Source organism: Lichenostomus cassidix, chromosome 2 (assembly GCF_008360975.1).
Source record: "Lichenostomus cassidix isolate B80296 chromosome 2, HeHo_3.0, whole genome shotgun sequence".
In the NCBI taxonomy this organism is placed as follows: Eukaryota; Metazoa; Chordata; class Aves; order Passeriformes; family Meliphagidae; genus Lichenostomus; species Lichenostomus cassidix.
The window spans coordinates 104,828,726-104,889,673 of record NC_139482.1 but is presented as its reverse complement, the minus strand read 5'-3'; the positions used below and the strand labels follow the sequence as shown (position 1 = coordinate 104,889,673).

At 37.9% G+C, this 60,948-nt stretch overlaps 1 protein-coding gene across 4 annotated transcripts; it reads right to left on the bottom strand.

The window, feature by feature from the left end:
• Positions 1-301: 301 nt before the first annotated feature.
• Positions 302-41,643, bottom strand: RBBP8 (RB binding protein 8, endonuclease). 4 transcript variants are annotated; one of them, XM_085052687.1, is made up of 20 exons: positions 41,513-41,643; positions 39,825-39,874; positions 32,386-32,610; positions 27,258-27,300; positions 24,752-24,847; positions 22,602-22,714; positions 20,808-20,883; positions 17,616-17,785; positions 16,105-16,206; positions 15,300-15,397; positions 14,537-14,664; positions 12,708-13,593; positions 12,499-12,625; positions 10,520-10,620; positions 9,646-9,760; positions 8,586-8,738; positions 7,929-7,998; positions 6,867-6,963; positions 2,798-2,939; positions 302-890 (listed from the first exon to the last, which is right to left on the bottom strand). In XM_085052687.1, the coding sequence occupies exons 3-20, from the start codon at positions 32,495-32,497 to the stop codon at positions 793-795; spliced, it is 2,727 nt and encodes a 908-aa protein (XP_084908813.1). In that variant the 5' UTR covers positions 32,498-32,610; positions 39,825-39,874; positions 41,513-41,643; the 3' UTR covers positions 302-792. The 4 variants fall into 4 exon arrangements, with proteins under 4 accessions (XP_084908813.1, XP_084908815.1, XP_084908814.1 ...); XM_085052689.1 differs by lacking the exon at positions 39,825-39,874 and having other exon boundaries at positions 41,513-41,632; XM_085052688.1 differs by lacking the exons at positions 39,825-39,874; positions 41,513-41,643 and adding an exon at positions 35,515-35,615.
• Positions 41,644-60,948: the final 19,305 nt, after the last annotated feature.

The following is a 60,948-nucleotide window of genomic DNA, read 5'->3' as shown; positions in this document are numbered from 1 at the left end:
GCAAAAGATCTAAATTAAATATCTCTGAAAAATCCTTTGTAATCCAGGTGATGACTGTTGCTGTCCTCTAGAACTCTGGGCAGAGCTGTCACCCAAATTTAGAAATAACAATGCTCATCTCGATCAATAAATGAGACACATATATGCAAACAGATTTCACGCTAAATAAAAAAAGGGGAATATTGGATATTCTAATTTAAACACTGAGGAAAACATGGTGCTATACAATTAACACCAGAATTTAAGAAAGACGCTTAGACTTCCTGGTTTTCACACGTCCAAACTATTAACAGTAGATACATTTAATATTTAACACAGCTTTATTCCAAGTAGATATTACCATAAGAGAAAAGAAATATAAGAAAATCCAGTGCAAAGTAAAAGCACCCTAGAAAATTGTAATTTCTGTTCCCACTGACAGACATTTACCCTTGCAAGAACAACTGATTTCAGTCACTTCAAAGCAGCTACTCACTGACACAAAGTTTAGACAGGAATTGCTGGAATTTCAGCTGTTGGCCTTAAAGAAAAAAAAAGGTAGGAGACTTGTCTGACAGGTGCAAAAATTAATACAAAATGTATTAACACAATATGAAACAAACGTACATTAAATAGTTTTGTTTCCTGGTACGTCAGACTTCCAAACGAACTTTATAAAATTTACATATTCAATTAAACGATTTTTCTATCATTGTGGAAAAAACAGTTCTTTATTTCAAGTTTATATTAACTATAAATATCTACGGACAGGAAAGATACACTTCAGGCTGGCACTCCTTACTGCCCCATCCTTTATGTCTTCTGCTCTTTTCCTTTTGGAGAAAACATTACTGTATAAGGCTGCCGCCTTTTTGGACGTTGACAGGGAGCAAGATCCTCTTTAATGTAGCCTTAAAAGAATAAATTTGAGGTAAGAAATACAATATAAAACCAGGCATAACTTAAGCTTTAATTTGTGTTTACCCTCCAAAAAAAACCTTGTAATTTTTTTGTCCTTTTGGACCAACTGGTTCTGACTTCACATAAAGTTTTGAGATCGCAGGTTGCAATATCATTCATCAAAACACTTCAGCTGCTTCCTAGTAGGTGACTGCACAGTAATGCAATACAGAGAGTTAACAATGAAGAAGGGAAACTATGAATTGTTCCTCTATTCAAAACAAAACTGCTTTTCATTTCTTTCTACTGAGGATTTTATGTAAGAGTAACAAAGTATGCAAGTACTGCTAATTCAGTTGACTATTAAAAATCACTTTTAAAAATGTAAATCTTAGTCATACAGAGGAAACCTCAGGCACATGTGGGTTTAAACAGTACATCCCCCTGTTTTAAGAGCACACAGATTTATTAAAGAGTGGAAAATGCCAAACATGAGCCTATGGATCAAACACACCTCGAAAGCTCTCTGATAAGAAAAGTATATAGAAAATTTCTGTAACATGCTCAACTTAGCTAACACTGACAGGGAACAGACATTTTATGCAAGTCAGTTTCAGCACCTGGCTTTTGTCAATTCCTTACAGTTTATCAGCAACAACATTCACCAAAGTGAGAGTAGCAGATTCTTACTTCATAGTTGGAAAATTCTGTCTATGTAACTCAGTTATTAAAAAAAACCCAAAATAACACAGTCAGATGGTTCAAGACACCAATAAGAAGTAGAAAATACCAATGTTGTACTGCACTACTTTGGAGTGAGCAATTGCTCATTGTGGGAACTCTAGTGTTTTAGTTCTCTTCCTGCACTGCTACAAAATATTTTCTTTTCCAAGGAAAGGTTGATCTGAAGTCTGCCTCTGATATGCTACTGAGGACCATTAACAACTAACAATTCTTACTCCAGCAGAACAAGGAGACAGACAAGAAACTAAATTTTAATGAGGCTGCAAGCCGATTCCAAATGGGTAGCAACAAGTTACATAGTCCATAAAAATCAAGGCTCTCTGTTCTGAAAGATTAAGGATATTGCAACACTATCACACAAAACATGTACATAACACTGGCTACATTTTCCTCTGCCTGACCTGACACTGTTATAAAAACAGATAAAAGCAAAGATTAATGTTTCACAGCTAATGCACAAGTAAAGATACAAGTTACTCAAACAGTTCATACAGGGCTCCTCACCTCAGCATTTCACTGCTCCTGAAGAAATGTACATAGAGTACACTAAAAACTCACCATGTTTTAACATAATTAGTAAAAACTCATTTTTATAGCAGGCTCTATGATTCAGAAAAATTATTTAGGAAAGAACAAACTTCTACGTGAAGAAAAGTTAAAAAAACCCCAAAACCAAACACCACATCCTTTAATTGTCACTAACAAGCAGAGTCTATATATTAAAAACTGTTTAACTACACCTTACCTGCAACATTTCCATTATCACTCAGTATTATGAAGTTCTAAAAACACTGACAAAGGACATCAATATTGCTGCCTGTCTCTCCTCAATAAGTACAATCTCTTGGCCTTTGCCTCTGAAAATCCAATTCTTGCTTAGGTTCAAAGATGTAGGGTTTAAATTTAGTTCTATGAAAATCCCAATTATTTCTGCCTTCTCTATCTAGGCTCTAGGAATATAAGAAAGTCTCCTTATATTCCTTTCTTAGTAGTACAGAACTGCTAAAACCAGACAATATTTATTAAAAATAATGGCTGCTGATAAACAGACCTCAACAGGACTGGGTGAGAAAGGCTGCTCTATGACCTAGAGATAATTTCAAGGGGAAAAAAAAAATCAGCTTTAAAAAGTGCTTTGTAAGATTGTTGGTTTGGGGTTTTTTTTTGCACAAACCTCTTTCCACACAGGTTTGGGTGGAAGGAAATCCAACCTCCCAGAAATTTTCAGGAGTGTTTGGAGGAATGTAGCGAAATCTGTGTCTTGAACAAGAAGCTAGTTTCTTCTCTCTCTCTTCTTCTGGAATGTCTGCATAATACTGAATGTAAGGGGGGAAAAGAAAATCCTAATTAACAAATTCATACGTAAAGAGCAATTGCTTTATACAATTGACACTATCAATCACTGTGTTTATTAACATAGTTATCTAAAAACAATAGTGAAGACAGCCAAGAGTAGAGATTTGTTATCCAAGTGACAAACACCTGGCAATTATCCTAAAAGCTTACTGAATTTACAGACTAAGTATAACTTTATGGCGGCAAATTTGTTAACCTTCTATCTTTTAACATACCACAAGCAATAAGGCTCAGGCATGTGTACAGTTACTTATGTCAACAATTTTACTGACTGATTTTACAAAGCTAAGTAGCACAGGTGTTGAAAGAGACCAGAACTTTTTAATTTATTATTTTTTTTATTATTTATTATTTTAATTATGAATTTATTATTAATTTATTAAGTGCCAGCTTGCCTTTACAAATAAAATACAAAAATGAAAAAACCCACACTCCAAACCCCATGCTACAGAATTATTTCCAGTATCCAAATTTACAGTAGTAACAGCAAATTCAAGTCAAAATGCTTCCCACTTACTTAACCTCAAATTAGAAATAAATAAAGAGCTAGTTTAAGTAGCTGACTGAGACTGGGACTCCAGAAACTATGACTAACATCAACAGTCACAGCCACACAAGAAACCCAACCCTCATGAAAGTGGTAAAACAATTCCACTGAAATAAGTGTTACAATTCAAAAAGGCAAATTGAAATTTATAACTCATTCAATCAGATGCAGAGTGGCCCAGACTGGAGAAATTAGGAAAAGAACAGGATACTTCTGTCAACAGAGATTATTTCATGCCCCCAGCTACTGGCAGGATTTCAGAAAACCTATTTGGAATTGTAAAGCATGCTAATAAATTCCTTTTTCCTGACTAAATCACAGACAAAATATTAAGGCATAAAAATCCTTCTCAAAAAAAATAATGAGATACAAATACTGATGCTCAGATAGAAAAGAGCAATCACAGCTCTGAAGATATCAGTGTCAAAACCGCACAAACTAGTAAAAAAGAAGCCTTTTTTAATTTTGTAATTCTGTACTCTGTGGGAACTGCAGCTGTGCCTGAAACAGGTACATCTCCCCTCCCCAAACCAATTCAGACTTCATGCCATTTTACAAGTGTGCCATCAGAACATATTCTGCTCTCAAAGCTCTTATTAGTACAGAAATCTAATCTAGTAACTCTTGGATCTCCTGGTCAAGAACGTAAGATTCAGTTTGTTATACAATGTTCCCTTAAACTGGAAAAAGCCCATGCCAAGACCAGAACATTAGTGGATATCATTATTAATGGGTATCATCAGTAGCTCAGGGATTGAGTCAGATACAGCAGGGTCACTTATGCAACTGGACTTCAGAGACCCAGGTGCAAAGATGTCTGTGTCACTCAGCTGAAGACCTAGAGACTAATGAAGGAGGAGGAATTGGCAATTGTTATCCAGTACAGCTCAATTTTCACTGACAAAAGTTAAGAACATGGTGTTAAATCAACAAAATTAGCTATAGGAATTCTACAATCTCTATGTAAGCCAAATAATACTGAGTCTTATTTGGGGATAATTAGCAGTGCTCCTTATTTTTGTCCTGTAAATAGCCTGAAATTTTAGAAATTGACCTAGTAAAAGTTTGTAATGTGTTGCATTTTATTAAATTAAAAAATTTATGATTACCAAGGAATAATTATAGATCCAACAATGAAAAATGCAGTTTAGTAGGAACAGAAAATAAGAAAAAAAATCAAGATAAGTATGTTTTAAAATTAAATTAGAATCTTTTCTTCTTTGCCTTGTTTAGAAATCTATTAGGGTTGACAGAAAATGAGAGTTATGTACGTCAGCTAAACAGCAAAAAGAACTCTCAGCTGTTTTCTAGATTGATCTCACTGTCCACAGCATTTTTAATCCACACAAAACATTAGAGCTAGGCTTTTCTGTGCATGAAGGTACAGCAGTCTCATCCTGTCTTCCCTGTAAAATAATTGTTTACAGAACTCTACAATTTGCAGTCTCAGAAAGGGAGCAAACCCTAAAAACATTCTTCCCATTAGCTTAGCAAAAACTTAACTTACAGAACAATTCCTGTAATCTAAGTGCATATAAAAAGATCGGACTGATTCTCCTACTCATCTAAGTGTAGTTACACTTAATAACCACACTAACAAATGTTACTTTTATGAGCTACCAGTAACTTCTGCTGACAGGCTTTCTCTGATAGCATCGCAAGGTCATAAAAAACCAAAGCAAGATTTCTTATCAAAAGTTCTACACTGTAAAGTGAATGAGATGCTCCCAACAGAGCTTTAAGATAAGCACTTATACATGATTTATATCAGCCTGCTGTGGCATATGCAGCAGTTAAATATCTCAGGTCTTCTCAGAGTGACAGTAACCGACCCCATTCACACCACTTGCAGCACACAGCCAGAAACAATTTACTGATTTTTCTCACTCCCTAAATATTTCCTTAGACTTTTCAAACCCATATGGCTAATCAGCAAGCCAAGATTTTTATAAAGAAACATGTATGCTTTATCCAATACTCCCTTCTTCCATAGGCGTTTAATTCAAAGCTAGTTTTATTATTGTGCAATGACACAGCCAAGCATTCCACATGTTCCAAGACATTAATCTTGAATGGTGTAGGCTTAAAAAAAAAAAAAAGCAAACCAAAAGCCAAAACCAACAACAAACCCAAACTTTCCTGACATTTAATGTAGAAACCTACTGTTACAAAACCGGAGCTGTGAATGTTTCCAGACACCACAGTTATCACTCTGACTTGACAGATAGTAAAAAGAACTGGATTTGCAGAAGGAAGATCTGTAGCTTATAGAAACAGGAAATTAAAATGCTTAACACATGGCTCTGGAACCATGAAACAGACTGAAGGTTTTGGGGGATGTTTTGCTTTCTTTCAAACTCTTTAAATCAAACATGTATTTTAAAATGGTATTTATAGTTGACTGTAAAAATTAAATATTTGTATTTAATGAGTTTTACCAAACCTATTTTTTCAGAACATGTTTTCATTAAAAGCATATTCTAATAAATTTCTTCAACTAAGTAAATGGGACTTGACTATAAAGTAAATAGCAGGAGCATCTGGGAAAACTGTTGGTTCTATATATGTGTGGATATTAAGTGAAAAGATTCCAGAAAATCCATCATTGTTCAGTCATTAATTCACACTTCTACTGAGTCATCATTTATTAGATCATAACGTCTATTAATGGCCAAATAAAATATGTTTTTATTACACATGTAATTACTTTAATATTTTATCTCTACACCAAGTAACTGAATGCAATTTAATACCTTGAAAGGGAGGAAAAAATGTGTAATATGAAACCTAAAATTTCATACTCTTTAACCTACTAATTAAGCATTTTTGCAGGCATTTGCACATATATACACATTGTCACCTATGCTGGTGCAATTATCTGAAAAAATTATCCCAGAAAATGAGGGAAAAATCAAACCAAAACCAGATCCATCTATCTATTGGTAGAACATGATATAGAACTTACTTATTCCAGTACTTGTAAAATTCAGTAGACCTTTGGATCTAAAGTTTGGAAACCTGTAATAGTTCTTTGACCAGCTAACGTATTCTTTATTAACAGTAATCTTACTGGAACTAAGATGTAAGAAGCTTCTATCATACAGATACACAAAAAAAAAATCAAACCCAAGACTTTCCATGTTAGGTGCAGTTACTACATTAAAAACAAACAAACCAACCGCAAACTTGGTTATCCAGCTTGGTAAACACTTGCTTCACTGCTACTGTAGGTAATGATGATGATGCAACCAGATTAATAATTAAAAACAATATGTCAGCACTTAGATTCTGTCTGAGTTAGGAGAATGGAAGACTGACCAAATTTTAAAGCACTACTTACTATTTCACATTCCTTACAAGTGTGGCCAAGTAATTTTCTTCTTTCTTCTTTTTTTCTAATAACCTCAATATGAGGAAAATCTAACACAGTATTCTTTCTGAAAAACAAAAATGTTTTCACATTATAGTACTTTTATTTCTTTCACATGACTGAGAATTTCCATTTTTTCCGAACACAATGATGGAGAGTAAAGCTAAAAAGATAAATCTGAAAATGCCTACAAACCCCAAATAATACTGCACTTTATAGCTGAATAGGGTTATTTTTATAAACAGTTTTCAAGTGTAATATGGACTCTTCCATAACCAGAGATGTGTGTCTCATTATTATGGCTTTTCATAGTGTGAAAGTAATTGCTATATAGAAATTATTTGAATAGAGATCTTCCATAGAATATTTACTTTTGTCCAAGACAGAATTGTGCTTGCAATGATTTCCACGAGAGGACTGTATGTTAGGGTTGAAGATCAGGAGATTCTTTTGAACTTAACTGCTCCCAAAACACAAAACAAATTCTCCTCTACAAAGGAATCACATTCTGAGGTAAAATATAAGTTAACTGAAGGGCTTGGTATCGTTATGAAATGAAGATTCAGCCTTCCAATGATGATTAAACTGGAAGGCAACAGAGGAGGCACTAAGAGGTACATTTGTTGAACCCCATTCATTTATTGCCTAGAGCAAAGGGCAAAAATACCAGAGAAGGAAAAGTTTTTATTTGTACAAGCAGCCCATAGGTTCTTGGCTCATAAACTCAGCCATGACCACATGCCTGTAAGAAACCACATGGATTACAAAACACTGCATTCCCTAATATTACAAAAAGCAGAAGAGGCAATCCCTTCTCTTTGGTAAATGTGATAGGCCTCTCAACATGTTTAAATTTTTTCCCCTACCCCAGTATTTATCTAAAGTCTTTTATCTAATTTAGTAAATCTTTACCTGTGCACCTTCAATTGCTGGCCTGTTACACACAAACATGTTTATTTTATGGAGGAACAAGTTTCCTATAGGGAAGATACAAAGAGCCCTAAAATGCTCATACAGAACAAACTAAATTACCTCTCATCACTTTTGAAATAAGGCTCCACAAAAGCTTTCTGCTTGGCTTTATCTTGTTTATCCTCATGTTCTGTAAATAGACGTGCAAAACAAAATATAAGGTTAACAGACTGCCTGGAAAAACTTCTGTAAAATTATTAACTAACTGCTAAGAAATATAATAATGCCATGTACATTCAGTCTGAGACAATAGATTCAAGTAGATTCTGATTGATAGAACCAGCAATCAAAAAGCATTTACTGGAGCAGAAGGAAAACAACAGTGAGAAGAGTTAAAAAGACAAAAACATCAAAGGAAAGGCTGCTTAAAATAGAAAACACTGTAAAATCTTCTTCTCACTATTCGAGGCTCTATTGAAAGGAAGAAAATAACTGTAGCCAAAAACTAGTGTTTCTTTTAAGAGTCACTTTGGTGCTCTGCTGCTATGCCAACTTCCATTACACATTCCACATTTGTGTGGTGATAAATGAACTACCAAAAAGATTTTCATATTGCTTTGGGTTATGTCCTTACAATTAATAAACTTTCCCACAAATTTATGAAAAAAGAACTGGTGGTTAATTTGGCATATCTGTTCCTAAAGAACAGAGTCTCATTTCAAATCAGCTCCTGTAGTTTAAGTAGGTTAATAAAGACAAAACCAAATTATATCCCACTCTTCAGTTTCTTGCTTGCAGCTGTTATTCCCTTATCCTGCTCTTCATCATGAAGAGTTTCTTTTTCATCACATGCAGAAGGACTGTCTTCTGGTAGGCAGGATTCATATTCTTCGTGGCTTGTCTGATCAAACATATCTGTTATTTCTCCTCCTGTTATTAAAAGCACAAAGAACATCTAAATCAGTGTCTCAAGAATTTTAGTAAAGAAATTGTATTTTAACTAAATGTGTATCAGAAGAATTAACATTTACCTCCTGCTCCAGTACCACTTAACAACAGCTATACATTTATTCTTTCTGCATCTCCTCTGTCAATCTTTCAAATGTGGCCAGTGCTCATTTATTTTTCAGATACCTTGGATCCCAACTCTAAAATCTGATTAACTGCTAAATCACTGTGAGGTATCTTTAACCTTAATACTGGAGAGGTGAAATTTTTGTTCTTGTAATTGTAGAGTTATTCAAGCAGAAGGAAATACTTTCTGTAGGTAGGAAATAGTCACTGCCCTGCAGCCATGATTCACCACATACCATACATTAAAAGTGATATAAACACATTTGTATTTATTTAAAACACACTGGTTCTATTTATATGTCATTAAAAATGAAATCAGTCTTCCCACAGAAAGTCTGATGTGATTAAATAGAAAACTTTAAAAGCTGTTCGTTGCACAAGTGATTGTTGCAGGTGAGATCAAACTGTTATGTGGTTAAGTATTTCACCCTTTAAGCACTGTAAAGTGATAGCTACTGGCTCTCTCAGCACAAATCCTATAATTTTTTGATCTATATTAAAAAAAAAAACAACCCAAAAAACTCAAAACCTGCCACCAATTCTACTAGGAAACAGACTGATCTGCGTAACCTATAAAAATATATCACCACTTTTTCCCTGCAAACCATTTTCTACTCTCTAGTCATACAGGGAAAAAATGCCTTTTACTCTTTCCTCTTCCTCCTCCTCAAAAAATAAAACATAAAAACTCCAACCAACCCCCAAAACCCTACCACACCACAAAAAAGCAAACCAAAGGGAAGGGGAAAAAAAATAGTCTTACTTGGACTGCTTTCCTGATTTTGCTCCTGAGTTTTCATTTTTAATAGCACACTGTCACTAACATAGGTATAATCCACATCAACAACTTCCCCTCCAATTCTGGTCTGAGAACCACTCTAGATAAAAAAAGCAAACATGGTAATTGCACCCAGAAGCAACTGGTGTAGTCAGTGTCATTGCTGCATATCTGAAACACTTTCATAGCAGTTACTGGCTTCTTTTTGGACACTGATTTACTTTTTTCCCTGCAGTAATGTCTGCATGATAAAAATGTAAAATTCAGGTAAGAGAATAACATGTTTTGAAATTCAAGTGTGAAGCATTTATCTGGTGGGCAAGAAATGCCTCAGAAAATTCAAGCTAAATTCTAAAATGATAAAAAGTAGCCATGAAATATAAAGAAATTAAAGACTAGTCAAATTAATACATTTTAAGGCAGTCTTCAAGCGAGACAAAAAACACAGACTTCAAGAAAATTCTCAGAAATCCTAATAACCAACTTGCACCCAACTCAAAGAAAGGTAATAGTCATTACTGGCACATTTTCTATTACTTATCATAAAGAGATGGCACTCCTGTGAACATGTTCACAGGAAAAATTATGAGATTTAGAAGGTTTTTTTTTGTCTTAAAAGAAACTCAACACCACCCCCAAAAGTATCACTTTCATACTGAGAATATGTCTGCTGAGTTTATCAAGTCCAACTAAACAGTGGAAATGTTTTAGGATAACTGTAGTGTGAACAAATACCAAATGAGTAGAATTCAGAATTTTTTTAGAAAGTGGGTTTGGTCTGCCCAAAGAATGCTCATGATAGTGCTTTTGCAGGCTTTTTCAACATCATAGAACATATAGACTTGTAATAAAAGTTCACCTTTGTATCAATCACAGTAATGTCCATTTTGTACTGTGAAAGGTCAGCTCCTGGGTCTATGCTCCAATGGAAGTTTTCTAAAGAGGGTTTATCTTTCAGGTCTGTATGCACATAATATGAGAAAAAAAGACAAATAATCAGAATCAAACTCTGCCAGAAGCATCTGATCCCCTGGTCATCCTGTATGTGCCATATGATGGCACACAAGGCAATCTGTTCCATAACCTTCCTGGTCACTTGGGTCAGGCTGACAGGCCTGTAGCTCCCTCGATCCTCTCTCCAGCCCTTTCTTGTAGATGGGTATCACATTTGCTCATGTCCAGTCAACTGGGACCTCCCTGGTTATCCAGGACTGCTGATAAATGATGGAAAGTGGCTCACTGAGCACTTCTGTCTGCTCCCTCAGTACCCTCATGTGGATCCCACCTGGCCCCATAGACTTGTCTGTGTGTAAGTGGCACAGCAGGTCATTGACAATTTCCCCTTGGATTATGGGGGCTTCACTCTGCTCCCTGTTCCAGTCTTCCAGCTCAGGGGACTGGGTACTCTGAGAACAACTCATCTTACTATTAAAGATTTAGGCAAAGACTGCACTAAGTACTTAAGCCTTTTCCTTATCATTTGTCCCTATGTTTCCCCCACGTCCAATAAAGCATAGATATTAGCCCTCGTTTTGCTGCTGATGGATTTATAGAAACATTTTTTATTGTCTTTTATGGCAGTAAACAGATTAAGCTCTAGCTGGGCTTTGGCCATTCTGATTTTCTTCCTGTGTAACCTCACAACATCCTTGTAGCCCTCCTGAGCTGCCTGCCACCTCTTCCAAAGGTCATAAACACTCTTTTTCTATCTATGAATTCCAGCCAATGTTCTCTGTTCAGTCAAGCTGGCCTTCTTTCTCTCTACCTCATCTTTCAGCACATGGGGCAGCTGCTCCTACACCCTTAAGATTTCCTTCTTGAAGAATGTCCTGAGTTCCTGGACTCCTCTGCCTTTCAGGACTGCCTCCCAAGGGACAACTGTCAACTGGTGTCCTAAACAGGCCAAAGCCTGCCCTCCAAAAGTTCAAGGTAGCAGTTCTGCTACCTCCCACTTCTTACTTCTTTGAGAACTGAAAATTCTGTCATTTTGTGACTGGCACACTCAAGATGGCCCCCAACCATCACTTCACCTACCAGTCCTCTGCTCACAAACAACAGGTCCAGGGGCTGCCTTCCCTAGCTGGTTCACTATTGACATTAGATCAATAACAATACAAAAGTCAGGTCTATGAAAAGAGTACAAAAGTGTATGACTGTTGTTCGAAAGATGCCTCTTGTTTATCTCCAAGGGGAATATTTAGATTCCAAGTTACATGGCCATACCAACTACTGACAAGTTTCTCTTGAATTCATAATGCAAATATTTCTAAATAAAGTATGCAGTGTAGCAGCTTGGCTAAGTAATACAGAAGCTTTGATTCTACAATCCTAGTTTTAAAAAAATAGTTTTCCAATGGGGAGCACTTAAGAGGAAAGAAGATACAATTCTAGGAAGAGTAAATGGTAGCCTGTGTTCATTATCACTAAAGGTACAAATTTCTTTACCAGAGCATTAGGAATAATGAAAAATATTAACAAAGTACTTATGCTTGAATACAGTTTTCAGGTATTTGATATACTTTATACTCAATCTTCGTGAGATTTTATTTATTATTACACTGCAATGAATAACAATGCTAAACAAACAAGAAAGAGCAAAATTCCTAGCCTGTTGAGTGTATACCTAAATACCAATGACATATTTATTATACAGTGGCAAAAGTATGCCAGTAAGATACAGACTGTAAATGCTGGGGGTGATTTTGAGAAATCCCAAATAGAATGTGACTGAGTTAGAAGCAGAACAAAGGGAAGGAAGAAAGATAAGAAAAATTCTATTGAACCAGAGCACAGGCTAAGGGGGTAGGGAAGCAGTTAGAAACATTTTCATCAAGTTACCTTGCTCATTTTGCTGTGCTTTACTTTTTGATAGTCTACAAGGGTTTGGCTGAAGTACAGATGCTGGTTCAGACTCTCCATGTCCTGTCCTTGTTTTCTTTCTATTTGGTACATGGCCACTGGCAACCTAACAACATATTGCAATTTTACTATTTCCCAAAACTTAAATTTAATAATTCAAAGGAGAAGAAAAGGTCAGAAAAGCATACCTTCATATCATCAAAAAGTTCCTCTGTCTCTGCAGAACTTGGCAGTGGTGCAAATTTGAAGGGAGGAACTTCTTCTTTCATTTGGATCTGGTTTTTCTTATCAGGGAATGTTTTTGCCAGCATTGCCTCTTGTACATAGGATTCCTCCTGTAAATCTCTGCCAAACAAACAGCTCTCATTGCTGGCATTTTGAATGGATGATGAACCTTCAGGAATGGTCTTCCCTATGTGTGAAAAAATGTCATGCAGAGTCACCTGTTTCAGTCTATTCTTACATGCTTCCTCATTTCCTTGCTTTTTTTCTTGACCACGAACTCCAGAGAAGCGATCAGACAGATCCAAGGGCTTATCAACTGTATGTTCCCCATTCATCTGCTGAACATCACATTGGAAGGGCACAGAGTTCTCTTTGTTGAATGATGTTTTCTCACAGCCAACTGCATGATCATCTTCCGTCTTCTTTCTCTTAGCACACCTGCCTTCTAGCTGCTTCTGGTATATGAGAAGGAAATCACTCTTGATCACCTCATTTTTAGCTGTGTAGGTGTTTCCAACACAGGTCACAGCCTCATTGGTATCCTGTTTCACAACCATTTGTCTGTGGACAGAGGCCTGGCTGATAACTGAGTTGATTTCCGTTCCAAGATTCAGTGGTGCAACAAAAGCAACATCTTCAGATTTTGATCTGCTTTTATGAGATCTGGAACTGGATGGATTGTTGAAGAGGTTTGTTTTGAGATGAGGCTTCAATCCTGAATCTAAAATACAAGGAGCATGACCTGTACTTGAGTTGTTCTTGACACTGCTAGAAGCTCCAAAAACAGGAGAAGCTACCCGAGAATCCCAGTCATCATGTGGTGGAGTGTTATGAGATGGATCTGAAATACTGAATACAATGAGACATGAGAGAGTTTTCTGGTGCACAGAAGATGGAAGGAGAGAAAGCAATATAAAAAAAATGTAAGTTTCCTATTGCTGATCTGCTTTAAAGCTGTGTGAGCTGCTAGTATTAACTGAAAACAGCACAAAAAACAAAAATTAACCTATTATAGGGGTAAGTACTGTTGCACTTAGGGCTGTGAAAGGCAAACAAAACACAGATCTTGTCCTTCAGTTTGGTATATGGTGTGAAATTCTGTTACACATTCAACTGAGAACCAAGGACAGAGTTAAGCCTGCCTAAGTATCTCTTCTATCCAAGGACTCCCTACCTTTCAGTGCAATGAAAAGGAAGAAAGTGAGAATGGTTGCAATAGGAGTCTATTTAGGTTCTTGTATAGATCTTAAAACCACAACAGCAGATTCTCAAAGCTTCTGCAAGTGAAGGAAAAATGTACAAGCTCCTTTCAGGTACTGTTTTTTACCTGTCATCAATAAAACATAGATTCAAGATGACAAATAGGGCCCATAAGAATTTCAGTTTAGACCACAATATCCTGAGGAGAGTAGGAAGGGCAACAGTAAATTGGTTTGACACCTAATCAGACCAGTACGATCCTTTCTGCATTCCAGCTCCAGGGCCACTACCCACAGGGATATGGGCCTCAGAAGATACCTTGTAATAATAAGAAGTTAGGAAAGGAGGGACTGTGTACACAAGAAGCCCAAATCAGAAGTTTGTGAATTAAGTAAAAGTCTACAGTTTTGCATTCAATCAGTTTCTTTGCTTTTAATGTTATTTACTTATAAGAAACCCCTCTGATACAAAATTATTTATTTCCATGTCTATACCTTTAAAGCAAAATGCTGCAAGGTTTGAAATTCTACAAAAACCAGAACTTCCATAAACTTGCTTAAAACAATACTATTATAACTGAGTGGAGACACACCCTAAATCGTTGTCATCATTTCTTGATTCAGAAGCTGGATGTTTTCTTGAGTCTTCAGACTGCATGCTCTCTGAGGCCTGGCTCATAACTGTATTTGTGAGGGGAAGATTCAGTACACTCTGGGACTCCTTGCAAGTGGTGAAGGAAAACAAAGAAAAGAAATGTGAGAAGATATTGGAATTAAAATTAGAAGTATGTTTGGTCGGCACATAAATACTCTAAAGACCCATTCAAATCAAAATATTCAAAACTCTGAAAAATAATAAAAGCTAAGAGAGATGAAATTTTGACCAGCAGCTTTACAGAAGTCTTATGGAAATTGAAAAAAATCATCATTCAAATGCATGGACACAAAAATATTCTGCATAATGTAAATTTCATGGCAGTAAATAATCAAAACATTCAATCAATCTCACCTAAGATACCAATCAGTCTCATTGCCAAGAAATCTTTTCCAGTGTCTTAGGCTTTATTACTGCTCAAAGGGAGTTTGGCAGACCCAAGGATTTAGATCACTAATTAAACTTGAAAATTGTACAGACAGCAGAAACCATGTCCCTACCCTCCTCCTCAACCCCCAGACAGGTCAGTACAATTATCTCTCTTGCTAAAGCAATTCAGTAATGAGTAAGCAAACACAAAACAAAGTGAGCCTACTGAACTCAAAATACTTTTGTGGAATTTTAATGCAAAAGAGAAGAATACTGTTTTTGAAAACAGCTGGCCCAAAAAGCTGGTTACACAGAAATTTGGGAATACTTACAGATTCCTCTTCAACGCTAAGCCCAATGGTTTCTGCAACAACTGCAGCCAAGTTAAAAGATGGCTTTGGAACAGGGTATCCTCCCACTCTTGGTTTATCTTTGTGAGTAAAAAGAAGATCACAATAAGTTACATACACACTATAGTCTCTTGCCTGACTCACAGAGATGGTACAAACACAACTAAAAAAGATCACAAATTAGAACTGGCAATTATGGAAATAGTTTGATCTGTGTCCAATAAAAATCACATCTGGAAGTGGTAAGTGGCAAAGCAGGGCAAAAGAAGGATTTCTGATGAGAGCAAACTGCTGTATCAGCACAGAGAAATATGTGTCCAGTTTGAATACAGCTCTTCAAATAAAAAGTCAATGTAAAAGTTTATTTTCACACTTCCAGTCCAAGGCAGGAGTAGTCTGATAAAAGCATGCAGAAAAGAGATAATGTATATTTATAACAAAATGTTTGTCTTGCATATTTCCTAGGTGACAGTCACCATTATTTTTCATGTGTTTTTATTAGGAAAACAAATAGATGAGTTTCTCTTTTTTGAGGGGTTTAATATTACTCAGTTCATTAAACTAGGGCAAAATAATAAGATTGGAAAGTACAAGAATGGCAACCACCATAACTCTGACTTGCATGAATAACTCCATGCTGATTCTCACAGTCATTAAAGAATTTAAAAAGGTTTGCACTTCATTAGGTTTCTTTGTTAAAGAAAGCTTAAAGAGATGAACCCTCAGTTTTTCAATATTTTTGTCTTATTTTGAATGAAATCAGAACTAAATCTATTAATATACTTACTTGGCACAGGGGACAGTTGTGGATCACAGGTGTCTGCCACTAGTATCTCTTCTCCGTGATGAGTGTTCACTTGTGTGGAAAAGAGTGGAATTTTTCCAAACTCTAGGAGATGTATAAACATTTTCAGAGGGTGAAACTGGGTATCCTGTTGTGATAATTTTGTGTAGGTACAGACAATGACCCTGATCTTAGAAGCACTTGAATGTGAGTTTTACTATGTCAGTAGGTCCAGCAATCTAAGCACATCTGATAATTTGTCACAGTGATATGTCAGAATCAAAAAAAAATCCTAAATATTTCATATTAATCCTTTCTCTCACAAATATGATCTCAGCCAGTCAGCCCTAAAACAATACTAACACAAAATTACAGCACCATCTACACTGACCACATAAAAATACGTATTCAGGCTGTATTTGACCTGTTAATAGGGCAATGAAACTACTGAAGAGTAAATAAATCATCCAAAGCAATAACGTTTTTCATCAGCTAACGTAATAAAAAAGTGAAAAACCTGTGATCTGAATTATGAGCAACATATGCCATGTAGCCCTTTCTACCTTGACAACCAGCAGCTTTTCACAGCCATTAACTATGATAGGTATTTACACCATTTCTAACATATTATACTTCAAATTTTTTAGTACCTTCATTTTTTTATTCAGAAAATGGAGAGCGATAGGTATGTTTAGAAAGAAGAAACTATTCACAGCACTAAAAATTTCAAATGCAAAATAAAGGGCGTGAATAACTAGCCCACTCTTTTCATCCTACAGTTATTGTATTTTTATTTTTGGAAAGAGACTTTTAGTCAATACTTATATTTAGATGTATCCATATATTATTTAAAATACCTTTTTTTTTAATGCCACAAGATAAATTAACTCGGCTTATGATAATTCCGGTGTATCAATAAAATACAAAGGTTCCTTACTCCACAAAAATACTTTTTGTAGTTAAAATATATTAGAATTATTTCTATGGCATTACAGAAAGAAGTCTGGAAATGAAACGCACACAATACTTCTGAACTTAAGACACAAAACAAATACAAACAGTGTAGAATACAGAAAAAGAGAGATCATGTAGGTATCTACCAGTTTCAGTAAATTTAGTTGCAGAATAATTTCAGAGTGTGGCAAAACATTTGTTTTCATTCTCCACTAGGTGGTGACATTGCTGCATGCACAAGTCAAACCTGAACAGATGCTTTTTCAGCCAATTTGCACTTAGAGAAGAAATATAGGCTGGAGAACTGTTACATTTGCATATGCATATGAATCAAAAGTAGAAGATTGAGATAAATTCTGAGCATATCACTGATGTAACAGTTACTACTAAAGACATTTTTCCCATGACTCACACATTATCACATAAAAGGAGAAAAGCCAAATAAAAAATAAAAGCACAAGATTTTTTTAGATTTTGCCCTTTGAAATCAAGTTTATATATATCATCTTTCTCTTTAGCCTGTAAGATCATTAAAAAAAAAATTGAAAAAATACTCTTACCACTGTTGCTTTCCCTAAGTTCCAAATCTGGAGGTGTATGTTCTGTGTATCGGACATGCCTATTCTCTTTTTTTCTTCTCATACGATTAACCACAGAAAATGAAGAAGCTGGAACTGGAGAATCTGGAATGACTCCTTCTTCTACCTCCACTGCTTGCTGCTTTTGCTCCCTGGAGACCCAATCAGGTAGCCAAATAAAACCCCAGTTAACAAGATGAAGAGTTTTCATTTCAGCAAGAAGGGTCAAGTAAGCTACAATTTAGGAAACACAACCACCTCAATAACATCATGCTGTAAAAAAGTAACACCACAACCCAGTTTTTAGATATATCTAACAAAAAATTAACCATTGCTCCATCAAGCCCCAGAACAGCATAGAACTCTAGCTCTTCACATTTGAAGTGAACATACAAATACTGCACTATGGAAAACCTTTCTCCTGGAAGAAACTAGGTCTTGCAGAGGTTATAGCTTGTCCTTTGAAGCAGGTGCTTCTTTAATAAAAGAGTGCTGAAATGGGTGGATAAGTATCTCTCCCCCTGTATGGAAATTCCTGTATATTTTGACAATTTATAACCTTGAGATTGGCTAAGCTGGTTAGAGCAAGGTGCTGGATTAACACCGAGATTGTGGGTTCAAACCCAGGATGGGCCATTCACTTAAAAGTTGGACTTGATGATCCTTGTGGGTCCTTTCCAATTCAGAATATATTCAGTGGTCTGGAAATACTATCTTAAATACAAAACAAAAGCTTTTGGACAATTTTAAATAGTAATGAACAGCACTGTATTCAAAGTAGTCCCTCTCCAAAGCATTGGATTTTACCTCTAATTCATCTCAAAAAGCTCTTCAGAGAATAATGTAAAAAGGATGTAAAACAAGTAATGTAAAACACAAGATGAGTTATGAAGTTTACATTCTCTCACACTGTCAGCTCCAGCAGCCTGTTAGAGTCAGTATACAGAAAGCAGTCTAACAAGTAACTATGTCTTTTCTCTCCAAAAACTCAATCTAGGCATAGTGAGGGAATAACAACAAAAAAAGCATTAATTTTGGATCTTTGAACTTAAATAGCTTGTTTAGTACTTCATAAGGGGCTATCTGCCCTACAGTGGTGGCAGTGAGAAAGGGAAGAGGCAGTAAAAGGAAAGCACACAGAAATCTAACTCAGCCTGCTTGATCATCTTCCTGCAGTTGCACTTTCCATTATCATTCTCAAGAGAAAACACAGGCCAAAAGATAATTTCCTAACTATAAAGAGAAGAATACACGGTTTTGATCTGAGAGAAGAGGAAACACAGATAAACTTTTGCTTGCATTGAAGTGAACCACAAGATTTTATATAAAATAAGGTAATGGAAAACTTTAAAAAACTGTCTGGCTTGAGACAAAACGCATTTTTACAGTTAGGCTTTTAACCATGACTAACTTTGAACACTTAATGACAAACATTGATGCACTGATGTTCTCAAGTCTTGACAAATCCCACTGTATGATTTTGCAATTCTTTTTTTCTAGCACAGTTACAAAGAAAGCACTGGATAACTCTATTATCTACTAGCAATATCTTAAGAAACAAATAAAAAGAAACAGCAGAGCAATATATGAATCCATTTACCTTGCAAATTCAAGTCAGCTGTTAGAGTTCTCTTTGAATTTACTGGCACATGTCGCCTTTTATGACAAATTAACCTACAAAAAATATATTTTTCTGCACCTTACTTATGGGCAAATCAAGAGGTAGTTCCTACATATGGCCACAGGAAAAAAAAAATCAAATGAAGCAGCTGCCATACATACTGTACAGCATAACTATGTAATAAATAATTTCTGAAACATGGATTTATCTGAGGCACCAGCAGAAGTGTTTTGCATAAATTTCCTTGCTGTTTCCATCCATGAATAAATCCTAATGTGATAAAGGATCAGGTAATACAATCCTTCTACAATTTCATTGATTTCACTTTTATGGAGAATTCTCACATTTTTATTCCTAGTATTATAACTTGGTTATAAAATACAGAAAACTGCAAAAATCTGATTTCATATCATGCATTAGAAACAATCTGCTAGTTTGCACCTACGATGCAATGATATCATATTGATCTAAGTTGCTAATTCTAAATAAAGAATCATGACTATAGTTCAACCAAAACAACCAAATGCAGTGACTGTATTAAAAACAGCACTACCATCCTTGTAAACTACTTTTATCCACTCATTTGAATGATCACCTAACATGCAGGCCAAGTAACTTAGTGTTACATTGGTCATTGTCAGCTTTCCTACATTAGCCAGACATTTTTACTGGAAGCTGGGGTCATGAAATGTGTTACTCTGAGAAGAATAAATGCATATAGAAAAGAAAGGACAATTGAGATGCAAAGAGAAAACAAGAAATAGAAAGGAATAGGACCACAAGAATTCTAAACTGAACTCTACTTGTTTTACTCCTCTACTGGAGATGAATTCTGACAGAGACAAGAAAAAAATCCTTCCATATCAAGTCCACACATCCTGTCCCATTTCTCCCAGGCATGTACACAACTTAGTCACAGATAGGCAGAAGTGAGATAAGTTTCAAATGATGTCAGGCCATGAGAAGAAAGGAACACTACTTCTGCCTTGCACAGTACATCATATTCACATATTAACCACAACATTAGAATGGCACATTCTTACTATATCAGATTAAAATTTGGCAGTCAATTTGTGGCTCACTATTTTTATGTTGTTTTTTTAAATTTACTATAGCTTTTTTCTTTTAAAACTGCAAAATTATATTAAGGTTATTTTTAAAATGTATTGCAATATCCTGGGACTTTTTGACTATCTAAATAACTACCTTTCTGAAGTTTTAGCCTAAGAGGAAACAATTGGTAAAGAGGCAACTGAGGAATAAAAGTATGAGACATAAGGCTTTGCTACACATTGTGATCAGAAGTCAAGCAAAATGTCTATGATAAATTTACTCAACTCAGTTAAAAAAAAGATGCACACAGTTAAAACAAAACAAAAATCTGCCCAATAGAAAGAAACTGTGCTAATGTTGTTAGTGGCACTAGGCTATCTTTTCACAGTCTATCTATCAGAAAAGAGGAAAAAAGTTTTAAAGACTTAAAAGCTGATATTTATATTCCCGGACATTTCTACTGAGGAATGGGGGAATATCCAAAACAACCCAAAACTTACTCTAGCTCCTTCTGTAATTGCTGGAACTGTTCAGTTAACTTTTTATTCTCATCCTGTAAGTTGTTCTTTTCATTCACTGAAATTTATAGAAAAAAAGAGAGAAAAAAAATGAATGCACACATTAACATCATAATCTCGTCAGGTCCTTTAAGGAATCAGAACTAATTGTAAAATGTAATACCATACACCTTTCTCTACAGTTTACAAAAATGAAGTTTCATACTAGTCATTAAAGAAGTTGTAAAATGATGTGTCAGAAAAGGCAGAGGTGGCACAATTACTGTATCACAATGTTAGTTCTACACAATCATTAATTACTTTTGTCCACATACATACAAGTGAGACTGTTGTAAAGGTGAGTGAATTGCCCACTTGTGTCTATGGAAAAAATTGCCTCCTTAGGCTAAAGATAACCTAGGAAGTATAAAGCAACTAGAATTTGGTTTTAGTGACTAAAGCAAACAGCTAGTTGGAGAGAAGGAAAAAAACCCACTAGCAATTTCTTTAAAATCACTTAAATATTTTGGAAACCAAGAGAGCCTACTCTTGGTACTTTTTGATTTTACTTTTCCTGATTTCCAACTCATCCTGTTCCTTCACACAATATTTCCTCCTCACACTCATCCTTCACACAAACTTACTACAACACCATTCAGCCTTTCTTCCATGCTGTCTCAAACTAATGTAGTGATATAGCTCCCAACTTTCCTGTTTGCTTTCATTTTTATGTTCTTGTTCTTATTTTGGTGTTGTTTTTTTGCCTCTAGATTCCTCAACTGATCTTTTTCATTGCTATATAGATTTCAACCAAAACCCATGGGAGCCTACTGTTGTGTCTGACAGTTTGAGATTTTTACCTAACAGGTACAAAGCTTTATTCAAAGATTGGATATACCCTGTTTGTTGTCCATCATTAAACTCAGAACTCAGAATATTTTTATATAAATGTTCAATATTAGAAGTCCTTGAAACACCAATGTATTTTGTATTAGCACAGAACCTAATATTTCTGTAATTTAATTAAGCACCGAAAAGCTGTTTTTGTCTGGCATTTCCCATATTTAAAATCTCACTGAATGTCTGCCTGCTCTTGATCAAGCAAGACAACTAAATGATTCCAAATAATTAATGGTAAAGATACCATTAAATTTTAAAATTCTGCCCTGTATTATTGTGTACTTTATACAACCAATCTTTCCAAACTCTCTTTATGAACATATTTGTATCCTGCTTGTGTATCACCTAGAATAAACAGTTTAATTTGTCTCATATGTTCTGTTTCTTGATTTCAATATGAGCTGGCTACAAGCTGCCTGGCATAAAGCTATCTTTTTGTGGCCTCAGTTGGTTATATGACAGTTATGGGTTTACTGCAGTTAAAGTCCAAGACCAACTAACTACAGGACACAAGCTGGACCCACTTCTGTCTGAACTCGATACTTTGCAATCACCAGTTCCATTTGAAGTCACGGTTTTCTTAGGAAAGCTGGCAATCATTCTAGCTGTAGGACTAAACAGAAGCAGTCACATTTTATCTAAAGTAGCTACTTTACAGTGTAAGATTTTCCACGTCAGTTCACTTTCAGTATCAGCACTTCAATCTAAGAAGGTGGGTCAAATGACTAGTCACTGGTATGTTACATATTTTCAGGCTGCAGAGTTAAGTATCCCTCGACTGAATTTCTTCGGCTTACTAAACACACCACATGGAAATTACATCAAGTTACAGGAATTACTGGGGAACTAGTTTACAAAACAGCATGTTTTGTCTTCAGACTTGGGGATAAAACTCACTAAGCTCAGTAATAAGTTTGAGATTCTGCTGCCGGATATTTTCAAACTCTTGCTGCTTCTTTCTCATATGTTCTTCGGTTACAGCACAACGATCACATAATCCCGCTCTTAATCTACAATAAAATTAAGAGAAAAAGGTCCCCCTGTTAAAAAAATATTGCCATGCATGAAGCAGATATTTAACAGACCTTTTGAACAATGAAAACCAGAAGACTTCTGACACCTATGCAGAACACCACTAAGTAATGTGATTTTATATGTTCACATAGCAATGTTTTAAGATTTCTTAATGGTCTAATACTACGTGTACTAACATTTGCCTAAATGATTATAGGTACTGGATATTTCTAAAACAACATGCATTACTTTATTTAATAAAGTGGAGTGTGCTACACCTTGCCACTGACAGCCTTCATGAAGTGTCCTACTAAGAATACTGTCAGATATAAATCACCATTTGTTTTAAGTAAAGGTTGTTCATGAAAATACAAATAAGCAAATAGAATTACTACTTCATCTAAGGAGGATATGTACTATCATTAGGCAAAATAATCAAATAAAAAGGACAAATAGTAAGTTCATTCTGTAACTATTGCCAAGCAAATGTGAAACAATCTTTATCTTTATCCAAGCACCAATAATAAGAGGTGGATGCAAAAGTTCACCTGAGGCATTGACTCCATTGTCCCCAATGGTTTAGATCAGCTGTTTAAAACACATCCATGATCAGAAGAGGACTTGTTATAATCCACCTTACCTGACACATTCATTCAAGCAATGAAGTATGTGTTCATTTTATAGGTGATAAAAGGAATGTATTTAGTTCTGGTACACAGCAAAAAGATGACAGTATTACCAAAGTGAAAACCAGAGTCTCTTTTGTCTGCTGAGCAAGAAACCAATTAGTCAAGAGTTCTGCATTGCTGCTGCTACTACATCAAGTGCTAAAAAAACCCCAACTAAACAAGCTATGTACATTTCTAATTTCCCACCTGAATATCAGAAGTAAAAGCCATTCTGGTTTATCAGTATTTTAACATTACGGAATTATGGAAAGAGTAAAATATTGAAATGCCTCCTCATACTAGCTTATCTGAACGCATAATAAACACAGTATTATAATCTCCTTGTATTAAACCACTTGAAATATTCCTTTTGTTTTCCACAATGTAATTCATCTGCCAAGGGATTAGAAAAATCCATCCATACCGTGAATGTCTCTCTACTTACATGGTGTGAAAATTTATTATCTGCATGGCTACAAATTTATCCCTAATGCCTTTCACAGAAAAATGAAGTTGAAAGTAAAAGTAGAGTATCACAGCTCTAAAATTTGAGGTAACACAGGAATATTGGAAAACCATTTACTATGTAATGATCTCCTGTTCCCAGAAAGCTTCTGAGCCCATTAACAGCAATTTTAACACACATTTTCTACAACAGGTATAGTTTCTAAAGATGAAAAAATGCACTGTAATTTTATGTCTATTGGTTTTGATTTGCTGCACCAGATTAAACAGAAACAAATAAGGAAAAGGCAGTATGAACCAAAAGGCAAAGTCCAAAAGAAGGTAAAAGATGGAACCTCTGATTAATTTAGGTAAAACAAATGATTGGTAAAAAAGAGCCCCTCAAATCTGAAATATTTCTAGTAAGTTATTTCATTAATTTTACAACGTAGTACAGACCTTGGATTTTGTACTTGTATTGCATCTTGATCAATAAAGAATTTAACTCCACATAGATGGACACAAAAGAATGCACCTTAAAACATCTGTTTGCCTCCCAGGCTGCTCTATTTTAATTTCTACTGATCTTAACTGAACTAAACAAACTAAGCACTCTGAAAATAACAAGATAACAAAAAATGTTTTTATATTAACTATTAATTTTATATTTAATTATATATATGAGATAAAGAAATATATGTGTTATATACTTATTGATTGTACTTCAGTCAGAACAATGCAAATTCTACACCTTTCTCTATAACACACTTTTTGGATTGCATTAGAAAAGGACTGGTTTACCAAAAAAACCCAAGAAATAATCCCACACCAAAACCCAATAAACTCAGCTTGCAAAGTATCCAGAGATTCTCTGTAAGAGCAAAACACAGCGAACTCAAAAGCTAGAAGGCACTACTTCACCTGTCTTCTAAAACCTTGATAGTGTCATGAAGTGCTTTTTGCTGTTCTCTGAGCTGTTGGTTCTTGGTATAGAACTCTTCAAGCCTCTCCGCATCCCTAAAATGAAACAGAAAAAAATTAGTTTCAGCTTTAAATTGCAGCTATTAGTTTTTCACTGGAGAATTTTCTCTGGTATATTTCTTTCATATACTTGGGAAATGGGATTATCATCAGCACAAATATTAAGCTGAAGCAAGTGTTTCGGATGAATAATAATTTCAAAATGACTGAGTTAGGAATGATGTGACTAGTTTCTAATTCTAACACAGGTGATCTGTTGATAAATCTGATTTTTGATCAGGTGAAAATTATAATTGATGACTGTCAAGACAAACAAGCTAATAATGTTCAAGCAACAATTTCAGAGAACATAAACTCAAACATTTTCTTACATTTTACTGCATTGCATAATTGTTGGGAATCTAATGGAAGCCTTCACAATCAAGTCATTTTGGTCTTAGCAGCAAGTGAATTCTGCAATGTGGGAAACTACAGTGGGTTTGGAAATCTCTGGAAAATCTTTAGATCCATTAGAAGTTTACTTCCTCAAGAAGAAATTCTCAGAGTCTATAGAGCATATACTTCCATAATATAAATAACCAGAAAAGATGTCTCCTTCCAAAATCCTCAGAAATAGATATCTTGGGGAAAATACCTTCTCTAAAAGACAGAACAAATTAATTAACAAAGAGTATGCTCTTCTTAAAAGAGCTAAGGAAAAGCAGTAACATTAACTTCCCAGTTTTAGCTCCCTTTCACTTATTATCTAATCACACCACCTCTTCAAGATGCAAGCAAGGCACGAGTGACAAGCACACCATTATTTTCTCCAAGCAAATAAATTTTCAGTAGAAGCTAAGCAACTAAATCTGTGTAACATGACTATGGCTAACTTATGAGAAATTCTCAGCTCTTCTTTTTACCACGGAATCCTTTGTATACATCCACGAAAGCAGTTGTTTGTTTTTGGTGTGCCTGAGATGGATTATTTGTGGAAGCCATGAAATTGGCTCATGAAAAGCTGTTAAGCACACACACACACACACACACACACACACACACACACACACACCAGGAAATGAAAACATTTACTAACTTGTTGATACAGTTCTTTTACACAAACACACTTTAAAATTGGCACTATCCTTTTAGCATATGTTTAGCCAACCACATTTTCATATTGCTAGCATTACAGTAGTACAAGAAACTAGCAATCATGGGTCATAGAGTGAATGGGACAGCTGGAAGTGTCTACAGTGTACAATCACAAACACATTTTATAAGTCCTGAAATTTAAGTACAGATGCTTTGTTTTTCTGTACTACCACACAGAGCAACATAGGTCATTCCAACTGCATATTTAACCTGTAAAACAGTTTCATGGAAATAGCATGAGGGACCATTTAAGATCTGTACTTTCACTTGGGGAGGACAATGTGTTAAAATTCTGTTAGTTCCCTAACCAAGTACAGCCAGGCCATGGCAAAATTTGAAGTCTGGCAAAAGCAGGCTGTAATTACCTGATGTTTAGGACACTAAAAAAAAAAAAAAAAAAAAAAAAATAAAAAGCTCCAACAAAAAAAACCCACAAAAAAATCCCCCCATTTTTTCTGTTTATGCCACTCACAGGAGGTCTAAAATAACAAATTGAAAAATCTTTGCTCGGTGACTCTAATTCCTTCAATAGCATTAAGTTATTTGCAATGAATAAATAAGACATTAATGTACACTAATACTACATGCCTTCCACCTAAACCCTGTAAAATGTCCCATGAAGACAGTAAAATGACAGAAGGAACTAGGCTGTTGGTTGGGGTTTTTCTTTCTTAAAATTCCAGTGCACCTGATAAATGTGACAGACATTTTTGGCTATGAAGGCACTGAATAATGGCCAGTCTCTGACCTGAAGTTTACAAGAAATTAGCTTCAATGCTGGAGTGGGATACAAAATAAGGTGCTCATTGTCAGCTGATTACCAAGTCTGAAATACTAAACCTCAGGTATTCAGATGCAGCAAGGAGAACAAAACCTCCAATGTAACAGTACTGTATCTACAATGTGGTAAGAAAGATTCCAACAAACAATGATTACCCTATTTGGTATTTGTTCAGCCACAGCACTGATAATATTTCTCATCTAGGAAACTGACTGATCAATATAAGATTCCAGAACATGGAAGCAACTTATGATACACCAGGCTAATAACAACAGCAAGAGATAAATTCATAATTTCAGATTAAAAATGAGCAATTACTTAATTTATAAATTATACTAAAGAAATAACACACCCTGAAAAGAGCTCCATACTTCTTCAGATGACTCCAGCTGAATTATTAAAGTGAGGAGAGTTTTGTACACGTCTAAAGGAAGAATCCATGAAACCTTAATTGATCTTACAAGAATTGCAGCTCATTAATGGGACTCTGAATTTCCTTTAATAAATTAGATCATTAGGATAAGTACTTACAAGCATCTTTCCTTTTTCAACTTAGATATTTTCAACTGTAAGCCTGAAAAGTAGAAAGAGGAAAATACATGATATAGAATTCTGATTTTAAAAAATGAGTAGAACAATAAATTAACTCTCCTTTTGCCACTGACACCTGCAAAGAGAGATAAAAAATATCACTAATCTGGAGAGAAAATAGTTCATTCTGAACCTTTTGAGTGTGTTCTACAGGATCATGGAAACAAATATAGTCATTGTGAACTGCAGGAAATAAGGACCTCTAAAACAAACACACAGATTTTCACTTGAACAGCCTAATAATACCTTTGTAAAATAACTACACATGAATAGCCAGCACTGTCAATATATCTTCATTGACTATGTCCGCCTAAGTAGCATAAAATATGTTCTGTGTAAACATAAATCTGTAACACTACACTGGAAATGAAGCATCCAATCACTGAACTGAGAAAGGCATTACAGTGTATATGCATAAGGGAAACATTAAAAAAATGTGATTCAAGGTTTTAAAGCACAGAAGGACAGCATCCTTCATTGGAGACGTGCTACCAGACTCTCTCAGTCAAAGCTTCTTTGGAAGATCTGAAGGTGAATTGAGGAATGATATTTCATCTGTGGCCCTTCTCCCACTAAGAGTTCCACACTCCTAACTATATTCTGTGTAGAAGTAAAAAAGTTTGCAAATACAACTGATATTCTCAGCATGAGTGGCCACAAGACAGCTCAGGGGACAGAATGCTGACCAGCCAATCTGCCTGCAAGGTCTTGGGTGCGTTTGTATGTGCACAGAGGCAAGAAGATATGTAAGTACAGCACAGCTTAACAAGTGGGACACAATGCTATGGAAATTTATGTGATACTACCCACACAAACTGGCCATTCCTGTTCCAAGTAAACAGTTAGAAATAATCAGACCCCAGTGATAGAACAATTTCTTAAATAACAATCCAACAGCAATCTTCCTTTCACATCTGAAAATAACATAATGTTTTCCTAGCACAATTATTTTCTTCTAACTATGAAAGATTGCTATCAACTTCAAGTTGAACATTAGGTGTCTTGTAAGCTCTCTTGCAAAAGCATTATGCTTTTAGGATAGTAGGATAAACTCATAAAACCAGAGTGCTTGTAAGAAAACTTAAGACTATTTCCAATTTAAACCTAAATACATAACTGATACTACATCTTACTATACAAAATGTAGTTTAAGGCAGCTAAAAGATTTTTTTTCTCCCCTGCCACACTCAACTAGGAACAGCTCTAAAGGGAAAATTACTTGCTTGAGAAGGTTCATCTTTCAGGCCACTTAAGATGTCAAGCCAGCCACAGACTCAGTGAAGCCATGCTTGCTACAAGATGCCAGTGAGACAATGAGATAAAAATGCAGACAAACTACTTAAAAAAATTCTTAGGAAATATAGCAAGATTTCTTTTATCTCCAAGCGTTCAGCACCTGTGAGATGTTGTGTTCTATCATGCAGATCAGCACAGAAAGAGGGTTTATTTTTTTAAGTCGTTGCTATTCATCAAGTCAATTAGGCATCTGCAATTAGAACCCCTATAAAGCTTGCTTTAAAGCTGCTCCACGCCCATCGGAAGGAATGAAGCTGCACAACAATGCATCTCCTGTATGAACAGGTAGTCTGTTCAGCAAGTATTTAGGATTGTAACTTTGGCAACCTGAGCGACCAATTGAAGAGGTAGGGCTCAAAAGGCCCAGTACTGTGCTACAGGTAACACTATCTCCCCTCTCACCTGAATTCAGGAGGAACTAAACTAGTTACTTAAAGGTTGCATTTTTTCTTAGTTCAAATGACTGCGATGAGAAGGCAGGAAACCAGTCTGTAACATTTATCCAACAGCACTGAATTACTAAATCTGCTGTAGTCTCTTCCTTTTGCTTTTCCAGAGCATTTAGAGTTTTTAAGCATGCTCATTTAAGGAGCTTTGCTTTTTCAGGTTTCCTTATTTAACATAGTGAGCATATAAAAGTATGTGGAACTTCCCTATTCAATTTTATCATTCACACAACATTTCTATGGAACAGACAAGCTGTAGACTATAAATCTACATTACCTAAAGGTCCTAAGTGCATTAGTAAATGACACTCTACACCCATTAAAGCAATGGAGACTTTCTTCAAACTATCATTAGGCAAATTAATTAAACACACAATACTTTTATGAAACTTGCTACTTGATTAGACCACATAGCTGTAATATTTCAATTAATGGCTATGATAATTTCTGTTCTGATGAATTTTCAAATGCATTAAATACACTTCCTTAAAAGACAGTGCCTAGGAAGAGCACAGAATCTTTTATCATTGAAGATTTCTTGAAACAGGTTGAACAAGCTCCTGTCAGCAATGACGCAGATATAATCCTACCTTAAGGGTACAGAGATGGACTAGATGACCTTCTAAAATCCCTTCCAGCTCCGTTTTCTAAAATTATTTACTTTTGAGGAACTTCCAGCCATTTCCTTTTCTACCACAATCTATCAATGAGATTGCTTTCCTTGTAAGTTTCTCTGCTTCTATGACTACAGGTTTTTCTCTATTGATACCTTCTGCTTTTCAGAGGTAGGCAATAATTGAAAAAAATTAGGCTATTTCTTGTACATAAAACACTGCTCACATTTCTATGCTGATATATATTCTTAGTATAGAGCTTTAGATTTGAATTAATCATCAGAAACCATCTTGACAAGATGCACATGCACTAAGCATCTATATTATTATTTCAAGCCAGAGGTAGAATTAACACCTGAAGAAATAAATCGGTTTATAAAAAGCATTATTAAATTCCTTTGAACAAGTATCCTGCACATTCTACAGATAGGAAATAAAAGCAAATAGAGTTTTAATAACCATTATTCTGAGTTGCTGAGCTCTTCTGAAGTCCATGAAAAGTCAGCTGACATTGACCATACCCAACATCTTTGGAAAGATGGATGTCTGTGTCCTACTCATTGTCTCATAATGAATTTAAATAATAGCTATTTTGTCTGAAGAAGGCCAAAATTTGGAATTTTTTGCAAGTGATCAGTTTGAAAGAATAAGAAGCTGGATTTCTCTACATAATTGTGGAAAAACATGTCCTTTACAATATCATAATATCAAAATTCAATAAAATCCTTTTCAAACTGTTATGAGTTTAAAGTATTCTTCAGTCTACACTCTATGGATACAACTTCTATAACATGTCTGACCATGTCAAGTTCATTTGTCATAAATCCTACTTTTCATGGATTTTTAATAAAAAGAATTCCACTATTTCAGTGTTTAGTACATGGTACATGCAAAAAGTTTTCTCAACAACTATTAACTTTCCCTTAATCCACCTTCCACCACCTTTAAAATAATTTTTGCTGACATTCAGATTGGAAACTCATGAGTCAATTTTAATTCTTATTTATAGACTTCAGAAACCAGCAAAGTCTAGGCAAGTCTGTGTTTGATGTTTCTAAAATATCTTCCAGTACCATTTTCTATAAGAGGATCCCCACCTTCTGAAAAAATTAACTATCCTTCAGGCATGCCTTTGATGTTATCATGGAAGACCTAATTTTACCTAACACGGTGTGGGACATACTGACAAAGGGCTAGGCATGAAAAAGACTGCCTGGTGGCAAAATTACCTGGCCACACCCTGCATGCATTCTAAAGAGTATCTTGCTTGCATAAAGAAAACCAAAACTTGAAAATCACGTGCTGCACACCCCAAGAAACTAGAGAAAGGGTCACAACATAAGTCTCTACATCAGAGCTTTTTGTTTGTTAAGTTTTTGTTGTTCAGACATGCCATAGATTGCCAGATCCCATTCTGTCAGTACTTCCGCATTTATCTGCGGTTGACATCACACCCACTCCAAAAAGAACCATCAACAATTAAAAAAATAAATATAAAAAAAGGGTTTTTTGTGTTTTGGAGCACAACATAAAATTGCATTTCATATGTTAAGGTAAAGAAATGCTACTGTCTGCTTTATTTTTCTTTTCAGTTGCCATATTGATATATGCTTTTTGGAAGCTTGTCTGGGGTTTTTTTTTTAATAATTAACAACAAAATGTCACAGCCCAGAACTGCAAATTATTGAATCAAGACTTTCAGTAGAAGGCATGTAACATCTATAATTATAAAACAATCTCCAAGAGTTTCTGAAATGAAGAAGTGATGTCCAGGTAAAGAGGCCAAAATGGACAGACCTGAAATTGTTTTGAGGTTGGTAGAAACAACCAATGCCACTGAAATGATCTGGGTAAAGATCCACTTGCATGACAAAAGCTCTTAATTCACAAAAACTCACACATTTTTATTCTAGCCTCATGTAAATATTATTTCATGCATAAGATTATGCTTGTTAGAGGATACAGTCTAATACTTTTTAAATTCCATTCAAAAGAATGGATTGTGTGACTTTACATTAGCAGAGATTGTTAATTCATGTAATGCTTTAAACAGAAAACCCTATGAATACTCCTTGTAAAACAATATTACAATAATAATACACATAGTGCAAAAAATCATCTTTTCTAAATTACTGAAGAATGAACAGACAATAACAGCCAATCTGTAGTAAAGTTGTTATCACAGGTCACATAACATAGGAATAATCATATTATAAAAACATACATTTTGCTGAGAAAATTTAGAACATCAAAATCTGAAGAAATAATTTTCACTTCAGTAACACTAAACTGCAATGTGACTTTGCACAAGTTAGGGGAAATAAACAATGCAAATAATTTTAATGTATCTGAAGCAACTTCAGCCAAAGGCAAAAAACCCAAACCATTATAACATGGTTTGGAAATGGTGAATCACAATCCATTAACGATAAAGTAACACATAAATACTTTGTAGGCAAGCACAGATTCCATGTAACATTGTGTTAACTTCTCTTCACTGACCTAGCAAATAATTTATACATGTTGACAGTTTAATCCTGTTAAACCAGGCTTAGATGGTCAACCTCTAAGGATCATTTGTGATCAGACAGCCCAACATTCTGCATAACAAAATCTATTTAGTCCCATGCAGAGTATTTTGGTCCAAAGTTTTCCTGTGGTAACTGATAAACCCTAATTTTAACCTGACAAACCCAAACTTTAATGATTTACCTTGTACTTCTTTATCATGACATTCTTTCAGTTTGGACCACAGTTCCTTGAAGAAATCTCCTGTAGGTTCTGCAGAACTAGGGCTCCCACAGCTTCCTCCAGAGGCATTCATCTTGCTTTTTTCTGCTCCCAACTTCTTTGACTTACTTGCAGAATTGGCTCACTCTCAAACTTTATATTTTAAATTACATAGTTATGAAACAGTTTCTGAAGAGAGGTGTATGTCTGTAACAATAGAACAACAACACTTACATTTGAATTTATCAGAGTATAACTTGTAACCATGGATGAAATACAAAGTTCACTGTCTATGCTTGTTGAGGATATATATTTATATACTTTTATACTGACAGTCACCCGGAAAGCATGGATGATGTTAAGTGTTTTGCTGCACTTAGTTACAAACTAACAGAATTTTCTCCCCCTTAAAAAGCTATCAACTTAAAACTAGATTACAATACTTAAGAGTCTTTATTTTTTTCTCAATCTAAAGATACAGTTGAACAGAATTCCTGTTTTCCAAAAGTAAGCCATAGTGCCAAAATCTTGCTGCCAGCAAAAGCATTTATCAAAAGTTTTTTCAGGAATGGATTTGTAGACATATATCCTTTATATAAACTTGGATTCAAATGACACCCTTTTGCAAAGAAAAGCTCACATCCCCTTGAACACTTCATAATTCTACATTGAAATTATTCCCATTCCCTAATTAAAAAAATGGAGAGCAATCTCAAAATCTATAAATCTCAAAAACATTAATATTAGAGAAAAACTATCAAAGTCAGATAGCTCTCTTAAAAACTCAACTGCCTACAAATTTTAGGGCAATCTTACTCATAATTCTCATTTGTTTTGAAGGGTTTCTCACAGAGATGATGCCCTCAGGCAAACTACAGGGGAAGCATGGTACTCAGATTTGTCTCGGAGCCAAGGTAAGATTCAATTCTACTGGCACTGGATGGTCCAGTATTGAAACACTCCTGTAATCTCTCTCCTTCAGTTCCCTTTGTGTGAAACTGGACATTCTAAGTTTTTCCCATTTTTATGCAGTCAATTTTAAACAAACACTTTTGAACAGGGACTGTCATTACCAGGTGGACGTAGCTATCTATCTCTAGACTTTGTAATATAAAATGCAATAAGAAAAAAAAAAAGTATTTTGTACTATTCCTAAATTAGCAACTTGAGCAAGCAAACCACTATGCCTATATTGCCAAATGGAAGGAACAACCTGCTCTCAAATTTTTGAGGCATAAATTATAGTTCAGATGATACAAGGTCTGTGATTAATCAAGAAGCCACATTTCCCATCTTGAGAGCCTTCAAATAACTTAAAAGTATCCAAATGCAGCTACTGGTTTAGCTGGTCCCCCAGATTCACCACAATAAAATGTTCAGTCCAGTGGTCAGTAACCAAGAGAAGGGCCTGGAGCCTTTGGTCCTGCTCTCCTTTCTCATCTCTCTGTGCAGTCTTAAGCAAGTCACTTTTTTTCAGACTGGCTGTATTTACAATGGAATAAAAATAATGGAACAGAAACACTTGAACTGCATGCTTTCTACAGTATAACAATACTTAAATGTTACAGTAATGAAGCCAGCAGCTCCACATTTGCTTTAACCTGCTCTGTTCATTCAAAATTCAGTGCCTATTTCAGTATATGGTTTCAAGGTGGCAAATGTTATCTTCAAAGAAGTCCTTAAAAGAAAATAAAATTACTTGTTCAAATTAGCAATGCCTACAATTCCTAAACAGAAGTTGAACAGCAATTTGCTTGCATCTTTGCAGCTGAAATGCTCCACTGTGTGTGCAGCCACATGAAACCATCTCACAATGCTTCTTTGTGGAACCAATTGCCTAGTGACATTAGGAATCGCTTTTAAACTCTTGTTTTGCACCTTCAACAGAAGTTTCAGGATCAAGCTATTGTCTATCAAGCACTAGGGCAGTGAAAACCACAAGTCTGCTTTCACTTACTGTTTCAGATTTAAGTATGTCAGATGACTCATTGCCATGGAAAGGTCATCTGACCCTAGAGAGTCAATGCAGTAGTGTTTGTTTTGGTTTTTCCCCCCAAAGATGACTGCAAGCAAAAAAAAAAGCACAAAACCTGCCCAGAGATCCTACGAATCTAGGAATGTAGGAAATGTAGGGAATTTTTTCCTACAAATAGGAAAAAAGGAGCAATGCATTTTCCCAAGCTTCATCTGCTTCAAGATCCCAAAATGACATATTGCTTCCTACAGGTGTTCAACCTCCCTTACAATATAGGGCCTACAAGGAATGTTCAAGTCGAGCCTTTGACAGGTCTGGGCACCTGCACAGGTGTAAAAGTGATGGCTTAGTCTGCAGTCCTAAGAAAGGGAAAAATTGCTCCTTAGAGAATAAAACGCCTGAGCTGGAAGTACAGACACTTGCAGGCGGGGACAGAACTGCAAGCTGCTTGAGGGGGACATGGAAGCACAATGCCAGCTCCTCTCCCGGATGTCCTGCTTTGCTGCTATGCTGCCGACTGGCACTTTCATAGAACCACCTAAAAGCGTCCTCTTGTTCCGCAAACCAACTCTGCGGCACGGTAAGGCTTTGCACGGTGTCACCAGTGATTGCCTCCGGCAATCCCATACCGCGCCAAGGCTGCTGCTCAGTGCCGATATCCTTCCGCCGGGAGCACAGCGCCGCTCCGGGATTCTGGGGAGCACACGGCGCCTTGGCCCCAGCAAAACCCACCGGCTGCTCCTACAAACGCAACTCTCCTGTACCTCCCGGCGGTGAATTTTATTCTCCTTTCCCTCTTGCACGAACACCGCACAGAAAACTCACTCGAAAGACACGCCGGGATGCTCTGGGAAATCCTGCCATGACCAACACCGGGGAGCTTCCCGCCAGGCTTGGGTCACACCCCGCAGCCGGGACGGCAGAGGAGCGGTATGGCATGTCCCACACGCCGCTTCTCCCGAGCGGCGGGAGCCTCTCAAACAGAGAGAACGGGGCTCCCTCGGGCAGGCGGGACAGCGCCGGTGGAGCGCCCGGCGGGGCCGGAGGGGCTGAGGGCGGCCCGTCCCAGGGCGGAGCGGGAGCGGCGCGCTCGCGGTCGCTCCCCGGCGGAGGGTGAGGAGAGCGCGCGCCGTTACCTGGTTGGCTCCCGGCGGCACCGCGCGCCAGCGGCGGGAAAAAAGGAAAAGCGGGAGCGAGCGCCTTCCCTGCCAGGCAGGCGGGGCGCGGGCAGCTCTCGCGAGGTTGGGCGCCGCTCTCGCGAGAGAGCGGGGGCGGGCTGGTCGGGGCTGTACCCCCGGCCGGTCAGCCGCCAGGGCTGCAGGTGGCGGGGTGACACGGTCACAGGATGACAGGGTCAGGTGGGTTGGGAAAGACCGCTGAGATCGTCGAGTCCAGCCTGTGGCCGAACACTACCATGTCAACTAGACCGCGGCATTGAGTGCAACGTCTAATGTTTCCTTAAGCACCTCCAGGGACTGTAACTCCACCTTGGGCATCTATTCCACTGTCTAATCACCCCTTCTGTGAAGAAACTCTTCCTGATGTTCAACCTAAGCCTCTTCTGGAGCAACCTGACACCACTTCTTTTTGTCCTGTCGCTTGTTGCCTGGGAGAAAAGGCTGACCCCGCCTGGCTACAGCCTCCCTTGTGGTGGTTGTGGAGCGCAATAAGGTCTCATCTGAGCCTCCTCCAGGCTAAGCAGCCCCAGCTCCCTCAGCAGCTCCTCATGGGACATGTGCTCCAGACACTTCCAGCTTTGCTGCCCTTCTCTGCACATGCTCCAGCACCTCAGTGTCCTTCCTTAATTGTGGGGCCCAAAACTGGATACAGGACTCGAGGTGCAGCCTCACCAGTCCTGAGCAGAGGGTCCTGCTGGCCACACTATTTCTGACGCAGGCCAGGATGCCTTTGGCCCTTTTGGCTGCCTGGGAACACTGCTGGCTCGTGTTCATTCATCAAGGTCACTAGGTGTTGCCCTTGTCGCAGCCCTCCTCTGGCCCAGTCCTTGAGGTTCCCACAGAGAATAGTCAGAGGAAAGCCAAGGGGACAAGCCGGGCCCTGGCTGGTGCCACACTTCAGTGTGGCAGCAGGCACAGAACACTGGTAAAGAAAGGGGCTGGGTGAGAGCCTGCATTGAAACAAATGCTGCACCTGACTTCCTGAAAGAAGTTCTTGCTGGTTTGGATGTAAAGAGGATCAGTGCAGTGTACAACTGTGCCAGAAGTGCCCTTGCTATTAAGACTATACTGTTAAATCTATCTGTGCCACAGGATTTGTAATCTGTTTGCTGGGGTTTACACACAGAAGTATTTGCAGTGCTTCCCCCTGCCTTCTTGATCTTAACAGTTTCCATGGCTTGTCATTTTACTGTACAGCAGAGCAGCCCAGGCATATTTTTATGTTTTATGTGAGTGTGGAAACCAGTAGGCACATGTAATTAGTACAGCATAAGGCTGTTGAACTTTTTTATCACTTCTCAATTTTTTTGTCTTTTTTGCCCAAATTGCAGATCAATGGTCCTTCATTCCTTGGGACCAGCCCTGCTGTTTGCAATGAGATAAACCCCTTGATTTTAAGTAGTTTGTAGTCATGAAATAGAAACAAAACGCAGCTTTTTACTATTACTATTCTGCCTTCACACGATTCCACTTGACCATTTTGGTATGGATAGGAACCCTTGCAGAGACAGCTTGGTGGCCTGACTAGTAGACATAACAGTGATCAGTTTGCAAGGGCCAGTGCTGTAAACATACACCTTCCAAATTGTTAATAGCAGTATTAAAAAAGTTGGTGTTCAGGTATTTCATAACTGTTAGTAGCTGTTCCATCTCATTCTTTTTACGTTACTTGGATCACTCAGGTCTCAAGAAAACATAATGAATTAGGAGTTACAACATAAATAAAACTGGATCTGAAATACTATTTCAACTTTTTCGAGGTATTTGGAATACTGTCAGACAGAAGAAGATCCATGATTCAGGCTGCAAACCTGTTGTTCCCCTTTGTTGAAAATTCTCTTTGTTTTCCATCAAGTATGTTCCATGACTTCTGAAGTTTTTTGAAAAAGTCTTGTACCTAACTTTTCTGCTTGTTCCTCACCTTTGTTTAACCACTTACTTTTCAACTTAAATAAAATAAAAGTGGTGTGCAGGAGCTCAGCAGTTGATTACTTGCACTGTAAGGCTGTATCCATAATCAGATGAGTAGATATATGGTGGAACTAAAATTAGCTGTGTATTTTGGAAGAAGCTGTCATATGTCATAATAGGTTGTGATAGATGCTATAGTCCTTGTAAATAATGCTTGTTGGCAGCTTTTCATAGAATGAAACTTTTGAAACTTCTGTAATCTGAAAGTTTGTAATGTGGGCAAGTAATCATTTCCTCAGAGTTAAGAGAAGCAGATGCCTTAAATCTGCTGCACAGATCTGATAAGTAGCAATAAAATAGCCCTCTTGCTGATTGATCAGATATTTTACCATAAACTGTACCTTTCTTACTATTTATAGGAAGCACTCTGGCAAATAATTATGTCATCCCTTTTATTTCCCAATACACTGTGGAAGCTGTTTGTTTTCATATTCTCTCATGTTGAACTTTACAGCTATATAAATCCACTGATGTCTACAGTGTTATCCTTATCTCCTCCACAGTAAATGAAAACGGATTAACACTAACCGTTGAACTTTACTTTTATCTCCCTTCCAGATTTATTTGATTCTATGTACTCCATAATCACATAGTTGACCACTGAATAGATTCCTGGCTCATTGCACATACTAGAAAACTACTGGAGAGTCTGATATTCCACACTCACTTACATTGGGTGTCTAAAGATGACTAGTCTAACTGGAACTGCATCTCATTCACCTCATAAGAGTAAACACACACACCTTAGACAATAAAACTGTGGGAAAATGCTTCACCGTTGCTGCACTTGAGCAGCTATGAAACTTCCTGTGGTGTCATGGCTCGTGTCAACATTTCAAAATAACCCTTACTATGGCACATTAAACTAGGTGACAGAACACTTATCCATGAGCAGTTCTGCAAAAAGGGAATCTTGTTTTGTCCTAGCCCATTTTAGACCTGGATGGGCCAAAATGCTTAATCCTATAATTGTATGCAGAGCTGTCAATTTTCAGTTGCAGTTTAGTGGCAATGCCTTTCTTCTTGATGACTGGACTGTTTACCAGCAAATCAGCTAATAACCAAGGTTCTGTGGTAAGATTACTGCAATGTTGCAGCACAGATAAAAAATAGCCTTTAATTCACACACACCCCTCTCCCTTTTTGAGGAGGCTGTATCAGTGTTTCTAACCACTCAGGCAGCAACAGGTGACCTAGTTCACTGCATATGCATACAGAGAATGCTTATATTTTTTTGTTTCTCTTACTTTAAATTTGGGTGTAAAGGTTAAAACCAGGTTTGAATTACAATGGGAAATCCAATTTAAGTATTTGATTTGCTTTATGCACAAATGTAACTATTTTATTCTTTGCATATCTATATATATACACACACATATATATATATGTATGTATATGTATATGTATAAAATAAAACAGTGAGGTCCTTATGTATTTGCATACATATACATGGCCAGCATGTTCACAACTTCCTCAGCTTGCAGATCTGCAGCTGAAGGATAACTATATTGTTTAACTCTCTAGTCATGTTCATTTAATGAACTTTATGTTGCAGTCGCCAATAAGGGCATCAAAGGAACCCAACTTCAGATGCAACAAATAAGAGCATGTGACATAGTTCAGCTTCTAGCCAAATGGGATCTGAACTGGAAGTGTAGGAATTGGCAGTGCTCTCAGTGGCATGATTTCTTACAGCTGGGAGGACACACAGACAGCAGACAGCACCACTGCTGTCTGGCACAGGTGGTTGCTTTCTCCAGAGAAGTAGGGAGGAGCCACTCCATCACCCCCACTAGTTGAATTTGATTCTTCTCAAGCTGCTTGCGTAGCCACTTTGAAACTCAGCCAAGATCAAATTCCCCAATGCCAGTAACACTGTTCATTTTAAGGAACCCTCTTCTTTGGAGTGCTTTCATCTATAGTCAGAAACTGCCAGGGATTATTCAACTGAAACTCTCAGGTCTCTCAGGAAGTCTTGATGGAGGGGGAATAAAGAAAAAAGGCAACCTGAGGGATGCTGTTGCAGGACCCCAGTACAGCGTTCCTGGTCTTCAGGCTCTAAGCAGCTGCACTTATTTGTGTTAGCTGCATGTGGAAATGTTTTGCTCCTACTGATGTTTCTCAGGTTAACATGACCAGTCTGAGTAGTAATACGTATTTATCTCAGCTTTGGAAGGCTTAAGTAAAAGTTTACAGATCTGTGCACAAAATTATGCCACTTATCTTTTACTGTAGTGAACAACATGAATTCAGGGACAGAAGAGAAAACAACATATAGGAAGTAATATTCTACTTACCATTTGGGAAAAAGAAATCACCAAACAACAGCCCCTGCTCTTCCAGCCCCCTATAAAAAAAGGCAGCTGAGGAAAACCCAGATAAAACAGAACAGATAAACTGGAGAGAGAGAGGATGGCAAGCAGCATTTTGAAAAAGTTATTTATTTCATTTGAATTTTAAACATGTTTAACATGTTCTGTGTTAAAATCCTATCACTTCAGAAATCAAAACTCTCTTGTAGCATTTTATGGCTCTACACAGAGTTCTTGTGCAAACCATACAGTTCAACCAGCTATAATTTTTCTTTGGAAAATGGTTTATCCCTTAGCAAGTTTTCCTTATATATTTGATTTCAGAATCAAGAGAGAATATACAAAAATTAAATTTTTTTTCCTGATGAATATTATCAGCTTCTGTGAGACTACAAAACTTTTCCTATGTTTTGCCTATATTTTCTGTTTAGCCACACTTTGAAGAAAAGTTTTTACACACAGATACAATGCTGCTAATGTGAAGGTTATTTCAATTCATTGATTTTTTGAAGCTGCTCAGGAGCCCTTTTTCTTGGCACTCTACAAAAGAATAAATATTCATTTTAACATCAACCTGGAAATAGCTGGCAGTAAACATAATTGAAGCTTCCTGTTGTGTGACTACCATAAAGTCTTACATAATCTTGTATAGATATTTTGTATCTAGTGGTTTGTATCTGCTGATTCTGATTTGGACTTTTTTCGCATCACAAAAGAGAATGGTAATTGCTTTGCTTAAAGATAGACAAAATTAAGACTTCCTGGGAGACGGAAGTACCTATGTGAGGGTTTTTAAAAATGTAGCTACACAGATGTTGAGAAGATTCACATTTACTTAAATTAAAGAGTTATTTTGTCCTAACAGGCATGACAAAACCTGTCTTCATTCCTTTCTATTCAGCTCAGCAAGTAGTTCTGTGCTCCAGTAGTTAATCAGTTACCAGGTTCCACAGCTTTTGTTTTCACACGGTTTAATTTTTTCTTATTTGCCACAGAACCTGTGAATGGATTCAGGTACAGCTGCAGATACAGGTACAACTTTCAGGTCAGCTTACTCTTTATGACTAGCACTGCTTTTGATTACCATTACCACCACCGTTACTCATTCTAAACAGCTCAATTTCTAATAAATATGTAGAAAGAAAGCAGTAAGAATGACAAGTATGTTTCCTATCTTACCATAAAGCTAATTATGAGTATGTAAATCTAGGCTTAAGTGGCTTACTCTATAAAATTGAACAATTAAAAAAGTTAGTCTGGCAAGAATTAGTAACCACACATCTTACTGTAATGGCACTATGCCTTATCACAACACTGCTGTTATATGACAGGGATTATAAAAACGCTTCATAGAAGAGAAGACCAATAAGCAATACTTAAGGGAACTGCTCAAAATACCAAGTCATTGGCAGTGTAGCTGCTATCTCTCACTCCCGTGCTAGGTTCCTTGAACTGTCTCTCCAGTAAATACTCTGCAGACAGAGCAGAGGATGTTGAGCTGCACACAGAAGATTCAAACAGCTGCAATTACAAAAATCCTGTCAACAAGTGCCATAGAGACTGGCAGTACTCAGACATTAAGGAGATAGCCACTATACCACTTCAAGCATCAGAGAAATTTTTTGCTTAAGGTTATCTTAAATTAGTTTTAAAGAAAGATTTTCAAAACTCACCCTTCTGTTTGAATTGTGAAAAGTTCTGTTCTTGGTCGGGGTGATAAATATTTACTATTGACTTCCCCTCCAGCTATAAACCTCAAGTGTAAGTGAGATGAGGAAGCCACTGTGGACCACACTAGAGAATGCCGAGAGGAGATCTGCTGCACCTAAGATATATACAATGTGCAATGGATAACCTAATATGCCTTTCATTTAACTGGCTGGGCAGGTTTTTGCATTCTGGAGAGCATGGAATCATACCAGAATTTGTTGGCATAACAGGCCCGTCAGACCGGTTCCCGGGGCGCCCAGGAACCTGCCCAACCAGTCTGCATCAAAGGCCAGCCCAACATGCTGCAGCTCAGCTCGGCTGGGGAGGCTTCTACGCCACGAATTATTCACGCCTCTGTCAACTCCCAACATACTACTCAGAGAGAATGATGTAGCCTCCAGCAAAATAATTTACCGAGGGGTGGGGGAGTGATACATCCTTGTTAAGTGTAGCGAGATCTTATTGTTATAAATTTTGTTTCATTTTATATGCAGATGAACTAGGCTAGAGGTCTGTCCAGCATAAGTACAAAGAGAAACAGGGAAGAAAATGCCTTTTTTAAAATAATACTAACCATAAAGACTTATTAATAACACCAAATCTTTAGCGTGACCAGCTAAAAATTATGTGCTGATTCTGATTTATTTCCAGTGCAAAGTGTATTTACTGTATGCATAGGATTCAGCATATCTTCGTTACTACATGAGAGATGGCACACTGGGAGCTTGCACGTGGAATATCCACCTTGTGACTTTTGTGGAGCCCTGGGTCTGTGCAAGCTCACCCTGAATTACTGCACAGCACATTTCAAGGTGAAACAGGTCAGAGAACATGGCATGTATGGGACATGCTTCCATGACTGTGAGGAACTACAGCAGCTGCCCTGTTGCAATAGCACACAGGCTGCAACAGCAGCTGTGCTGCTTCTTGTTCATTGCTGTGGGGCAAGAATACTTGCATAGCAGTCCTGCATATTGCAGAGTTATTCAGGCTGTAGGCAGAGATCAGGATATGCCCTGACAGAAGCCTGCATCTGTGTAAACTTAATGCTATTTTATTTTTCAGATACAAATATAGACCATAATTTTCAGATCTCCTGCTGTGATTGTCAGAGATGTTGAGTAAAATCAGTAAGAGCTGTAAAAGTCTTAACACTTCTGGAAATTTTAACCATGAGTACATACAACCAGTCTGCTAAACCTGTGCTTATTTTTTGTTTAGGACCTAAATTTAAACACTCAGGCTTGAAAAAATTTGCTTTATTGAATGTTGTCAAAGGCTCTGAGTAATTGTAGAAAGCTATGTTTGTTCATAAAATGATCCCACAGTGGTATAATTTATAATTTTTTGGGTTGTCTTTTCTTACTCATTTTAATAATAGTTACTAAACAACCAGTGATCAGAACAGGCAGTTACCACTGAATTCAGATAACCCTGTGTGGCATAGCTATTGTTTTCACCATTGAGCAGAATATGAAAGACAAGCTGATATTTGAATATACTCTGATGATTTTACTACAGGAAAGTAACCCTTCCTATAAGACTGCATGTTATGACTGCCTTGAAAAGCAGGCTCTTTTCTGAAGAGGACAACTAACTGAGCTGAAATGGCAGATGTATGCTGTTTGTGCTTGCAGTCACACCACCTTAGGCTATGGCTTCATACAGCTAAGCAGGGCTGGGCTGGGTCAGTACTTGGATAAGAGATTTACAGAAAGTCCGCTGCAGGAAGTGGTTTTGGTGATTCAGGAGGCTGTACTGAATAATTGGGCATCACTGCCAAATGTGATGGAGGCATTAGGTTCTGGGTATGCTCCAGTCTTGGTGCCATATTAAATGGAAGTTTTTAAAGACTCCAAAGGCCTTTCCACAAGCATTACATCTTGAACTGTAAATCCCTGTCCAATGTGAATGTACTGTGTCTGCCTACGATTTGGTTTTATGAGTGTCGCATAATTGGATAAACTGTGTAACTGATTAACACAAGTAAATTACCACCCAAAATAGCTGTAGGACTGCACAATGTGGAAAAGGTTCTTCTTGTATAATAGACTTAAGGAGGGCTGGTGTGCTTCAAATCTGGTCTACTTCCTGCTATGTCAGCTGGTCTCATAAAAGATACTATCTGAAATTTTCCTTTCTGCATCCTGAGCTCATCATTAAACTTGGAGTCATATAGTGAACCTGATGGTGGGTTTTAAAGGCAATGTACTTGCCATTGAACTCTTACTGGACTCTGAAAAGCATAGGGATAAAAGGGATGTTTACAACCTCTTCCTTTGACTTGAGAGCCTAAAGGAGCTTGTTCTTTCCAGGCTCTTGTTCCACCAAACAAAACCCACCATGTACACACATTAGAGATTCAGCAGGGGCTTTTCATTAGTTAGGGCTTCTCATACAGTGTTGCTGGCAGGATTGAGACTTTAAGTTATGCTTTTATATTCAGTTCCACAAGTTATAGAAATTTAATTTTTCATAAGTAAAAGGCAAAGATATAAGACAAAGAAGTTATTGCATGTATCAATACATTCTTTGATAAACATCACTTGACTTTTTCTCAGCCTCGTAATTCATGACAGTTCTAAATGTAGACTTACCACAGACGTAGACTTAACACAATAAATATTGGAGTACCAGGCTTGCTCAGAGTTCTCTGAGAGATTGCTTTTCCTCCTTAAGAAGGCAGTATAAGGACCAATTTCTGTCTGAAGGACCGATTTCTCTCTTATTTCAAATATAATTTGCATTAAATGCATTTCACAGATGAATTCTCTTCAAAATCAAACCTACTGTTACATGCTTTTCCAATTGAGAATAAAGTATAAGTTGTTTGTCCTCTCCAGCTTCCATCAAGTCTCATGATACTTATCTGTGAACTCTACCAATTTGTACAGTGATCACATAAAATCTTCTTCAGGAGAAGAGTCTCAGAGAGGTGCAATTCTGAAAAGTAAGACAATATAAATGGTGCAGGCTTCAACTTGCTGTTATAGTGAAGGTATGCACAAACATTCATGTCTACAAGTATTCATTACAGAGAGTTTACAACATACCTCCCCATAGCTATCAAAAGCTGTTCAGTACTTTCACAAGCAAATTCAGATAACATAAATGCCGCCACCCCATATCAGAGTTAGGTAATATCTCTTTCCTCTTGGCTAGTTGTGTAGCAGTGTAAGGGCAGGAGACTGCTGGTTCATAAAGGACTTACTGAAAAGTAGGCCAAGTCTTGCCTTGGATAAGGAAGAGACATAGCAACAGGTAATTTCTGACCTAGAGGCTAACTAGGAAAAAATGCCTTCAAGTGAGCCAAGGGATGAAATCTAAAGCATTTTTTCATGCTTTTCTGAGCAAGAATAGGTTTAGAACTTGTTGCAACTAATTTGTTGATAACAACAGTTTCTTGTTTACGTCATCTGAGACAGAAGAACTGGACATTGGCAGGATATAAAAAACAAATTACAAGAGAACTCTCCCTATTCTCACTTCAAGAGTAAGTCTGATATAAAAGCTTGCTATTTTTCTGTGAAAGGAAAAAGCCTTGAAATCTTATTATTTTTTGGTGTCTTACAGACATTTAGGACTACTTTGCCTTTTTTTCATGGAGATTAATCATTACAGGAGCATGAGTATTTGCTATGAAGAGAGTTATAAAGCATGAACCAGAAGAGGTATCGTCATTGTCTGGGTGTCTGAATAATAAATATTTTTCTGTTATTTTGTCTTCTTTTTCAGATGATACTGTATTAAGCAATGCACTTGCTGTATGAAGACATGAAAACATGGGATATCATGGACCTCACAGTTATATTTTCACATGCTGAAATTAGATATTTTATGTTTTGTCATCTAGGCCTTCAGTTATTTTTAATTATGAAAACTACTTTTCCATCCCTTAACCTATACTTATGATCTTCCCTGCTGTCCTTGGTCAAAGCCCTTAGAAAATCCAAGTAGATTGTCTACTACTCATTTTTCTGCTGTTTTACTATTACACCAGATAGATATTTTTATTAAGGAGCTACAGTTTTCTATTGTAGGAGGCTTGCTGAAATGTTCTTAGCACATTAGGTTTCTCTTTGTATCTCATATTGCAAAATTAAATAATAGTTTAAATCTAGCTATTACTGAAGAAAGACTCACTAAAATTTTCAAAAGGTCTGTTTTTAAAAAAAGAATATGTTGTTTATTGCTTTCTGGTTCATTGAATATTAGTGAGAAAAAATTTTTTTGGTTTGAAACCTAATGTTAGTGAGACAATATCTTTTGTTAGAAACTTAAAATGCCACATTGTTATTATGCATCTTCAGAATTCAGAACATCAAGAGAAACCCAACCCCTCTTATGTTCTGTTACTTCATTCAGCAGTCCTTTTGCAGAATTTTCTCTTCCAATACCTAAAGCTTTGTTGGTCTCTCCTGTTTCTTGCACTTAGAAACAGCAAGAGGAGGAGGGTATTGGGAAAACCTTAGATGGATGTAAAGTACGTTCCAACTTCTCAAAAGCAAAACTTTTGACTTTTGCAATTAATGTCTTTGACATAAAATTCCAAGCTTCTAAGTTAGAAGGAGTGTTGCTAATGACTTTACTGAAGCCAGATTTTTAAACTTATGTTATCTTTCTCATATAATAAAATAATTTTGAAAAAATTACTGTTCCAGTATATGTTTCTGGCTTGAGCTGTTAAGGGAGCTACTCACTTTTTGAAGCAAGGGGGGAAAGATAAACTGGCAGCCATTTCTCTGTGATTCTAGTCCATACACAGTTTACAGAACCGTGCTTCATTGTGATTCAAGATTCCCCTCCTGGCCTTGGAAGATAAAAACAGAAAATCAAGACAGACCCATCAATGCTCCACCTTTCACCTTGAGCCTGTGACTTGTCCCGTAAGTATGCTTGTATCAGTTCAGCACATCATCCAGCAGATCACTAGCTGGCTGTGATGCACATTCTCTCCCTCTCTCACTTCTTCAGCTTCTGTCTTCTATGATCAATTGTTGATATTCAGCAGCTACAACAGTCATACCATCATTGTTTAGCCTATTGTCAGCTCTCCTAGGACTTTAAAAGGAAAAAGTTCACACCAGTCTGGCAGCATTATTGAAATTGGATTAACAGAGTGGCTTGTTTTTATGCTTCATTCAGTATTTCTTCTTTATTCTGTTTCAAATATAGACTAGCTACCTTCTGGGATCTTCTCCTTCCCAGAAGGAGATAGCTTCTGGTAGAGGGAAGGGAAGAGCAGTGGGAAGTGGGGAAGGTGTGGTAGTGCTTTTCTCTAGCACAGATCACTGCAGAGCTTCTGTCCACTTTCCTCTGAGAGACACATCTGAAGCCCTGACATTCACAAATGGCAAATAGGCTGTCACTTACCTTCTTGATTTATCCAGAAGCCGGCTTTGCCATTGTCTCAAAAATATTCCAATGAAAGTGTTGGTGAGTTTTCTCGGTGGAGGGCATCAGTGAAATAGTTTGGTTGAAAAAATTTAGGCAAAAGGAAAGTTTAAACCACAATTACTAATGTAATAGCACAACCCCACAAAATCTGTGTCAGGATATTTGAAGTACTGGCATACCTTGGCAGGGCAGACAGAAATGGTAGACACACAGGATTTTTTTTTAAGGAAAACGTGTTTCATTTTGAAACAGAGCAGTGGTAGTGTGTCTGAGGGGGCACATGCTCCAACATTTTCAATATGTGAAGGGGATCAAACTTTTGGGAAACTAGCACAGGCACAGGGAGCCAAAACTTTAATTAATATGATATGAATGCTCTTAAAGACCTTAAAATTTCATGAGGAAACTGTATAATGAACTGACAGCTGCAATGTGAGCACATCACTGGACTAATTCTAGAAATGACACTATACATTTTCCTCATTTCCAACTGCTTTATCACTAAAGAAATGGGATCAACTGAAAAATAACACAGAAAAGATAATTGTGATTTAACAGTATCTTTTGTATTAGATTTATTTTCCTCCCTCAAGAAAACTGCGTGGCTAAAACATAAGCTTTTCACCTGCACAGGAAAGATACAAACTTTGAAGTGATTCTTTGTTACATGATGCTGGTCAAATTTTGTTTTGCACTCTGTTTGCTGTGCTGTGCATAACACCATAGCTTTTTCAATGCTCTAGCGATCAAAAAAAAGCAGTACAATACAGACACAGTGTAAGTATTGTTGTTTCCTTAAGTACTAATGAGCTTATGAAAATTCCAAGGGAAGTGGTAATTTGCCTTAAGGAAAGCGTATCTTTTGTGGTGCTTCCATAAGCTCCTGACAGAAGGCAGGGCTGTCAGGACTAATGGCTCGGGTCATCTGAGCCTCCACCTGAGGCAAGGTCAGAATCCAGCTGATAGCTGAGGATTGAGTCATGGTGTCTGAGAAAACAGATACTACAGGATTTTAGTGTAGAAGGGTTTTTTGGATGACTCACTTAAACTAGACCAAATTCATCCACTTGCGGCCACTTACATTGACTTCCACTCCGAATCAATTAAGCTAAGACAGGAAGTCTGGTTTTGAATATGAACTTCAGTGATCAGACAACTTTTTGGATTTCCTCAGTGCAATCAGTTTAAAATCTCATCTTTCATCAATGTGTCTGACATAGCCAGATTAGAGGAAAGTAAGCTAAGGTGTGAATTTACAGCACTCTGGCTACCTTGCCTTAGTCCCTTCTGAACAAACACTTGCAGTAAGTGCCAATGCATCCTGCTGTCAAAGTGGACTAAGTAGTGAACTCTGATGGTGTTCCCTAGTCCTTTTGGCAGTGGTTACCTTGTATAGCTGGGACTTTATGCACTAAAGCTTGCTTACATCCCACTCATGACATTAATTCATATTCCTCCATGATTAGCAAAAAATGGACAGAAAAGTCAGTAAGGCTGATCTGGAGCATGTCCTCTAAATTGGTGCTTGTACAGGTAACGTGTGTAATTTAATTGGATGTTATGTAATTCACTTATCTGAAAGGGATTGTCCTAACATACTTTGTGCAGGGTCTTGCAGTATGGTCTTCTTCAGGAAATAAAACATGTTTTAACAGATGCTATTTTGAGAGTAAAATAATTGGAATTTGATCTAGGGTTAAAAAAAGGATTTCCTCATGCAGTGTGGAGGCCTCGAGTGTTTCTATTTGCAAATCAGCAAGGTGTTTTTCTTATGTAAGCACCTACAAATGCAAAATCAGAACACAGTGGTAAAACCATTCTTTCCTGGGCACAACAGCTAGAAAAATCACTCTAATGCACTGTCTAGAATCAACACAACCATATTTTTGAGGATGCCCACCTGATGCTCCCATCAAACTATTTCCAGTTAAAACTAACTGGGAAAAAACCATCCCTCTCCTTAGCTGGCCCAAATACAGACTCTCCACCTACCTTCTTGTAACTGGGCTGACTCATACCCAGGACCAGACTATATGCTATGTAAAATGGCAGCAACTAGGAACCTAAAAGAAAGCTAAGAATGCTGACCAACAAATGCTTTTTTAATTCAGTAAATGAAACTATGGGAGCTAAATGGGAGAACACCTTTCCCCACCCTAGCAATTTAAATTCTGGAACAGTGAACAGTGTATATATATCTTGATCACATTTTGTTTCTGACCCTCAGATCTGTAATTCACTTCTGGCTTGTATTCAAGCAAATACAGGAATATAATTAATTATAAGAACAAATTGCAGGGTCTTTTATTTGAGTTATGCTTTAAAAGGCACCGAAACGAAAGCATAAAGTGTTAAACCACATCTAAGATATTGATCTAGGCTCTGCCACCATTTAAGTAGGCTTCCTTGTTGTATATTAAGGGATTGTTATTTCATTAAGGAAGTGCATAATGTTATTTTTCATCCTGAAATGGGTCATCTCAGTGTAGGTTCATGAAGAAATTGTCCTGTTGTACTTTCTCCTTTCACTGATTTACTGCTTTTTAGGTTTTATGTTTTAGGATTCTTCAAAGACTTATCTCTGTTTATTCTGCTGGGGAACACAGAACCAAGGAATGAAATGGGTCCCCCTGTTTCATAAACTGGGCTGGTAAGGCTCCTGCTGCCTGAATGTCTCTGCTGGAAGGGACATCTGCATCCCCTGTGCAGCCAGCTATCCAGCTGCTCCTTAGTAAAAGGCTGGCAAAATAGATGAATGGTGACTGTTTTGGGGTGAGAGCAGAGTGCAAGGAGGGGTTATTGCTTCTTGCAGGAGCAATCTGCTGTTTCTGCTTTCTTCATTGTAGAAGCAGGGGTTAAACCCTCAGTTCCTGAGTTTTGTCAGCACATGTGAATTATATTAAACTGTTTGTAGGGTGTCAAGATCTCCTCCTCCCTACATGTTGAGAAGCCCAGGGACAGTCCAGTGTCAGCAATACAGTTTTCTAAGAATTCGGCACCCTTATATACTTACTTCTCAGATGATATCTTTGTTGTTTTTCCAATCATGCTACTTATATTTCGAACACAGAGTAGTACAAGGATTAATACAAGTGGAATGTGAATACTGGAACATGGCCTGTTTGTTACAGAAAACTATTGTCACGCATTACTGACAATCTGACATAGGCTCAATTGTCTACACTGCAGCATAAAATGGGAACCTTACCTTTGGAGAAATAGAAACCATTTATCAATGGCTAATCTCCAGGTTGTTTTCTTAACGTCAGTGAAAAACAATTAAAAAAAGACATTCTGGTCTCAGTGAATTTCAAGGCACGTGGGGTTGATTTCAGCTGCTACTGGAACAGTTTTAAAAACTGGAAACAGTTGCTTTGCTTTGTCCCTCTCATCTTATTTAAAGTTCCTAGATAATGTTTTGCCCATTTCTGGGCTGTGTAAAAATGCGAAAGCTCAAGCATGCCCTGGCTCTCCACCATCTTGTTGGCTAAAAAACTAGGCAGGATCCAGCCCAGCCTCTGTCATTCAGATCAAAATACCATTTTAACATAAAAAGTATTTTATTGGTAGGACAAAAGTCAAGTCATGGAATTGCCTTGCAAAGCTACTTTTAAGAGACACCAGAATGACTAAGAATCCAAATAATGTTTAGCTTCAGTAAAACCATAGGAGTTTCTGTCTGCTGTAGGCATGATGTAAAGGTTAGACTGAGCTTCTGGGAGTGAGTAATATCAGGAGTGATCAAGGGCAGGAAAGTTGGACAGGGTGCTGAGTTTTGTTTTGCTTCAGGCTTATGACAGCCCTATTGCACTGGAGATTTGGCATGCTTTTCTTTTTCAGTTGGCATAATGAAATAGTCCATCTCTTCTTCTGGATGCATATGTGTGAGTTGTAGGAACAGAGGAAACATATACAGCACTGAAAATCCATGTGGGATCACAGAGCATACTCCAAAGCACTTGGCTGGTGGGCTGGAGCCTCTACAGCAGCCCCGTGTGCTGTAGCTGTCCACAGATCTTGTTGAGACTAAGGCTGGAGAAGGCAGCAGCTGACAGCAATGGTTGAGAATAAGGGAGGGAGGGCATGGGAACAGCAAAGATGACAGCTGAGACAGAAACAGAAATATGGACCAGAATGCAGGTGAGGGGAAGGAATTGGGACAAGAACACAATTTGGATTTGTGTTTGAAAGTTTTCTTCTTGTGAAAGCAAATGCCTGCTGCTGCTTTCTCTACATACACTCACTCTTGTGGGTTTATACTGTTACCCAACTGCTAATGAAGCAGTTCCCCAGTACTGGTCTGATGCTACCTGCGTATTCATTTTCTGGGGGAGAAATTAATCTTATTTATATGGAGGAAGTGATTAGCACCTTTGTTAAGCATATTGCTGTCCAGAAACCAGACAAATTCCAACATCTGAAAAACAGTAGAATTAATGTTTCCAATCATCTGGCATTTTCAGCGGTATCAATTGAGCAACATTCTTAAGAAAACAAGAAAACATTTTTATCCAAGCAGCTTTCTCCCATTTCTATCTGGTTCAGATTTTCAGAATAACCACTTTATGGCAATTGTTAGCAAGGTTGGAAGAGTTAAACCACGGTGAATATGGCCCTTTTGTTTGTGCTATCTGTACTTTTTGTACTCTAAAGCCCAGGGTGACACTTGATATTGTACTTAGTCAAAGCCTTTCAAATAGTGCTCTCTGTATCAGATTAATGATGCTCTGAGCTGCACAGGCAGCAAATCAACCAAATCAATACACATACAATAGTTCAGGTGGAGGGTTTTTTTTTGTTTCAAAAGAATGAAGGACTTGCTGTGACAACAACACCGGAAAGATAGAAATATGTGGGCAGATGGCAGTAGGGCCTCGTTTGGACAAGTGAACAGCCTGAACTAGTGTCATCTCACCTGGTATGTGACCTGAGAGAATTTGGCTCTAAGTTCTTTCCTCCCCTTTGCATGGCCCTTTGTTCATTGTCTTTCAGCAGTGGCTGATGTTTGAAATACATATGCTACTGCTGCTTACAGGGCTCTAGCACCAGAGGAAAGCAACCTGAGCTTTAGGGACACTTCAAAAGCAAAAGGACATAACGTCTCTCTTGGGACAGCTGATAAGTCTGGTCTCTTTATAAAGTTTGGCCACTGAGAACATGGCAGTTGTCTAATTTTGAGCAGCCATTACCTTATTTTTACTTTGAGGGGACACTCAGCTCAGCTGAGATTTCTGCACTTCCATCAGGGCAGTCAGCTATCTCAATACCTAAGTGAAAACTGATGTGTAAGATATTATTTTAAAAAAGTCTGGATAATATGAGTGAAAAAGAGCTAAAACTACCCATATTTGTGCAAATGTTTGGGTCAGAACAAGAGGAAGGACTCAGACTGAGGTGTTTGCCTCTGCAAGATCGGTCTACAGGCCTTCCAGAGAAATTCCGATGAGATTGTTGTTACATACGCTGAAATGGCTTTTCTGTTTATTTCCTTATTTTTTTAAAAATTAGATTACCTGGGGTTTTTTTATTATGCAGGAAGATCAAAAGACACACAACCACCATGAAAGAAAATTAGGAAAAAAGACAAGTTAAGAGAACCTGGCAAAACACTGCCAGGTGAGTGACCTTGGGAAGACCGAGCTGGCGTCTGGCTGGGTCTGAGATTCCAGAATAGAACTGAGCAAGTTACATGCACTGGCCACTTAGGAAAGGCAGATGTAACATAAGTGGATTTTATTTCTGTACTTCATATTCCTGTGTAACTGGAAGACAGCTAATAGCAGGAATGCTGTTGCCTCAGATCCTTACTGGAAGAGATGATTACTTAAGGCAGAGCATATGTGAGGAAAGATGTTGGCTTCCTATTCAGTAGTACTTCCCCTGGTTTGTTACACAGCGTGACAAACAGAACAACACTTCCATGATATTTAAATGTTTTATAGTACATTCTAGCAGTAGAATCAAGAGCAAGTGCCAAGATAGTTAATTAATTCCTCTTGCCTGAATTACCCATAAAGTTTAAGTTATGTATGGCAATTACCTCCTCTAAATTTTTAAGTGTACAGGGAGTGGTAATTGCCTGCTGTCTTTTCCCTTCACCATGGCAGGGACAGCTAACCTTGCTGTGTGTGCTGTCATGGTGACACAGGTGTGCCACACACCCTCCTGCTGCTGATGGAGCCATGACAAGCTGTGTTTGCAGCCCCACGGTGCCGGGCTGTGCTCCTGCATGCAGCTGCCAGCAACTCACTTCCCGAGGAGTTCCTGTTCCAGGAGGTGAGGCAGGAAAGGGTAAGGCACCAGTGTATCATCATCATTGTGGCTGTAATGTGAAGGAGGAGAAAAGACACAAAGAGCTGAAGTGACAAGTCCAAGGCTGCCCTGAGGAGCTGGAGTTACTGTAAGGAACTGAATGCCCCACGTAATCTACATCTCCAGCCCAGGACCTACCCACAGAGCTCTGTGTTAAATCACACAAACCTTGGTGATTTCTTTTACAGTTTAGTTTCATCATACTGCTAAAACAATGCCAGTCCCTGGCCATGCTTGCTCTATGTAACTTCAAGGACGCCGGTAACTTGAGCAAACAAGGAAAACCACAACCAAAAGGCAAAACATGCTGCTCCTTGCTTGGACTTCTAGTTTTGTTCTTTCTGCTGAAGGTGCCTGGTTGCTTTTTAATTATCTTAATCTGATTAGCCTTCACTGGACCTGTCTTACAGTAATGAACTTAAACTTGAACTAACAGTCTAAGGCTGCTGTGTGATTCTGTAAGGTGATATAGTACCTCCCAGTCTGCTTGCAGGGTGCATTATAGGGCCTCTGTACAGAAGCTGGTGAAATTAAGTGGTTCTGGTGCATTTGGTGTTTTATGCCAACAGATTACCAGCTGTCCTGCAGTGGGTCTCATGCCCCTGACAGAGCTCTCTAAGCCATGTATGAGGCTTCTCTGCATAGAACCAATGTACTTGAGTCTGCTTTGGGCTGCATGGTTTGCTTCAGTGGTTCTTTCCTGGGCTTCCTGGCATGCTCTGAGATACAGCTGTCTGTCAGTTTGCAGGATAAAGATGATGTATCTGACCAATATTTAAAAGGTTGACCACCATAAATTCCAGCAATTCACAGTGAGAAGGGAAAACCAGGGGACAGCATGTTAGCAGATGATGAATTTCAGCTCCTTCCCAGAGAGCTGTGCAAGGAGAAAGGGGTGTTCTCCAGGTCACAGCTTTCCCTGGTGGTCTGGGGACCTGCAGCAAAAGAAGGCGAGAGTAATTGGGGTCCCTGGAGAGGAACATTGCTATAAAATTGCCTGCTCTTAGCCTCCTAGGAAAAGAAAATATTTAATGGTGAAAAATTATGGTTTTTTAATTTTAATGATTGCATTTAAAACCCGAGGGGAGCCTGTAATAGGCTAAATGGACTACTTAGGGAAAAGCCCTCATGTTTTCCTCTTTTTTGTGTGTGTTTTAGTTTACTGTGTGTAGCTGCCATTATCCATAAACCAAAACTTATGACTCTGTTACAACAGGAGAGAAGAACACTTTATTGTCTGCTGTTGGCAGATCACCCAAAGTCCCCTCCCAACTTAACAAGCGTTAAGCTTCAATAAGACACAAGACACTTCAGAAAAAAACATCGCCACAAGGCTAATGATGACAACAGCTGCCAGCAAACTTTCCATTGCAAGCAAGTAAAGACTTGAAACAAATTTTAGCTCAAGTTTTGTTTTAGTAGCATCAGTGACATGTCTGTACCGGCAAGGGCTCAAATTGCATTCCTTAACACTAGGACTGAAGACCTATCTCCTGGAGTCATTACATTGCAACAGCCTGGTAGTCATGAGTAGAGTTGTGAAGTCTTTAACGAATCTGACCTTTTTTCTTCTTCTTAGAAGAGGTATTTATGCCCTAAAAGGCCAGTGAGAAAAGTCACTGGAGTCTCACACAAATGAGAATTTCTGCATGACAAAGAATGTTAAGTTGCCTTTTATGTTTAGAGGAAGGCATGAGAAAGAGGTTGTGGGTCTCAGCAAAGCTCAAGAGTCAAGGGATTTGTAATTTTGTTTACTTTTCTGATACTAATTTTCTTCTTGACAGGTCATTTGAAGCCCAGTCTACATTGGTGACCTTACCTACATGAATAAGAGCTTTGTACAGCATGAGTAGGTGAGGTGTGGACTCCATGTTTCCAGCCTACAGTGCAGTGAAAATTTATTTGTACACCTCTCTGTCCCAGCTGAGTGAAATTGCTCTATACAGATAGTCTTGAAGAAAATCAGATGAAAACAATACAAATATCCTGGTAACAGTAAAATGTCTGAACATTATAAATACAAGATGGTAGAGCACAGGTAATGAGAACAGACTGGCAGGAAGAGAAGTTCACACTGTCTGTTGTTGATGAACTCTCTTCTCAGAACAGGTGTTGCCATTTTGCTCAGCAACACTGAAAATCTGAAAAGATACAATGAACAAAGGCAGGCTGAAAAGCTCTTCAGACAGCCTGATTGTCTTTTTTTGTACTGTGAAAAGAATGATTTTTGCATGGGGACTATCTTGCAGAGGTGAAGGTGGCCACTGGGTTAAGGCAGAACTAACTTGACAAATTGTGTTTGCACTGAGAAGAATCAGGAAATTTTGGGCCACACAGGCTGCATCTCCCTTACCCTTGTGGGCAGAGCACAAACCAGAAACCTACATGAAACAAAATTTACTTTCTCACCTATGTGTCTGCAGTTCTGGCCCTGAAGTACAGTTCAGCAGCCTACATATCCTGCAGCATCTTGCTGCAGACAGCAGCCTTTTTGGAAGACACCTACACTGCCTTGTCTGCATTGCACTGACCATGTAATTCTGCTGCATGGTGATAAGAGCATATAATTTGACATAAGTTAGCACAGCCTAAGGGTTGACACATGTTTGAATCTGGACTAAAGAATGGTATGACTCCAGATCTCTGAAGCTCCTGTGTTTTGGGTGTTAATACTGAAATTATTTGGACATGAAACAAATTTGAGCTTAAACATGTGCTGGGACACAAGCTTGAAATACTATATAAAAGTAACCATAGTTGTGCCCACACCACTATAGAGCAAAGCCACACAGGGGCACAATGATGTGAACTTAAGCTTTTGTTTATTTGTGGTGCAGATACACCAAGTAAAACATGCACTTACCCAACAAAAATACAGACCTTCCAAGCTGCCTCTACAAAAATGTTTTATTTTTGTGGTCTAGCATGAGCAGAATAGTACAAAGCAGGCAAAAAGAGTGTGTTGTTAAGGAGTTACACAGACTAAAGTTAAAAAAAATGAATTATAAAAAGAGGAATATTGGATTTGAGAGTTTATGCTGAGTATTTTGTGTGGAAAGCCTGATATTAAATCTGCAAAGAATCCTCATTTGTATTTCAGGGATGTAGTTCTGGTTGCTTATATACAAAATGCTTGCCTATCTTGATTATTTAGGATAGGTTTCTGAAATTAATTTCTTTTAGAACCAAAAAAGACCAAATTGCTGTGTTCTTGCTTCAAAGCAAAACTCCCACATTTAGCCTAAATGAAATGAACTTGGCTTGATTTATCTTTTAGTTATTTTCTATGGGACATGTTGTGTTATTAATTTAGGCAGAAGGCAGAACACTCATTGTTTTCACTGGAGAGTCCTGCTTAAAGCATGGATCCACATCACTCTATCCTAATGATGAATTTAGAATAAGTAATCAGATCTGAAGAAGGAGACAATCTGATTTTGGAAATATACTCATTTTTTTTGTAACTTGACTTTAAAAAAAGAACAAAGCATCAGAGTTCAGTTTGCCACACAGAATTCATTTTTCCAAATGAAACGCTCTTCTCTGAGAAGAGAACTTCTTTTGGGGGGGGGGGGAAGAAAGAAAAAAGGAAAAAAAACCCTGAATTGCATCCTCCCACGAGGACATTTAATTTAATAAAGCAGCCTCCTCAGGATTGCTCCACTGTTGCTTAGGCGCCTCGGGGGCAGGATTCTTCCTCATGAGGGGGAGGACCTTGGCCAGGCATGAGGGAGACGCTAAGGCTGGGTGTTAGGGAGTGGATTTGTCCCTGAGGGCAACATTCCCCTCTCCAAACAGCTGTATGCATTTCTAATGCAAATTCTGTCTTCATTATGTCTGAGAGAGGATTCATTTTTAGGTAGGTCAACCGTTTCACACTCCTTTCTGAATTCCCCTGGCTAACCTGCTTGGTCTGGCAGTTTGCAGAAGTGCCCACCCTATGCCCTGGTGTTTACCTGCCACCCCCCTCCATCCTTGCCCCCAGGCCATGGGATGTAGGATAATAACAGGGTGAATGAGTTGTTGGCAAGTTATAAAAAAGGTAATCTGAGTTTTGGCTTTGGTGCTGGTAATCCCAGGAAGAACAAGTTAGCCCTTCTGCCTCTCAAAGTGGAGTCAGTGGAGTCCCCTGCCCTGTCTGCAGACAGGGTCCGGGGTGGTTTAGTCAGCTGCTACCCCAGCATCACTCACCCACCAGATCCTAGAGCCAGAGCTGTTTCTCCTTGTCACACTGTGTTGGCAATTCCTTGTTGCAGCATCAATTTTCAAGGTAGTAACAAAAGACAAAATCCGCTGTATGCTCCCAAAGAAGTGAAAAAGAACTTTCTCTGTTAGCCTCAACATGAGCAACACTGAGAAGCCTCCCCTGCCCTCCCAGCCTTTATAATAGTGCAAAAGTCTTTCAAAATGTGAAACAGATGCCTGCTTTTGGGAAGCTCAATATGTACCTGTTGCACACTGCCTTCCACAGAGCAATATATGTTGCCTAGGAAATGGCAAAACAGAATCTAGATTTTTACATGCACAAATAATAAACTCTTATATTCAGGAGGAATATTCCTGGGATATAAGTTGTTTGTTACTAAAGCATTTCAGGGCAAGCAAGGAAGGAATGGGGTCAGGGATGAGCAGATTTGCAACAAACTTGCACGGAAGAAAACCCTTACTAGGTGGTTGGCATTCTTGTACAGCATCTTGACTGATGATTAGATACATTCCAGTCTTTGGGGATTATTGTGAAGGACTAGTCCTTTGTTATGGTTTTGGTTTGGTGTTTCTTTTTGGGAGGGGGGCAGGGTGGAGGGGAGCTGGAAGAATATATGGTTGTGTGATTTTGTTTGATCTTTGTGCTCTTGCCTCCCATAGCAGTCTCTCTGATTTGTCTTACTTGTTTGAGTTTTTAAGAGGAAGCCCAAAGGAGGAGAAGCCAAGGAGCTGTGAAGGAAAGGGCATTGAAATGCTCTTACATCCAGAAGCAGGAGTGCATCTGGCAGTACATTCATGCCTTTAAGCCAAATTTTCTCTGATAAAATGTTTTTGGCTAAAAATCACAATTGATAAGTGCGTTGCATGTTGAACTCCTTTCCAAAAGCATAACAAGAAAGGAGGGGAAATACTAACCCGTTCAGCAAAACTCGATGGTACTGTATTTTAATATCTGGTTATGTATATTTATTGTAAAACATGAAAAGTGGAGGTTGCCAGTGTCAGGGTCTCATAACCAGATTTTCAAGAAAAAGTCGACAAAGACGCCAGATGGCGCTTAAACCCAAAATAACACTAAAATTGCCCTAACCGCAGGGCTTCTAGTGCCACCTAGTGCCTCCACCCGCCCTCCGACTTCAGGAAAGTGACATCTCGGGCCAGGAGAGCCTTCAGAATGGCTGATTTCTGCAGGAGCAGGTGATGCTCTCTGTGTTCATCATGCACAACATATGCGATGCTTTGAGGTGGGGAGTGTGACTGGAAGAAATATTACCATCTTCAATATTCTGACTCTGTTCTTGCACTCCTCACAAAGCATCCCACCCTCAGGGACAATGTACTGGTTTAGGTATACTTTTCACGGTTCTCGTGGTATTTTTTACAGCATTGAAATTTGCTACCAAACATAAGTGATGCTATCAAACCCCAGAACGTAGTAGTGAAAAGAGGCAGACTGTGAGGAAATAAATACCCCTTCTTCAGAATCCCTTTCAGAGTGATATTTTTCATTTACACTTCCATGCATCCAACAGAGGTTTTACAAACATTAATGGGTTGTTATTATTATTATAGCTATTGCCATCATACTTTGCTTCCCTTTATCCCATAAGTGAAGCAATTTTCGAGGATTCGTTTCGAGCAACAAGTCTTTGGTTCCTTCTGCTTTGCTGCTGAGCTTGCAAATACTTACTAGCAATCTCTGTTGTTCATCACAGGGAAAAAATTTTAAAGCAAATGAACATCAAAGAGGTAGTGAGAGGAGAAGGATTGGCAGTTTCCACATTAGACTATCCTATGTTAAAAAAAAAAAAAAAAAAAAAAAAAAAAAAGTTGTTTTATCTCTGAATGGATGGGACTTACTCATCTCTCCACAGCTGCCTGCTTTACACAGTCCTCCAGCCTGCCTGAGCATGCATGTTTTCTGAGTGGAAAATGTCCTGTCCTGTTATATCAGCTGCTTTTCTCCTGAAAAAAAAAAAAGAAAAAAAAGAAAAAAAAAAAGAAAAAAAAAAGAAGAAAAAAAGAACTAGCAGCAATGTTCTTTTCTTGCAGACCTGTAATTTTCTGAGCAATGATTTTCTATATTTAGTGGCTTCACTGCACATTGAACACTTGCATTTCTAACTGAATGAAAATCTTCCTAGTAGTTGAAACATGTTAATTGTAATTATTTAATATAACAAATGCTTACAGGCATTGCCTATTAAATCATTATTTTGCATAGGAACCTGTTGGCTTTATGATGTTGTTTCACCATCTGTGCCAGTTCTCTATTCCTCCCATGGATCACAACTGTTTACCCACAAGCACTGGGCAAACATGGGCGTTGTGTTTTTGGGCATCCTTCCCCCCTTCATCAAAGTGTTTGTGGTGTGCTTTGTCTGTAAAGGACACCTGAGCCACCTAGAGGCTGAGGGTAAGGAGCCTTCTCTGGGAGAAAGTCAGTGAAGGAATGAGAGAAAGGCTCCCAAGGGCTTGCTGGTTCTCCCTGGGAGACACACAAGGGACACACAGAGAATTGACAGCAGTGTCACAAATCAGACAAGTAATGTCTTGCTCTGAGTTTTGAGTGTATAGTGAAATTACTAATTAGCTCATCTAGAGAAAGTAGGGGGGAAATAACAGTCTTTCTTGCCAACTTACTTAAAAAAAAACAAAACCAGAAATATTGTATTTGCTATATAATTAATAAGCATTTTTGGCTGTCAGTGTCACAAATAAGTGCCATATGCAAGTCCCAAGCCCCAGTTTAGGAGAAGACAGTGACAAAAACTGCACTTCTGCTAGCTTCAGTGGAATGAGTTCTCAAAATTAAATGCATTTAGGGGGTTAAGCACTTCTGTACTATGAGATCCCCACGTTGGTATTTTGCTGAGTTGAAGCCTGGACACATGTGGACCCAGACTTGCATGTAAAGTAAGGACACCCAGTAGAGTAGAAGCATGACTAAGAATGTATTCCCTCGAAGACACTTGGAACGGATATTTGTGCCTGCAGTAAAGATTGTCTGATGCTTCCCAGTGAGAAAATGGGCGCAGAGTAAGTGGGAACAGATGTGGGGATGGAGAGAGAAGCCAGGGAGAACAAGAACAGCAGAGTTTTCCAAAAAGAAAATACATTTTTCTTCTGTGTTTGAACTGTGCTTTCCCAACTTTCATCTTTCATTTGCTGTCTAACAAACAGCTTTGAAATATACTCATTAAAGTTCTGTCTCCTCTCCCTCCCGTGGCTGGGCATAGACAATAGTCTTCTACTGTGTCACCAAATGCTCAAGCAGATTAGGACAATCGTAGGCTGTGCTGTGGATCTAAGTTTTGGGGACCTGATGACTACTCATGAAGTTTTCCAGTACTGTCTCCCTCATTTTTTTCCTTTAATGGAATTGAATGCAAAAACTACATTATTCACCCTGCAAGTCAAGCACTACAAAGTAACAAAATATCAGAAATAAGTTGTCTCTGCTACATTGTCTCATCCATGTTCA

Excerpts from the sequence above, each read along its gene's own strand:
- RBBP8 (XM_085052687.1), bottom strand. The coding sequence starts at position 32,497 with ATGAATGCCTCTGGAGGAAGCTGTGGGAGCCCTAGTTCTGCAGAACCT. Across the intron at positions 22,715-24,751 it reads ATCAAGGTTTTAGAAGACAG|ATTAAGAGCGGGATTATGTG; the intron begins GTGAAGTAGTGC and ends ATTTTATTGTAG. Across the intron at positions 891-2,797 it reads CCAAACCTGTGTGGAAAGAG|GCTACATTAAAGAGGATCTT; the intron begins GTTTGTGCAAAA and ends TATTCTTTTAAG.